Source organism: Lissotriton vulgaris, chromosome 6, assembly GCF_964263255.1.
Source record: "Lissotriton vulgaris chromosome 6, aLisVul1.2, whole genome shotgun sequence".
Taxonomy (NCBI): domain Eukaryota; kingdom Metazoa; phylum Chordata; class Amphibia; order Caudata; family Salamandridae; genus Lissotriton; species Lissotriton vulgaris.
This window is the reverse complement of record NC_141694.1, coordinates 1,585,206,503-1,585,278,591: the sequence shown is the minus strand read 5'-3', so window position 1 is coordinate 1,585,278,591 and position 72,089 is coordinate 1,585,206,503.

The window sequence follows — 72,089 nt, the reverse complement described above, 5'->3', positions numbered from 1 at the left end:
ATTCTCTGTACTCTCTAAGGTGTTCACAGCCTTGTGTCGCCAAACCTTCACGCCATATGTACAACCCAGTGACCAGGAAAATTGGTATATAGAAAGATGCCCTTTTGGCCCCCCAATGTGTTGCTCCATTTTGAGTATGTGCTTAGAAATATGTGCTGTCCAATCTAGTTGCTCATTCAGAGAAATCCCAAAATATTCAAAAATCAGGACCCACTCTAGGGGAACCTCTTTCAAAAGGGGGTTAGGTCTGGTAGAGCAACACAAGTTGAGCACCATATGTTTTGTTTTTGCCACATTCATCTCCAAATTCCTGTGTCTGTTGAAAATACTAAATTCATCTAGAATTTTATGAATCCCTATGGGTGAATTGGATAAAAGGAGTGTGCCATCTGCAAACAATAGGGAAGGCACCTTCATATTGGCTAGTCTTGTGGAGTCATTCTCACACATATTAAGGTGGGCAACATGGTCATTAATATACCACATAAAGAGAGTTGGAGACAGGACGTAGCCATGTCTAACACCGCTTTCAACCGAAAAAAGCTACTCACTTATCCTAGCTGACCACATCTAACCTGGGCAAAGTACTGATTATACAGCCGTTTGATAAAAGCACGAAAGTACAGAGGGACTCACCTATTGGCTAGCACATGCCACAAGGGATTTCTAGGGATCACATCAAAGGCTGATCACAAATCTACCTCCTCAAGGACAACAGCTTTCCAAAATAGCAACTGGAGCCTAAATACTTGGTCGATGGTGGACGTACAATCGCTAAAGCCTGCTTGCAGGGGGGTTAGAATATCATTGGCCACCGTCCACTCCTGTTGTCTTTCTAAAATAACTCTACTAACAAGCTTTTGCCTAGTGTCAATAAGACTAATAGGTCTATAGTTTGTTGCCAGCAATCGGGAGCCCTTAATGAGAATTGGCATTATTCCACCCCCACACAGGATGGAGGAATTTACAACCCTGTCATAATGGCTTTGAACATTATTGTGAAATATGGGCCCAGACATCAGGATGCTGGGTCTAATCTGAGGTGGCATGGAAGGCAAAAGAACAATTGGCTGGAATGCTACCCTGAGTGACTGCCAAGATTTAGACGTATTGCTAGTATCCTTCCCTCACCATTTGTACATTTGCTCTTCTACAAATTTGAGCACGGTTGGGTCTGTCTTTCAATCCCCAGGCTCCTCAAGGACTATCTGACACATTTTATCCAGGGAAGGCCACCTGACCGCAGGATACTAAGTATATCCTCTAGTCCTTGAATATAAGAATACAACTCAGGAGTTGCCCAGACTCTTTTCCAGTACAATATTGGTCTGATGACAATCTCCTCAAAAGATTGGCCTGATGCCCACATCTAACCTTAAAGAAAGGAGTGGGGTGCTGACTGGGAGTCTCAACAGTTGCCTCAGAAATTGATTCTCTGCACTCTCTAAGGTGTTCACAGTCTTGTGTCCCCAAACCTTCACACCATATATGCAGAGCCTAGTGCTAGATATCTATATCACAGTGGAAATTGGTATATAGAAAGTTGCCTTTTGGACCTTGGTCAGCCCCCTAATGTGTTGCTCCAGTTTGAGTCTATGCTTAGAATGATGTGCTGTCTAATCTAGTAGTTCATTCAGAGAAATCCCAAGATATTAAAAAATCTGGACCTCCTCTAGGGGGATCTCTTTCACAGGGGGATTAGGTCTTGTAGAGCAACACAAGTTGAGCACCATATGTTTTGTTTTTGCCACACTTATTTCCAAATTCCTCTGTCTGCAAAAACTACTAAATTCATCTAGAATTTTTGAATCCCCATGGGTGAATTGGATAAAAGGAGTGTGCCATTTGCAAACATTAGGGAAGGCACCTTCATATTGGCTAGTCTTGGGGAGTCATTCTCACGCATATTCAGGCGGGGAACTTGGTCATTAATATACAACGTAAAGAGAGTTGGAGGAAGGAAGTAGCCCTGTCTAACACCACTTTTAACTAGAAAAAGCTCCATACTTATCCTAGCTGGCCACATCTAACCTGGGCAAAGTACTGATCATACGGCCGTTTGATAAATGCACAAAAGTACAGAGGGACTCACCTATCGGCTAACACTTGCCACAAGGGGTTTCTAGGGATCACATCCAATGCCGATCACAAATCTACCCCCTCAAGGACAACAGCTTTCCAAAATAGAAACTGGAGCCTAAATACTTGGTCGATGGTGGACGTACAGTCGCTAAAGCCTGCTCGCAGGGGGCCTAGAATATCATTGGCCACCATCCACTCTTGTAGTCTTTCTAAAATAACTCTGATAACAAGTTTTTGCATAGTATCAATAAGACTAGTAGGTCTATAGTTTGTTGCCAGCAATCGGGAGCCCTTAATGAGAATTGGTATTATTCCGCCCCCCTACCCAGTATGGAGGAATTTACATCCCTTTCATAATGGCTTTGAACATTAATGTGAAATATGGGCCCAGACATCAGGATGCTGGGTCTAATCTGAGGTGGCATGGAAGGCAAAAGAACAATTGGCTGGAATGCTACCCTGAGTGACTGTCAGCATTTAAACTTATTGCTAGTACCCTTCCCTCACTATTTGTGCATTTGCTCTTCTACAACTTTGAGCAGGGTTGGGACTATCTTGGTGGATAAGGGGTGCCATTCCAGGTATTAGGGCCCAGATTTATTAATATGTTGCGTCAGGGTTGCATCATATTTGTGGTGCAGTCGATGCAAAAACCTTTTTAGCATTTACTAAGAATTGCAAAGTCACTTTGCATGGCTTTGTGTGGGTCAGTCACTACAAAGCCATGTAAAGCAGTGCATTTCTTTCTCCGTGTTAAGTAGAGGTTTGATGGGTAGAGTATGGCTGTTCCATGTATTTTTCATGCAAACCCACATTTGCAAAGACTCGTAAACTTGGGTTTGTTCCATAAGGATGTGCCTATCCAACATAGGTGTAACAAGTACAACTATCTTTATTTCTACTCATCACATTCTATTGCCAATTGTGCTGCATTGTGCAGCACACATAGCAAGATGAATATAACTCTAACAATTATATTTATGCAGAAATGTATCCCTTCCTGCTCAAAAACAATCTTGCTCATAATGCAGGCCTCCTTGCACCATAGTGAAAGGATGTCTGTGCTTGTGCTACACAACAGCATCGTAAGAAAGCAGAAGTGCACCATATCTTAGTACATATATGTCCTTTCTGTTCTCTTTCTTTCATGCAATGCAGAGCTGCAGGTTGCCTTGCTGTGTTCCATAGCATGAATGAAAAGTAAGTCTGGCCATAGATGCCTAGAAAAAGAAGGACTGTTGCCTTTTATATCCTTTGTCTCCAGTCTGATGGTAAATTAGTAGTAAGCTGTCTCATTAAAAAGAAAGGTGATTAGGAAATAGATAAGGGTGGGGATGTTGATGCAAAATGATTATGGCAATTGTTTAGGCTGTCATGATAGCAAAAAAGGGTGTACAATGACTTATATTAAAATAAAGATAAGATGTGATTCTCGAGAAACCCCTCCATCAGATTAACATGGCGCCTGGTGATTAGACATGGAAATCACAAGCAGCAGAAAAGAAATGTAGGAGAATGTTGGAGCAGAAATCACATTTTATGGTTTCCTAGGGTTAGGCCCATACAGTTAAGCTTTAATTCAGATTCTATTCTTCACCCTCAGAGGCATTGGTCATCAGATGGACAGTTCTTCATTGTAGTAAGGTGTGAGAATTCAGGAGATCCTAATGTTGACAACCCAATGAGGACCAATAATTGGTAGCCAACTCACAAATTGGAGATCAAGTTCAAATACACTACTCAGGAATTAACATATGCAGCTTGAAAATAATTGCACACAGCTATTTAATTGAACTGTTACATAATATTTTTAACAAATCAGTGGCTCACTGCCCAAGACCGCTGAATCCTGTTACAAACTTCTGGAAAAAGGAGGCAAAATAATTGTTTTAATTTCTCAACTATTTATTGGGCTTTGACATGATTTAGCTTCATTCTTCTTTTGCCTTCTTCCCACAACTCTTGTTCCTTTTTAAATTCCACTTTTAAAATGTTGATCCTTGGTTTTATGAATCACGGTGGTACGCCACACTTTTATGATTTTATTGAAATCAAATAAAAGTATTTCTGACTGAAGTTCAAATACACTACTCTCAGAATCATTCTCTAGAAATAAAATTTTGCAATTGGAAGATCCAACCTCCTAAAAAAGTTCAGTCTGATGCGAAATATGCAATTCAACAGCTCTGCTGTGGCTACACAGAACAAGAGCAAAATAACTTGATGCTCTGAAAATAATGTATGGCTCTCTCTATCATGCATTTAGAAATCAGATCATTGTAAGCGCAGTTTCTGTAGAAATAATTGAGACACGATAAAAGACTCAGCCAAATTTAATTAATTTGGGTATTGTATTAAAGACCCAAAATCAATGCATATGAGTAAAATTTTAAGAAGCTCTGTCCTGAGTCTTTCAGCTTGAAAGGTAATCAATTTCTAAAACAAATAATCCATAATGAGGATGGTCCCGAATTAGTGAGTCCTACTATCAACAAAAACAATTTTAGCATGGGCAAAGGGATCAAGTTAAGGTCCACTAGAGAAAGTCCATGGGCATGGGCAAACGGGAATGGAGCATTAATCAGGAAAGTTCAAGTCTGGTCTCTCGCCAGACAGCTCCAAATTGTCCAGTAGGCAAGTTGATCAGCAATGTGAAAATGTTAGGGGCATGTAAAGATAGTCTGACAAGGTATAACAGAGGCAAGGAAGTGAAGGGCCTTTGGCGAAAGATGACTCGGCAGAATCTGAGAGGTAAGGGGACAAAGGAATCCTCCTCTCAGGAAATACACTTTTTATACTCCAAATAGTCCATTTGGGACATCTGTTGTCACCATCGATGATCTGATTTTCATGTGATCGTTCTTCTATTCACCAGGTACAAATTGATACTCCAACATATTTTCCCAAGCTGGTAATGCAAAATGACTGTCCATTCCATCCTCACAGGTTATTTGACAAAGAGCGCATTTTCTTTTTGCTCTTCATGGATACAATCCAAAGCTCAGGTTTCCACCAATCCATACATAAAAAAATACTGAAAACCATCTTATTACTTAAAAATGTCTTATACACAGAACAGCCATTTGAGGAAACATAGAAAAAGTCCATTATTCCTGGCTATGAGATAAAGCAGCCTAAGGGAAAACATGAATTCAATGCATTTTAAAGTGAGCATTTCCTATTTAGCAAAAAAAATAAACTCCTAGCTTAGTTCAAGCATAAAAAACACATATATGAGCATATTTGTAAGCTTGTCAGTGATAATTTCACAAAAATGTCAAAAGTACCTACATGGTATTTATTTCTAAAAATCATTAAAATGAAATTATTTTGAAAGATATTGGATCTTTATAATGTTAGACACGTATACTGAAAGTTTCAGACATAGAGCATATTGCATACATTATGTGCACCATTTTCAATATTGCTATAGCACATTACAATGAAGTCATCATTGTTTTAGCTGGACGACTTTATTAAACTTATATAGCAATCAGTTAATAAACATGTTAAATTTGTTATTTGATTAATCTTGATATTTCTACCTAACCAAGCACACTTTTACGGTGCTGGCACTTCAACTTTTCACAGTTTCAGTGTTGTTGTTCTAGTGTCCAAGTGCCATTTGCAAATACACATAACATAACATGTGCCTTTATGCATGCTGATAATGCAAGAGGAAGTTATTTGTGAACTATGCATTAATGAATGTTAATAAAGTCAGGATGATAATATTTTATTGGTGTGTAGAATGTGACGAACTATATGTACTAGAATGTGTTCTTTTGATGCTATTGCAACATGGTCTGGTAACATTGTGTATATATCATCAGCACATCTGGGATGGTTTTTGTTATATGTAAGGGCATGTGACACATTCTTTGGTATTTTTATTGACTAAATTACTTCAACACTCACCTCCTGTCTTCTCTGTAGTATCTAGAGAAAGTGTGACTGCTGTGTCCATAGCAAAGGATAGTGGAAATGAAGGTTACTAGCATCACACACTCAAATGTTGTTAGTAGACTTCTTTGGGGGGCCTCCATTAGTACTGGCTTTGAAAGAATCATTTTACACATTTACTTTAGTACACCTTATGAAATTTACCACCTTTTGTATAGCTCATCGGCCTCCGTCCAAATTAGTCACTCCAACATTTTGAACCATAGAGACTGATTTATATTTTGGTGGACAGGATTCTCAATCACAAACGTGACGGATATCCCATCCACCATATTACAAGTTCCATAGTACCTAATCCTGGTCTTTAGCTTTCTTGTTGTTCTCAGACACCTTTATTGTAGACATTACAAACAATGTGTTAGTGTAATGTGTCTCCTCCTGTACAAGGGCATTCTATTCCCCTCTGGTCAAACACTTTGTACTCTTTCAGGTGATTTCTCATACCACACCATACTCACCTGAGTTTATGGTTGTGCCAGATGGCAGTGCTGCCATTATGAAAAGTGATGTTTGGCTTCAAGTAAACTCAAAATCTGTTACCAACATGAAACTTACGTAAAAGTCAACCTTGTTGTGATTTTTTAGTGTATTACACAATTTTTGTTTATTAATGACACTTGTGACATAAGTGCTTGTGTGTATGTTGAAAAGTGCCATCATTTATGATTCTTTAGGATCGCCATTGTCGCTAAGTCTCTAAAGTTTATGTGCAACCATTTATTTTAGTCTGTTGCCCATAAATCAGACAATGGCCTGTTGCCATAATTGACTTGTCTTTTTGACAATTATTACCTTTTTCTGCATAGTTCTATGGTTTTTTTTCTGGGATAAAAAATTATACAAATTATGTAAAAACAGAATACATGATAGTGTGTATCCCTTTCCATAAACTTTACTTTTGCTTCTACGAGCATCTGCAAGTTAGGCAACTGTATTGCAGTATTTCTCTCTACCTGTGTTCCAAGGTTCATGGAGGATTTGGGACTCTGAAGATTAATGACTAGGCCTCTATTGGCCGGTATTTGAAATGTAACTTGTACTGATTGCCTGGTGCAAAGAAACTACACATGTACTGACTGACCATTGCAAAAGCAAGATTTTGCTCTATTTAATTGGTAAAAATTATATTTGAGCACAAGTACTAAGGTGGCCAATAGTGGTGAAATATTTGCAATCTGGTTACTAGGCCGACCAATGGCCATGAGTTAAAGCTGCTGTCACTGAACCACTTTAAGGGCAACTAGTCAAGTAGTTTATTTGCATAGTTAATTAAAACCGTTTCAATACAAAAAATATATTAAACTAAAAACTATCACGTACATATATAAAACTCTTGCGTCTAAAACCATGCTAAAAAAAAAATTGCTAGTTTTGTACAGTTATAGTAGCATAAATAACTTGTCAGTTTTATCAACTTGAATTATATGGTCAAAATGTCCTCAGATCCCTGCACGTTTACATATGTTTTTTCTGGCTAGGTTCCTATTGTCTGCATTTCTGGAATTTTTTGCTACCGCACAGTCTCAGATACTTTACTGTTCTGCAGTTCAATTGTAGATCACTTGGTGCAAAACATGCCAGCAGAGCTTGCCTCCTGGTGCAAATCCCTCGTTCATTGAAGAGTTGTTTCAGAAGTTTCTTTCGTGCTATTGTGAGTTCTTTACAGGAGCATAGTAGATGCAGCATGTCTTCCCGAGCCGATCCACATTAGCGGCACACAGAGCTTGCTTTGTTGCGAAGCCAGGGAAGGAGATGCTGGGCGCAGGGGAGCAGCCCAAATCTATATTTCATAAAAGCAATTTTTATGTTTTTGTCATATCCCAAGTTGAAGTAGGCTTGGGAGCCCGGCTTCGTATATGTATTCTGGGTCATCCAACTGTGGCTCTCTTTGAGAGTGCGTGCTTGTCATCCAGCCATGAGAGGAGTTTCACTGTCTTCCACACTCATTTTTTGAAGGTTGGGGTGGTTGTCGGTGTTTCCCAAAATTGGTTTAGCCCTAATTTATGTAGACTGCTAAGTAGATATTCCGCAGCTGTTAGTGTGGGACGAGATTGCAACTCCTTCCACAGCTGTTTGTTTAGCGCACCCCGTTCGGCTTTTCACACTTTGTCCCATGCAATAATAAAGGACCCTTGTCTAGCAAATTATTGCTTCAAAATGCCAAATTGAAGTCCGATTTGCACAGGTGAAGTGTATTTCGGCAGCCCAAAAATAACCCTATATGCTGTTGTTATTGTGTCATCGAGTGTTTTTGCGTCCCTGCCTCTTTGTGCCTCGCTGCCGTAGGTGATTGTTGGCAAGAGTTTTGCCCAAACCACTTCAACGGGTAGCAGGATTAAAGGGACAGTTAATTTAGAGTTTAATGTTATTAGGGAGATTGCTAGTACTAGGCCTTTGTGCCTTGTGCTGTTCTTTGTGCCTCAAAGTGGCCGCCTGCATCCTACTTCACACCAAGATATTTGTATTCAGTTGTGTCCTCTACTCTGGTCTCTTCCCAGAACCAGGCAGCGGTTTGGTGCCTTTTTTTTCCCGACTGTCATGGTTCTCGTTTTGTCCATGTTGATCGTTAGATCGTTTACTTGGGAGAAATCCTTTGTTGTGTTTAAGAGATGTTGTAGGCCTACTTTTGTGTTACTAATCAGGACTATGTCATCAGTGTAGAAAAGACAGGGTAGTGAGATGTCTCCTAATTTCGGGGCATGTGAATTACAGCTGGTTAGCAGCGGGACAAGATCAGCAATATACCAATTAAAAAGAGTGGGGGCTAAGACACAGCCCTGTTTCAACCCTTTTTCTGTGGGTATGCACCTTGACTGATGTGTACAATTTCCTAGCTACACCTGTAGCCACGTATTCGTATCAAGGTTTATTAATAATTTGAGTAAGGGCTGGGGCAGCCCCCAGCTGTGCAGTTTGGACCGGAGTCTGATGCGGTTGACATGATCAAAAGCAGCTTTCTAAATAATGAAGCATAGATGTAAAGACGTCCGTGTGGCTTCAGCCTTGTCCATAAGCATAGCCATGTTTAATATGTTGGTCATTGTCCCGAATGATTTTGCGAAGCCGGGCTGATGTTGGGGAATTGCAGATTTTTCTTCCACCCCTGCCTGGAAATCCTCCAGTAACCAGCTGGCAAAAAATTAGCTTTGTTATCTAATAGTGCCACTAATTGGTAGTTTTGTGGTTGCGATTTATCACCATATTTATGGATTGGGGAAATGATTGAACCTCTCCATGAATTAGGCAGGATGTTGAACGTTCTAATTTCTCTGAAGAGTGGGTCCAGTGCTTCTGCCCACAAGATTTCCTCCTATTTGAATAGTGCTGATGGTATTCCATTTGGGCCTGGAGCGCCTTCTCTTCTCCCCTTTCCTATCTGCTGTTTGATGGCTCCAATATAGTTAGTTTGAGAGTCCTCGGTTGGTAGGTCTGACCCTGATTTTCCAGAGTTGGCAATGTTGTTTTCGGCCCAGGACTTAGGTGTTGTTTGGCAGTTTGCTTCATTTTGGCATGCTTGACCCTGCTCTCTGCGACCAGTACCTTGGTGGAAGTGGGACCTGAGGTAATTTGCCCAGAGTTCCTCTGAGATGTTCGAGGAGATACCGTGGTGATTATTATGGATACATCGATTTACAGTACTCCCAAATCTGGTGCTATTGTGTTTAACATCTGCATGTAGTTTCGCCCAGAGATCTTCCTCCCTGGCTCTGTTCGCATCCCTTTTTAGTTTTTTGAGGTCTGCCCTTTGTTTCCGTAATTCTTTTAGTTGTATGTTATCACTGTGCCTGTGCCGAAGGTGTCTCAGTAGTTGGTAGATCCTTTTTTTTGCAAGCTTGATTTCTTGATTTGCATTATATGATATTGGCTTCATGCCACGAAATCTTTGCTGGTTTGGGGGTATGGTCTTAGTCGCGTATGATTCCATCACTGATAGGAAGTTTTTCCATTTCTCTACTTCGCCATCTCCCACCCTCACAGCAAAATGTTGTTCTGTGGTTTCCAGGATGTCACTGCCTGCTGCTATTTTGAATTTGATTTGTCTTAGGTTAATGGTGGCAGTCAGTTCTTGGGGCCCCCGCCACCGTTCCAATGTTGGAGTGACTGTTCTCAGTTCTATTTCTTGAGGCCGATGATCGCTGTCATCTTTATTGCCCAAATGAAAAAATGCAATTTGTTGGAAACAGAGAGACACAATTGTAGTCCAGAATTGAGCTTGTTTTTGTGGAGCTGTATGTTGTTACAGGAGGGTTGTCTTTGGGCAATCTGCCAATTAGAGCCCTCAGGTTGAGCTGCTCCAAGTCCTCCAAGGTCGTTTGTCCTATCTTGGTTTGTTTGTACACTTGAGATTTTCCTTGCGGCTGAAAGTTCCAGTTTGCGTTTTGCAAAAGCACCATTAAATTATGGTTTAAGTCCCCGGTTAAGATGAGCTCAGTTGTGGGTCCTCTCTTATGCATGTTTCCACCAAATTGCACATTTCCTTTACTAGTTTGGTTTTGTATTTCGGTTGAATATATTAATTGATTTTCATGATGTTAGTGTCCCTTTTGTTTGTCGAAAGGGATGCAATAACTGCTAGTGATGATTGCATTGTGGGGCCAAAGATGTGAGCTTAATGAACAATTGTATTTGCCACATATGTGACCAGCCCTCCTTGCAGATGGCCGAATTTTTCCCCCTGATGTCGTTTGTGTAGAAGCGCAAGAATCCCGGTAGATGAGGAGGATCCAATACCCACGTTTCTTGTAGTGCCACAATGTCGAAGGCCCTGACATAGGTGACAAAGTCCAGATCAGCTAATTTGTTGGCGAGGTCATTTATGTTCCAGGAACAGATCCGTACTGTCCCCTTTTTATTATTTGTTGTATATGACGGGCAAGGATTGCGTCAATCTTTTGTGTTGTTAATGGTTCTCGCAATCCATCTTGTATCTTCTTCCCAAGCTTGCAGTTTGAAGGGATCGTTACAGCTGCTTAGTTCCTCTGGTTGATGCTTCATTTCCATACTACAGTGCCCTGTGACTCCACTAAGCACTAATGTGGTTGGTCTAAAATCAGCCGTGTCAAGTCCCCTTGGGGTGCCGGGTTAAACAGATCTGGATATCCTGGTTTGAAATACGGGGCGATGGTTATCCCCTAGGACTTTAGGATGTTGCTTTCTCAGAGTATTTTATAAGCTATTGTTGGAGAGGTTCATGTTGCTCTTGTTTTTTCACCTGCCATTAAATCACTGCAGTTTAGGAATTCAATTGACTCCAAGTCTGTCGTTTTTATGTCTGCCAATGAAGTTATGTGGGATAATTACCACAGTATGTTGCCTAGGTTCAAGATGTCGTGACTCCCTTTCGAGAAGTATTCAGGTATGAACCATATTACATTTGTGTTCCTTGCCCCTGCCGATTGGAGATGTCTATTTTATTCTGGAGGGGGGGGGGCAGCTGATCTCGTTTTGTGGGCATCCCAGGGCCATTTGGCTTCCTTCGGTAGGGCCTGAATTTCCTTGCCATTTTGGGCGCTGGCTAGTTTGAATTTGTTTTTGAGGTATCAAAAAGTTTTTGGCAGTTGGTTATGGGGCTGCTATGTCTGTGAGCAGGAGCTGGCTGTTCTGTACGTTATCTTCTACCTTTTTGGCAGTATGATCACTGTGGGGGATGTCCAGATTCCCATGGTGTATGTTCCTTCCCACAGTGGTGTTATCGTTTGTAAGTGGTGCTCAGGAGTTATTGAAGTGTCCGGAGTCCTGGTTTGTCATTGTGGTTTGGGTTCTCATCCCTTTTTCACCTACATTCCTGGTTTTAATTTGATTTGCGGTGGAGTTTCCTACTGGGTGAGACCGGGAAGCGTTGGCTCCTACCTCCTCCAGTGTGTCCTCAGGTGCACTGTTTTCTTGCTTTCTGCTTGGATAGTCTTCGGAACTACTAGACATATTTGCAATGCTCTTAGTGATGATTAGTGGATTAGTGGAGAAGTGTGGCTCAAAGGTTAGAGCGGCAGACCCTGATGCAGAGGTCTAGCCCGGGACCAGGGTTTAATTCCCCGACTCGGCGGGTCTTGGGCTCAAAATTCCACAGACCTGATATTTCTTGCCTCTGTGCCTATTCCAATCATGGAGTCCCACTCTGCAACTCTGGGCAATAGCTTGCTTAATCTCCACAACGGCCCCCACAACGCTAAGGATGCCTTGCCTCCACCTTGGGGGTGCCCAGGAGTGGACGCCTCACAGGGAAAGCCAGGATGGGTTCCACAGCGGTATTCGTACAAGCGCCTTGAGACCCTTGCGGTGAGTAGTGCGCTCTACAAGTATCAATTTACATTACATTACATTTGCATTACATTTACATTACATTACATGATAGCTTTTAGTGTAGAAATGTTCTGTTGTGTTGCCCCTTCATGCACTGGGGATATCTCAGTGTGCTGTTGCTTTGTCTCTTCTAGCGCTGATGATGCCCCAAAGAGTCGTAGGAATCTGTTCCTGGTGGGGCTTTGTTTCTGATTCCGACCTTTTTGTTTTGTGCACATCTTTATTTTGCATTTCAGTCCCCATTTGACTGTCTCTGCCTTTGCCTGTTGTGGCATTTGGCTATAGCTAGGAGAAAGTGCTGTTATTTGTGTCCTATTAGCATTTTTGGTATTAATTTCCGATGGTTTAGTTGGAGTTGGTGTTTGCTCCTTGTTTGCATGCACATGCTGGTAATTTTCAGTGTCTTCCCAGTGACCAAACAGGGTTTTCCCTTTGGTAGGCTGTGTGTGGACATTATTTGATGCCTTTTTGACTTATACTCATAAGTCAGTCAGCATTGCTGGAAGGGTTGCTAGTGTGTCCACAATTGGGCTGCACCCACAGGTTTAATGATTGACTGGTGTGTGATCCTAAGTACTCTAGAGAAAAAGGGGGACCCCCTCTGAAATAATTACTTTCTGGGTCAGGGAGAAGAGGGGAAGAAACAAACAGAACTATAAGAACTCTCCCTCACGACCCATTTATTTTAAGGATCCATGTAAAAGATTCCACATTAGGCACTAATAAATACCAACACACCAATTATTTCTTTTCACTTTCTTATTTCATTTAATTTATTCATCTTTATGTAGTCCTTTATGGTTCTTATTCACTTTTATTCTCTTTTTTTCTTTTCTTTACAGTATTTTCTATTATGAAATAATTATTCTGTGAATCAAACACAGTTCATTTACAAAATTACAATATTACAAAATTATTTGCACATAAAACCTCTAATGATTAACATACACACCTGGGTAGGGAAAACATGCAACCAACATTATACATACATACTGCATACACACTATTCACACAATACACTCCATCTGTACGAGTTAACGCGTTTCATTTGTTTATCTATTGATCACAATGGATTCACTACATTCCGTAGGATTCAATAACAGACTTGATCAACGCGTTTCAGTGGGAAAAGCGATATTGGACACCACCTTCTTCAGGACCTTCTAGTTGTATCCTATCACCAGAGCCTGTGACACAGCATCCGTCCACACCTAATCCTAAGTACTCTGCAGCATCATGTTCTGATTTCCCAGCTTGCCATCAATTGATACCAGGTAGACAGACAGGGTGTTCAATAGGGTTAACTGGAAGTCCATTTTATCGGTCTGATGTTGCAAGGCCTCTACCAGGAGTTGCACAGTTTTAAGCAAGCTTGCCCAAGTGTCCCCATGATCGGTTCCTTGCACAACCTCTTTGGGATTACCAGCCACACTGCTAGTTTTGCTGCCATTGTCTATTTTTTGGGTATGCCTCCTTGGTTGGCTGCAGCTTCCCCAGGTGTGCGAGTGGACAGTTCATGCTGCTCCTCCACTGTCCCCTGACGCCGATTGTTTTTTGATTTTTCTGTTTATTTCTGGGGATCCGCTCCTGTGCGTGTCCTCTGATAGGCTGCCAGGAGTGCCTCCCACTCATCCTTATCTAGGTATGAGTGTTGATCCGGTTCTTCTAGTTTGTCCAGCGTGCTGACTTGGGGCGTCGCCAGTTTGAGTTGTGGGTGTGTCCCAAGGGACCCAGCTGGTCCCTTGGGTTTTTGGGAGGTCCCCCTATTAACTTGGAGGGTCGAAATTAGTATAATGGATTGTCTAAGTCACAGATGGTCAGTTAGTCTGATAATATGCAATTCGTTTTTGTGTTGGTTCATAGGCCTAGGCGTTGACAACATAGTGATGTTGTATGCATTTGCAGGGTTGCAGTTGCCTGGGGCTTCAATGTTGTTTGCTCATTCTTCCCTTGCACCATTTGTCTCAGTCTTGTTTCCCTCATCTTGCGGGGAAGCTTATGACGCCTCTGAGTGCAATTCAGTGTGCTTTTTCTACGGGGTCTTAAAGTTCTAACGTACGGCAGCTACACTGCCATGTGGGGATGTTGTTGAGCTATCCAACTCTTGCCTTTCCCCCTTTCCTCCTTGAGCGTTAAACACTTCAGTCCCTTCCTCCTTGCGTCTATCCTCTTGGCGGGAGGGCAGGAGTGGTGTTGGAAGGCCTGCAAGAGCCGTGGGGCACGAAAGCAGGGTGTTTCCTGTATTTTTTAAAAAGCAGAATTTAGTGTTGATTTAAGGCTGAAATAAGCAACATTTTGACATTTTGGTCACTGGAGTTAAGTTGCTTAACCGCATTGAGTCTTGTGAAATTTCAACTATGGTACTGTCTTCCCGCGTTGCCAGTCTGGTCTTGACCTGCGGTTCGCCCTCTGTGCCTTCAGGTGTTTTCAGCTTCATTTTCCATTTTGTTGTACTGTTTGAGTTGTTATTAGTATTACTTGCTCTGGTAGCAGATTTGGGCCCCCCACGAGAGTGCCCTGATCTCATACTTTCAATTATGTGAGGTCTTTTCAGGCTGATTTTAAGCTTTTTTAGGCTGTTTTTCCTTAGGCTTTTTAGAGGCTTTTGTAGGCTGCTGCTGTGGATTGTGCTGTTTGTGCTATTTATGCCGCTTGTACTGCTGCTGCTTACAGTGCTAACCATGCTGAGTTTGATTGCTTGCTTAGTTGCTTGCCTTGCATAGCCTTGTCTGTGGCATTGCTTTTTTCCCCCAACTCGGCAGCCCCCAGTTGTGTATAGAGGACCACAGGGGACAGCAAGACAGTGAGGCAGCAGCGAGACACCCACCTTCCTGCTCCTTTCTACTCGCAGGTCCCAGCTCGCTGCACCATAAAGGGACCCGGGCACTGCTCCTTCAACGTGTAGGAGCTCAATGCTGAAAGTGCTGGGAACAGTCCCCTGCTGCATTGATCAAAACTTTGAAGCGATAAACAACCCTTTGGGACCGCTAGATGTCACCCCCCGTTGCAGGTGAGCAGATTGTACCTTACTTCCTTCGCTTCCATGTTTTCATACTGCTTTAATCCTCTGTCTTGTGTCCCGCACCACACCAGGCACCACGCCAGGCAGCGCCGCCAAACACCACACCACTGCGGCACAGAGAAGCCTCGAATGAGGGGTGCAGGGGGCTAGAGGGTGGCCGTCTGTGGCTGCAACTGTGGCTTCCCAGCTTCCCGACCTCCCGACCTCCCGACCTCCTGACCTCCGGATCTCTCGGGCTCTCTGCCTCTCTGCCTCCGGGCTTTCTGGCTTCCTGCTGATGCCGACACGCAGCCTGACACACGGCCACTCGGCCTCCACACAACTCCTTGCCCCACTCTGCTCCTCACTGCTCACCGCGGCTGTAGCAGAACGTGGACTGGACTCTTTCATGAACCATTTCAGAAGGTGTAACAGGACATCGAGCAATGGTAAGCTTCCAGATTTTGAGGCTGTGTAAGTTTCAAATGTCAGTATTATCTTTTGGGACGTAAACTGCAATGCCACAATACGTTCTATCCGATGTTGGTGCAAAGCACTTCAGAATTCTTCTGATAAATCTATTGCCCGTCTATCATTATAATTTGCTGTTGACTAAAATAGTTTGTGCAAAAAAAAGATGTTTTTGTCAGAAGTCCATCTCTATTGGAGAATTATGTGTGGGTATTTCCCTCAGGTAGCCCTCTGCCAAGCCAGTTTATCATCATGTGCAATACCATAGATCTCACTCCTACTTTTACAGTGCTGTATCCTACAATAATTATTGTTACCCCCATTCATTATGCTCACTTTACCAATTTCAGGAGAATAAGATCCTGACAGGCCCCAACTTTAATCTGTGCTTTCCAGGCTAAGACAGCAGAAATGCTTTTATTTGATAAAGTCACTTTTTGGGGATTGACTGGGTTAGCGTACACTGGTGAAAATTAACTCAAAATCTCAATGAATATGTGCTTACAGGTAACCCCAAAATGAAGAAAGCCAGCAAGACAAAAGTAGGCTGATGAATCTCCATTTTGGGCATAATCAAGAAATAACTTTTCCATAAAATAAACACAGTGATTTTGTGGAAAGGTGTTAGAAACGGGACCCTGGCTGGCCAAGACTCGCGTCGAGGTCAGTCAGGGATCGCCATTTCTAAAGTCAGGGCAAGGGAGTCACACACCAAGGTAACCCCCGCTCACCCTCTAGGTAACGTGGCGCGAGCAGTCTAGGCTAAACTTGGAGGCGGTATGAGTTAAGTATTTGCCCACGCACCCCAGCAACAACACCCAAGGGCCACCACAAAGAAAAACTCCACACAAGGATATATATAAAAAATAGCCTTTGTATTGTAATAAACAAAACACATTAGATAACACACGCAAACTGTACAATGTGCCAGGGGCACGGGCAGAATTTACAAGGGGAATTATGTACAGGACAGGGCCACATGGACCACTGTCAGGGGTAGGCACTTGTCAGAAAATAATACTGATAGGTATACACTTATGACGTAAACATAGAATGATTAGCACCAAAATTGTAAATGCAACACACATCCAGTAATCACTGGAACAGAGTAAAGACCTCCACGCAACCCTAAAACACTGTAGCCAATCACGTAGGTAACTAGGACCTTCTCATCAGGACCTAAGGAAGGAATACCAACACCTAAGCAATTCACTCTTAGCAAAGGGAAGGAAACCTAAACGTAAAATGGGATATCAACAATCCTCTATGCAGGTCACATTTAGCAAAAGTGGATAAACATAAAATGGGACATCACCAATCCTCTATGCAGGTCACATTTAGCAAAGTGGATAACCATAAAATGGGACATCACCAATCCTCTATGCAGGTCACATTTAGCAGAGTGGATAAACCTAAAGTGGGATGTCAACAATTGCACATGCGGTATTAAACACAGAGGTGCAGATTAGAACATTTTGCGCAAGAATCACATAGCACGAAATTACAATGCGCGGGGTGCACATAGCACAACACTCACAATGTCCCTCAGGCCAACTGGCCTCGAAAGGGGCGGAATGCCCTGAGTCTCAGTGTCAGGGAAGCTGCGCAGGCAGCACAAACACAAGCCTAAACGTAGCAGTTGCCCACAAAGTGCTGGGCAACTGATGCAGGACAAGTTAGGGCAACTTTGGAGCCAGGAGGGCTCAAGGACAAGGTGGGTAGACACAGTGTGGGAGCCTCGGGGCTACAACCAGCTGCCTGTGTCCCCCTAGAGCCTCTCAGGGCTCGCTGAACAAGTGCGCAAATAGAGCTTCAGCGCTCTCAGGATGATCAAAATGCCCCAGAGCCTCTCTCAGGGCTCTAAATACGATGTGGGCAATGAGCCTCGCCGGGCTCGAAATGGATAAATGGCCCCCAGGAGCCTCGGGGCTCCTAAATCAATATTGTGGCCACGTTGGAGTCCCTCACGGGGGACTCGAGAACAGGTAATGCCCTGAGCCTCTCAGGGCTCGTCGCTAATGTGGCCAGGGGGGGCCCTTCTCGGGGGACCCCAGAACAACTGTAGAGCCACTCGGGGCTCAAAGAACAAATTGCCCCCCAGGAGCCTCGGGGCTCCACACAACAAGAATGCGGGCGTCAGGGGAGCGGCCCTCTGCCAACTGGGGCCGCTCGGGTCACACAGAGAAACGCCCCGCACTCACCAGGTCTCGCTGGGCCGGATGCGTCTCCTCTTCTGCTCGGCGCGGGGCTCCCTTTCACTCCGGGAGCCTCGAGGGCAGAGCCAGCTGCTTCCTCCTTCGCGCTGCTCGGCTGCGGGGCGGGACTTCCGGGTCACCCTCCCTCGGGCCGCGCAGCGATTGGCCAGGCAGATGAGCACTTCCGGGTCGTCGCGGGCAGCGCGGCGGCCCGTTTTAGGCAGGCAGGCGGGCTCCCTCGTAAAAGTATCCAAGGATGGGGCAATGCCGGGTGGGCACCGGCCTTCAGAATAAAATACACACAACGGGGCAATGCCGGGTGGGCACCGGCCTCAAATTAAAAATAAAGCGAGGTGGCACTCGCTACGCCGAAAATCGGCGAAATCGGCTCCAATGCCGGGTGGGCACCGGCAATGTCGATAAAGCGCTCCCAAGCGCTCTGGGAGCAAAGGAGAAGCGTCCTCAGCGCTTCAAGGCAATAAAAGCGCGCCTAGCGCTATGAATAAAAGTCAGAGCGCCTCCAGGCGCAGCAAAGCTCCAGCAGGGTCTGGAGGCAGGCAGAGGGGCAAGGCAGGGCCAGAGCCAGCACACTGGGTCTCCAGGCAGGGAGACAGCCAAGTGGCGGTCCTCTTGGCCCCAGCAGCAGCAGCAGCCACCTCTGGCAAGATCCTGGAAGAAAACCAAAGACAGGACAAATTGTATGGGGACACAGCCCCTTCTTATACAGAAAAACCCCTTTGTCTCAGGGTGCAGGATGGGGGAAAACCAGTCGCAGCTGGTTTTGAAGTACTCTGTTTACCTCAACCACCCTCTCTATTCACTGGCAGGGCTAGGGTCATCAGTCGCACTACAGGGGGTGGAGCCAGCATTGTCTGGGGAAAGTCCAGGCCCATCAGGGACCAGGTGCACTCCTCCCAAGCCATCAAGCATGCTAATCTCACACTCACACCGGGAAGACCCATCCAGCCTTCCTGGAGCCAGGCTCACCAGCCAGCTCCAGCCAATCACACTGCAGACATATTTTACAGTAATATGCCAAGTCCTAGAAATGGCATTTCTACACATGACACACACATACCACATACACCATTGCGAAGCTTTCATTCTCACGAACTCGTACATACCAAATTCGAGCATGCACTCCCCACACATCAGGAACTACTAGGGACACAGACATTCCCCATGCATCCCTATGGGAGAGCAGGCCAGCCTAACTACATGCACGCACTTTACTCTGGGACACAGAGAAAAAGTGCGCACAGAACAGAAAATCATCCACGCATATCACAGATTAAAAGCAAAAAGATTAGGGGTGAACCTGCCTTAAGGGCCAAGTCCAACACAACCCCCTTCCAGCCAAAACGCAGGGCAGACCAATCACCACCGTGATGGACTTCCCTGCTTGGGGCGATAAAACACGGACGCGGGCCCGCAACTGCAGGGACACCCTCCTGTTTTACGCCACTGTGAACCCCTGGGGTTCTTTCTAAAACTATGGTAGGGACTAACTGGATTACCCCACTGGTACTCTCCAGCTGCCCTCGGCCAGGACCAGGCCCTAGGCCACCCAGGTGCCACTGGTTCCTGCCAACTCACCAAGTGGGGGGTACTAACCCCTGGCACATAACAGCCATTCTCCACTCTTCCTGTCTGCAAGACAGGGCTAGACTGCCACTGGTTCTCCAGCCTAGGGTCTACAACCTTAGGTGGACCAGGAGTCTCAGGGAAGGCTCTCCTCCCCTTACCTCTTCTCCTAGGGTTCCTCCTCCTCCTGCGAGGGGTACCCTCTAAACACCACTCTCCCAACCTAGGGTTTAACCCCTCAGGTGGTACCGGGGTCAGAGGTGTGCTCTCCCACCCTCTGCACCCCCTTCCAGAGTCCTGCTCCCTGCCAACCGGGGCGGTACCTCTGGAGAAAGAACTGGTTAGGACACTGATTGCAGTACTCCCACCCTTCAGGTCAGGCAAACCCTGAACCTGGACCTCCAACCTCCGGTCTAGAACCTTTGGTGGAATCACTGCCTGGCACTCCAGGACTTCTGGGGACTCACATCCTATCCCCTCATCACTATTTTCACTGGACCTCTGTACTCTCCCTCCTGGAGCAGTACTGCCAGACTCTACAACTATAGAAGCTCCGCTCACAGATGCTCCAGGTCCTCCACACACTAGGAGATCTCCCTCAAGTGGACTAACAGGTAAGCATAGGTCCCCACCCTGGTGTTCCCTAAAGAAACCATCCAGGCTCTGAGGCAGGGCTTCGGGCGTCTGGGGACTCTCGGTCTCACACTCACTTCCGCTCCACTGAGACAGACAGCAAGCCCCTACACCCTCCTCACTATACTGAGACCTAGCTGGGCTACTCTTACCCTCCTCCACCACGCAGGGTTGGAGAAAACCTGACCCACTATTATTGGAATCACTCGCTAGCGGCGCTAAGGAACCTCTTGCACCTTCCCATCGGTCTGCTTCCTCTGCAAGTTCACATGGCAAAAACAATCCACACCCCAACAGGTGTTGGCGCAACTCTGCTGAACAACAATTGAGCAGGTGCTCTTTGACAAACATGCTGAACAACGTGCCCCAATCACATTTCGTGGGACCCAGTACCCAATCAGACAGTGCCCCACAACAGTCATCTTCGAAATCTTCCCAAGACTGGTGAGACGGTTTCCTAAGGTTCCTAAACCTCAACCTATTCTCCTCCTCTGGAGAAACAGGAACCATACTCGGGGAACTGGGAGTGGGACTGTCAACACCAACACTTAAAAAGCTGCCACCACCGGACTCCACCCTCCCTGGGGAATCCAGACAATTACAAATGCACTCAGGGGGTAACCTACTCTCCAAGGCTACCTTCTCCCTGAACAAGGCCCTCTCAGCCTCTAGCTTGGCATGCTCCAACCTGAGCTGTTCCATCGCTAGCTGATACTCCCTCTCTTCCTTCCTATCCAACCACTCCTCTGGGGACAGGGAAAGGGATGGGGCGCTGGTACTGACACTGGACCCAGCAAGGGACTCCCTATCTATGGGGTCCTCACTCTCTGCTGACTTCCATCCACTGTCATCACCATCCAACTCACATTCATCAACAGAATCTTCAGGGCTCCCCACAGACTCACCACCCTCATGGCGTGCGGCCCGGGCCCTATCTCTCTCTCTGTGCTCAAGATCCCACTGATCCTTTTGCCATTGGATCAGGCTGTCCCTAAGCTGGGACTGAGTAACCAACTCACTCACCTCTATGCCTCCCTTTTCGCAGAATCTGACCAGCTCTAATCTACTGTACCTAAACAGACTACAGAGATCAAAAACTGGCTCCATTTTGGCAGACGTTCTCAGGAAAAGTTTGACACAGGGAACCTGGGGGTCTGAGCTAAACAGGAGAATACAATCACAAAATTCAGCAAGATTCCTATCTCAGAACTTGCACTCCACTGTCCAGCGTAACACACACTCATTCACACACAACCCTCCCCTCGGACTGGTAAGGCAGTTTCTACCACCCCTGATTTTCTCAACCTGACCACTAGCGACACAGGTACCAAACTCTGGGAGCAGGGCGGGGAACAAGGTACTGGACAAAATACAAAGTGACACCTTTCAGGAGAAGCAAAACTGATCTTCACCTGAAAAACAATAATCCCCAAAATGCGGTTATCTAAAAAATGCAGAGCTTTGAAGTGTGGCCTGTCGCCACTGTGGTACAGCGCAAACACAAATCCTTATCCCACTGCTTGCCGCCGATGTTAGAAACAGGACCCTGGCTGGCCAAGACTCGCGTCGAGGTCAGTCAGGGATCGCCATTTCTAAAGTCAGGGCAAGGGAGTCACACACCAAGGTAACCCCCCCTCACCCTCTAGGTAACGTGGCGCGAGCAGTCTAGGCTAAACTTGGAGGCTGTATGAGTTAAGTATTTGCGCACGCACCCCAGCAACAACACCCAAGGCCCACCACAAAGAAAAACTCCACACAAGGATATATATAAAAAATAGCCTTTGTATTGTAATAAACAAAACACATTAGATAACACACGCAAACTGTACAATGTGCCTGGGGCACGGGCAGAATTTACAAGGGAAATTATGTACAGGACAGGGCCACATGGACCACTGTCAGGGGTAGGCACTTGTCAGAAAATAATACTGGTAGGTATACACTTAAGACGTAAACATAGAATGATTAGCACCAAAATTGTAAATGCAACACACATCCAGTAATCACTGAAACAGAGTAAAGACCTCCTACGCAACCCTAAAACACTGTAGGCAATCACGCAGGTAACTAGGACCTTCTCATCAGGACCTAGGAAGGAATACCAACACCTAAGCAATTCACTCTTAGCAAAGGGAAGGAAACCTAAACATAAAATGGGACATCAACAATCCTCTATGCAGGTCACATTTAGCAAAAGTGGATAAACAGAAAATGGGACATCACCAATCCTCTATGCAGGTCACATTTAGCAAAGTGGATAACCATAAAATGGGACATCACCAATCCTCTATGCAGGTCACATTTAGCGGAGTGGATAAACCTAAAGTGGGATGTCAACAATTGCACATGAGGTATTAAACACAGAGGTGCAGATTAGAACATTTTGCGCAAGAATCACATAGCACGAAATTACAATGCGCGGGGTGCACATAGCACAACACTCACAATGTCCCTCAGGCCAACTGGCCTCGAAAGGGGCGGAATGCCCTGAGTCTCAGTGTCAGGGAAGCTGCGCAGGCAGCACAAACACAAGCCTAAACGTAGCAGTTTCCCACAAAGTGCTGGGCAACTGATGCAGGACAAGTTAGGGCAACGTTGGAGCCAGGAGGGCTCAAGGACAAGGTGGGTAGACACAGTGTGGGAGCCTCGGGGCTACAATCAACTAGCTGCCTGTGTCCCCCTAGAGCCTCTCAGGGCTCGCTGAACAAGTGCGCAAATAGAGCTTCAGCGCTCTCAGGATGATCAAAATGCCCCAGACCCTCTCTCAGGGCTCTAAATACGATGTGGGCAATGAGCCTCGCCGGGCTCAAAATGGATAAATGGCCCCCAGGAGCCTCGGGGCTCCTAAATCAATATTGCGGCCACGTTGGAGTCCCTCACGGGGGACTCGAGAACAGGTAATGCCCTGAGCCTCTCAGGGCTCGTCGCTAATGTGGCCAGGGGGGGCCCCTCTCGGGGGACCCCAGAACAACTGTAGAGCCACTCGGGGCTCAAAGAACAAATTGCCCCCCAGGAGCCTCGGGGCTCCACACAACAAGAATGCGGGCGTCAGGGGAGCGGCCCTCTGCCAACTGGGGCCGCTCGGGTCACACAGAGAAACGCCCCGCACTCACCGGGTCTCGCTGGGCCGGATGCGTCTCCTCTTCTGGTCGGCGCGGGGCTCCCTTTCACTCCGGGAGCCTCGAGGGCAGAGCCGGCTGCTTCCTCCTTCGCGCTGCTCGGCTGCAGGGCGGGACTTCCGGGTCACCCTCCCTCGGGCCGCGCAGCGATTGGCCAGGCAGATGAGCACTTCCGGGTCGTCGCGGGCAGCACGGCGGCCCGTTTTAGGCAGGCAGGCGGGCTCCCTCGTAAAAGTATCCAAGGATGGGGCAATGCCGGGTGGGCACCGGCCTTCAGAATAAAATACACACAACGGGGCAATGCCGGGTGGGCACCGGCCTCAAATTAAAAATAAAGCGAGGTGGCACTCGCTACGCCGAAAATCGGCGAAATCGGCTCCAATGCCGGGTGGGCACCGGCAATGTCGATAAAGCGCTCCCAAGCGCTCTGGGAGCAAAGGAGAAGCGCCCTCAGCGCTTCAAGGCAATAAAAGCGCGCCTAGCGCTATGAATCAAAGTCAGAGCGCCTCCAGGCGCAGCAAAGCTCCAGCAGGGTCTGGAGGCAGGCAGAGGGGCAAGGCAGGGCCAGAGCCAGCACACTGGGTCTCCAGGCAGGGAGACAGCCAAGTGGCGGTCCTCTTGGCCCCAGCAGCAGCAGCAGCCCCCTCTGGCAAGATCCTGAAAGAAAACCAAAGACAGGACAAATTGTATGGGGACACAGCCCCTTCTTATACAGAAAAACCCCTTTGTCTCAGGGTGCAGGGTGGGGGAAAACCAGTCGCAGCTGGTTTTGAAGTACTCTGTTTACCTCAACCACCCTCTCTATTCACTGGCAGGGCTAGGGTCATCAGTCGCACTACAGGGGGTGGAGCCAGCATTGTCTGGGAAAAGTCCAGGCCCATCAGGGACCAGGTGCACTCCTCCCAAGCCATCAAGCATGCTAATCTCACACTCACACCGGGCAGACCCATCCAGCCTTCCTGGAGCCAGGCTCACCAGCCAGCTCCAGCCAATCACACTGCAGACATATTTTACAGTAATATGCCAAGTCCTAGAAATGGCATTTCTACACATGACACACACATACCACATACACCATTGCGAAGCATTCATTCTCACGAACTCGCACATACCAAATTCGAGCATGCACTCCCCACTCATCAGGAACTACTAGGGACACAGACATTCCCCATGCATCCCTATGGGAGAGCAGGCCAGCCTAACTACATGCACGCACTTTACTCTGGGACACAGAGAAAAAGTGCGCACAGACCAGAAAATCATCCACGCATATGACAGATTAAAAGCAAAAAGATTAGGGGTGAACCTGCCTTTAGGGCCAAGTCCAACAAAAGGTTATACTGGACATAAGACAAGGAGAAGAGGGAGACAGCATAGAAAAAAGAGAAGACAGCAGAGAAATAAAGGTAAGTAGTGAGAAGGAAATCAGAGTCTAGGAGTACCAAAAATACAGGGGAAGATAAAAAGGGCCACTCCACAATCAGTGGGATAAGGGGAGAATGGTTGTGGTATAGAAAGGCAGGGCGAGATAACAAGGGAAGGTAAAGTTTAAAGAGGTGGGTATAGAAAGTAAAAACAAATTGAAGAGAAGAAAAACAAAGGGAGGGAGTTTTTGTAATTTAAGGGAGTTTCCTCATTGACCCCCCAGAAATAAAAGCACCTACAAAAAAAAAAAAAAATCTAAGATTCTTGGAAAAATTAGACAAAGTTGTTCGGCAGAGCCAGTTTCTTCAGGTTGTTTTTTCGTTATTATAATCACACGCAATCCTGGAAAGTATCATATATCGGTTGTTGATATAGCTATCCTGCAGCTAATTGCATCCTTTACCTTTTAATTCCCTGTTCTAAAATATTAATATGCAATTAGACATCAAATCCACGATCAAACTGTACAATCAATCTCATTAAGTGCCAGGCGCATGTAACAATAGTATAGCACTGGTATCTCTTTATCGCATGCAGCGAGGCTGTAATAGGATGGCCACTTAGCCACCTAGGAATTGATTCAGTTATAGCGATCCCATCAACTTATTTCACAGAAAAAGCATTTCCTGTCTCACGATTGATAACTGAACTGTCTCTCTTTACCTATATTTAGCTACAAGAATGGTGGCATTGAACTGGTCACAGAAGAGCATGCCACTTTTATCCTCCTATTAAATATTTGTGTGTCATTGTTTCCTAAACAGTCACCAAAACAATATAAAATAACCCTGGCAAGATAGCACCTACGCTCATTTTGAATGCTATACGAAATTATTAACATGCGAAAAATGGCTCACTAAGATTCAATAGTGAAGAAAAGTTGAGGATCTATCTATCCATCTATCTATCTATCTATCTATCTATCTATCTATCTATCTATCTATCTATCTATCTATCTATCTATCTATCTATCTATCTATCTATCTATCTATCTATCTATCTATCTATCTATCTATCGTGACACGCAGAAAGTAGAGATTCATAGCAATATGTTTATTTTTTGTACTCCACAGGTAATTAAAAAAAGTTAGAATATTTCTGCATGTTTCTGAGCATTCAGAGCTACTGCGCCTTTAAAATCAAACTGACTTGTCTTTAAAAGATTCTAATATCTTTTTGCAACAAATATCTGCTCGACTTGGCACTCTATACAGGTTCATCCCCAAATTCTTTACCTTCAATCTTCCTATTTTTGCTGAATTCGTTTTGTTGGCTTTTTGAACCTAATTGGCACATTTAATTTACTTGTAAGTCCCTCATAAACTGGTGCTACATGTACACAAGGCATGTGCTAGTGGGTCTGCAGCACTTATTGTGCCAACCATTTAAGTGACTTTTAAAATCCTGTCTCAGGTCTACCATTGCAAACTGTGTGTGCAGTTTTAAATTTCCTTTTGATCTTGACAAAATAAACACTTTGCCAGGCCAAACCTTCCTTTCTAATGCATATTTCAGCCCTAGTTTAGGCTCTAAAGAGCCCATAGGGCAGGGTGTGTTGCATTTGAAAAGTTGTTCATGTACTTTTAAGTTGTACATGTCCTGACAGTGAAAACCCCTTGGCCAATTCCTTCATTTACAGTGCAACTCCGACACTGAAGGAGTAGGTCTTTCTAGCAAAGCACCAACTTAATCTCATGTGACTACCCTCCGAAGATTGTCACTCAAGCATGTAAAAGGTTGAGGAATAACCATTGGGAAGCCCTATAAGTGACAAGAGAAAAGGAACCGAATGACTAGCTCACCTCAGCCACGGCCCGTGGAGGGAGTTTCGGTGGGGCGGAGAGGCGAGGCGGGGGAGGGGCAGGATGGGGGGTGCTAAAAACTGGAGTATGGATAATTGAAGTTAAGTAAATAAATAAAACGAATTTTGTAGTGCACCCTGCATCGCAAAATGCGATGCAGGATGCGCAACGAAATTCGGGGCCACTCTACCCGTCTCTGTTGTATGATGACTCTCTTTACTCAGTTCTGGTAAGCAGAAGACTGTTCTTGCAGTTGAATTGTTTTATTTGTAAGCATCTCTTTCTACTGCCTGATACCTAGTTGATCTCTACCTCACAGTGTTTCTGTTCACAGTGGTATCTTGCAATTGGCTGTTGCTATTTGCTGTTCATTCAAAACCTTGCTGCATCCCCCTTTAGCGTTATCACTCCGAATGATGTATGGCTTTAGGTTGCATAGCAGCGTGGTACCTCTTTTTAGGTCTTCCCAGCAGGTTCTTGGCGAATGATGTGTAGACTTCTGAGAGAAGTTTTAATTTTTTTTAAATACTTTACAAATGCTGGAGTTGCACTATGACTCCATATATACCAAAAATTGATTCAGCACTTTGAGGCACAAGCTGTTTGCTGGATGATGTCAAACTCTCTAGGCGGGCGCTGTTGATCTTCGGGTTACTTATCCCCTATTCCATCACCAGTTGAAGCGCCTTCCCTATCCTGGGTACTGGCTAATGACTACGCCACCTTAGTATAACATGCCTTTATTCTTCTTCGTGTAACTTTGAACTCATCATACTAAACCTGCATTCACTTCACTTCGCTCTAAAGCTTTCGTCAACATTCTATGGAGTCCAGCAAGAGCCAAAAGGGTTCCAGCATTGCTAACTCACACAACACTACATCTTGTACTATCCTCCATTCGTCATTTGGCTTGTAAATTCTCATTGCAGGAGAATTGTAAGGACTACAAAGCACTTCTTGAAAGATTCCCTGCTCAATCAATATTTTCAGGGAGAAATAAACTCAATACTGAGCAGACAGCTGTAAAATGAACTATTCCCTTTCTTTTCAGGAATAGGGCAGGCCATATTTGTCTTAATTATGCCAGAGTAATTTTGAGTAGCTCCTAATTATTGAGATAAAGGTATTTCAAGTAATTTCCTGTTTTCCTTACAGGTTGTTGGCTGACTGGGGTGTGAGCCCTGGTCAAGCAACACCCACAATCCCTTGCAGGAGGAACCACAAAAAGTTATTAATTTAACCTATGCTTAATCCTGGGTAGCCAGGCACAAAAAGCAGTCAGGCTAAATTTAGAGGCAATGTGTAATGTATTTATGCAGCACACAAACAATCATACAGTAAACAAACACACGAAAAATCCCAAAGCTATTTAGAAAAATAGAGTGTATTTCAATAAATAAATGATTTGACACCACACCCATAAAAATCGAAGAGTTATGAATTTAAAAAAAGTTTAATATTCAAAAGTCCACGGTTTTGGAAAATGCCTACCTGGGCACCTTTAGCACCATAACCAGGGCTCCAGGAGGGGATGGAGACGTCTTGGGAGTTCAAGAGTCAATCAGGTTGGGTCCAGGTGTGGTTCAAGATAGTGGGAGCCTGTTATGGCCCTGTGGCTCCGAGCAGGAGGCCTGCAAAATTAGCCATTTGAGTCACTTCTGGAAGACCTGGGTGCAGATGAAGATGCAGGGATCCATAGCAGGGCTGGCTACTGAAGGTTCAACGCAGGCTCCAGGTAGCACAACAATCCTTCCAGAAAAAGCAGTAGTCTGCCAGAGTGCACAGCAGGTCTCAGCAGCAGGCAATCTTCTGAGAGTCCAGGTCCAGTAGTGAACTGAGTTAATCGCTGACAGAATATTGAGGAGCAAAATATCGACCTGCAAAAATATCGGTGACTAAATATTGACCACCAGAATATAGAATTCCTATCTACAAACAGGTAAGCACAAAAATATTGAATCAAAAATATTGTTGTAAATAATATAGTTTGTTAAAATATCGAATTTTTTAAATGTCGTAAAAGTAATGCAAAATTCATGAAATAATAAATATAATTAAGTAAAAAATACTTACAAATACTTAAATAATTTTAAAATTAATACATAATTATTGTAATTAAGAAAAATAAACAAACATTTTTATTTTTTAATACATATATAATAACTAAATAATATAAAAAAATATTCAATATTTTTAGCATGGATAGCGGGAGGGTAACATTTACAATTCCTACACCAGTGAGTAACCCCAGACAACCCCCAGACCACCCTCAGAGGAACTCTCATCTACAGACCCCCAGGCCCGCGCACATAATTCAGTGAAACCATTGCAGACTTCATCAGCCCGCACGCCCTAGCCTCACCAGAATACATCCTCCTAGGATACCTGAACTTTCACCTGGAGAAAAACAACGACAACGCCACCTCCACCCTGCTCGACAACCTCGCCAAGCTCGGACTCAAGCAACTGGTGGACACCCCGACCCACCTCGCCGGCCACACCCTCGAGGCCATCTTCTCCGCCAGTAACCACGTCGCCTTCAACCACTCCACCGGACTACACTGGACCGACTATAGCTGCGTACACTTCACCTTCAAGAAGACTACATGTCCCCACCTCCCGCATCGGATCCCCCGCAGATGCTGGAGCACAATCACCACAGACCAGCTAACCACATCGCTGAGTCAGAACCCACCAGCCAACACCAATCTACCAGACACCAACAACGCAGCCCACAACCTTGCTCAGTGGATAACCAACTGGGCCAACGACCTCGCTCCACTGAAGAACCCCCAAGGCAAGACCGGCAACAGAAAACCGTCATGGTTCACAGACGCCCTCAAAGCCACAAAGAAATCTTGCCAAACACTCGAAAAGACCTGGTGCCACAAACAGACAACAGAAAACATGACAACCCTCAAAAACGCCACCCAGGAATACCACCAGCAGATCCGGGCCACCAAGAGGACATCGTTCAAAGAGCGACTGGACAACAACACCCACAACAGCAAGGAGCTCTAAGCATCGTCAAAGAGCTTTCCAACCCCAACGCCAGCAACAACGACATCACGCTGTCACAAGACCTCTCCAACGCCCTCGCCACGTTCTTCCACAGCAAGATCGCAGATATACACGACAGCTTTGGACCCCAATCTCCACCTCCGGACACCAAACCAGCGACCCCCACCACCACCCTCAGCGTATGGACCCCCATTAGCAGTGAAGACACCATCCACGTCATGAACTCCATCCACTCCGGCTCTCCCTCCGACCCATGCCCCCATCAAATCTTCAACAAAGCCGACACCATCATCACACCGTACCTTCGGAACATCATAAACAGCTCCTTCGTGTCAGCCACCTTCCCTGAGAGCTGGAAACACGCAGAAATCAATGGCCTTCTGAAGAAACTCACAGCGGACCCCAAAGACCTCAAAAACTTCCGCCCGATCTCTCTTCTCCCCTTCCCGGGTAAAGTCATCGAGAAGACCGTCAACAAACAGCTGACTGCATTCCTCGAGGCAAACAACTCGCTTGACCCTTCCCAGTCCGGATTCTGAGCCAACCACAGCACCGAGAACACCCTCATCGCAGCCACAGACGACATCAGAACCCTGATGGACAACGGAGAAACAGCCGCTCTCATCCTCCTAGACCTCTCAGCCTCCTTCGACACCGTCTGCCACCGCATCCGAATAGACCGCCTCGAGAACACTGGAATCCAAGGAAAGGCCCTGGAATGGATCATCTCGTTCCTCTCAAGCAGAACCCAGAGAGTCCGCCTCCACCCCTTCCGCTCCGAGGCCACTGAGATCATCTGCGGCGTACCCCAAGGATCCTTACTCGGCCCAAAACTCGTCAATATCTACATGAGCCCCATCACCACCATCGCACGCAAATACAACATCAACATCATCTCCTACGCCGACCACACCCAACTGATACTCTCTCTCACCAAAGATCTAGCCATCACCAAAATCATACCTTCAGGAAGGTATGAAAGAGGTAGCGGACTGGATGAAGCACAGCCGTCGAAAGCTCAACTCAGACAAGATGGAGGTCCTCATCCTCGAACAATCCCCATCAGCCTGGGACGACTCCTGGTGGCCCACGGCGCTGGGCACCGCACCGACACCCACGAACCACGCTCGCAACCTGGGATTCATCCTGGACTCCTCCCTCACGATGACCAAGCAAGTCAACGCCATTTCATCCTCATGCTTCAACACCCTGCGCATGCTCCGGAAGATCTTCCGATGGATCCCCACCGAAACCAGAAGAACAGTCACCCAGGCCCTCGTCACCAGTCGACTGCACTAAGGGAACGCCCTTTACGCAGGAACCACGGCCAAACTTCAGAATCGTCTCCAGCACATACAGAATGCCTATGCACGACTCATCCTCAACATCCCTCGCCACAGCTATTATCTGCCCACCTGAGAGACCTCCACTGGCTCTCCCTCAACAAAAGGATCACGTTTAGGCTGCTCACCCACGCACACAAGGCGCTCCACAAACCGGCCCGAATACCTCAACAGCTGCCTCTCATTCTGCACCCCCACCCACCACACCGCTCCACCAGCCTCGTCCTCGCCACCGTCCCACGGATTTGTAGAACCACCACCGGAGGAAGATCATTCTCCTACCTGGCAGCGAAGACTTGGAACTCCCTCCCCAAACACATCCTAAAGACCCAGGACCATCTCACCTTCAGGAAACACCTCAAGACCTGGCTCTTCGAGCACCCTCCCCCCCCCCAGCGCCTTGGTGAGTAGCGTGCTGTATAAATGTATTGTTTGAACGATTGATTGATTGAGTGCAACAGTAGGGAAAGCATTGGATAGCGGGGGAGTAAAAATTACTATTCCCACTCCAGTGAGTGCAACAGTAGGAAAAGCGTTGGACAGTGGATGGTAAAAATTACTATTCCCACTCAAGTAAGTGCAACAGTAGGGAAAGCCTTGGATAGCGTAGAGGAAAAAAATACTATTCCCACTCCAGAGAGTGCAACAGTAGGGAAAGTGTTGGATAGCGTGGAGGTAAAAATTACTATTCCCACTCCAGTGAGTGCAACAGTAGGGAAAGCATTAGATAGTGTAGGGGTAAAAATTACTATTTCCACTCCAGAGGGTACAACAGTAGGGAAAGTGTTGGATAGAGTAGGGGTAAAAATGACTATTCCCAATCCAGGGAGTGCAACAGTAGGGAAAGTGTTGGATAGCATAGGGGTACGAATGACTATTCCCACTCTAGTGAGTGTAACAGTAAGGAAATTATTGATTTAATAATTAAATAAAATTTAATTAATTATCAATACCAATAAAATATGAAGTACCAATTAAAAAAGTATTTAATAATTAATTAATTATAAACACCAATACATAATATTTATTACAAATGAATTACCTATTAATAAGTAATTAAGAAATGCATTTTCAATACCAAAAATGAATAAGTAATAAAAAAAGTATTAATAATTAACAGTAAATTCATTATCAATAAACAAAACTAATTTCAATAATTACAATTAAATTACTTCCCACCCTATTAACCCACAACCTGCTCCAAATAATAAATTAATATAATTAATACAATTATCAATTAATCAATTATTAACAATGAATTACCAATTAATAATGAATTTACAATAAATTAACAATACCCAAAAATATTTTCAATAATTATTTAATTACAATTAAATTACTACCCATCCTAATTCCCTATAAAGCCACAACCCACTCTGAATAATAAATGAACACAATTAATATAATTCTCAATTGATAAAAATGAATTACCAATGAATACATTTTTTTACCAATTAATAATTAACTAACAATAAATTCATTATCAATACCAATAAATATAAATATTTACTTAATTACAATTAAATTACTTCCCACCCTAGTCACCTATAAAACCAAAACCGGCTACAGAACTAAAACACAAAATTAATTTAAAAATAATGAATAATTCCTAAAAATGTATATTTAATTTACTATAATTAAATTACTTCCCATCCTATTCCCCTATAAACCCACAACCCGCTACAGAATTAAATTATGCAAAAATTAAATAACATAAAATTAATTACTTACAAAAAACTCAAACATGCATTACAAAAATAATATATACTTTTAACACATATACCAACACTTAAAACACTATAAAAAAAATGATATTTCTAACAACTACATTATGACGATATTACTAACTTCGAAATTATGGAAATCAATATTTCTTACCTGAATTTTGATATTCTTCACCACTATATTTTTGCAATTCGATATTCTGTCCATTCTAGATAAAAGACTCGATATTCTGTCCAGTGGATATTTTTTGTCTCGATATTGTGACTGTTCCCCGAACTGAGGAGTAGGTCTGAGAGCCCAATTTGTATTCCCTGGTGCTCTGCTTTTAGAAGGAACGAAGTTCCAGGAGTTTCCTGCTCCCTTTGCCCTGGCTCCTAGCTGGCTGCCTTGAAAATACAGGGTTGTTAAGCCTATTGTGTGGTGGCAGAGCACAACCTATTCAGGTGTAAGTGGGGATTCACTTAGCTCTGTACGCCCATCAAGTCAGTTAACGGCCCATTCTGAATCTGCTAATCCCACTATGCTGTGACTTTCTGGGAAGAATTCACAAAGTCATATCTGTTACTTACACCCAGGCATGTGACCTAAGAGAGAAAGCAGCCACAGAGAGCTACAGTCAGGAAAATGCCAACTTTTTAAAAGGAAGAAAAAGGACAACAATTGGGGGTTGGGCCCTTGTCTACAACCACCATGGGCCTCTATCTACAAGCACTTTCTAAAACAGGCTTTTTCAAACTTGTAATGATAAATCTGACTTTACCATTAAAGAGGGTTTATAATTATAAATTAATAGATACCAAACACAGCATATCTACCACCTCTGGTTCAGAATTTACAGCTTATTAAATGTAGTAAAGAATCCCCAAAAAGCCTCACAGTAGTAAAAAATTAATTTGCCAGTTGTTGTACCTTTCAATTACACACCGCCCTGCCCTATTGTCTAGCTAAGACTTTCCCTATGGGTGACCTATACATAGTAAAAGAGGAGTTTGAGGCCTTGCAATTAGTTTTAAATGCCAAGCCAATGTGGCAGTAAACAGCGCTCACAGGCCCTGCAGTGACAGACCTGAGATAGGTTTTAGAGGCTATTTCAGTGGACTCAATCAGCGCTGTAGTCCCAACTTGTGGCATTTAATTTTCAGACCTTGGTTATAAGGGATACAACTGTACAAGGGAGTGACAAGTAAATTAAATAGGCCAAACAGATGAAAACCAATCATACCTTGTTTAAAGAAGAGAGCACATGCACTTTAGCACAGATTAGAAATGGTATAGTGTCCAGAGTCCAAAAGACAACAAGCAGAGGGTTAGAAATATAGGATGAAGAGGGCATACAGTTTGGAGATAACCCTGCAAAAAGTGCAAGGTCCATCACATGTCACATACTATTACCATCTATTTAGCTTTACTGCCATGTGTGCAGCATTAGTTGCATTGCACAAGCCACATTGTCTCTCGATACATTGGAAAACGATAGCTAAAAATGTAATTTTCACTTGCCACAGAATCTTGTTTTCTGAACTTCTTACTTTGGGATTAAGTGCATGAGTGGTGTATATACGGATCACTGACATAATATTGAATACAAAAATATAGATTTACCAAAATATCGATGACAAAATATAGAATGCAAAAATATCGAATTCCTATCTACAAACAGGTAAGTACAAAAATAACGAATTAAAAATATTTTTATAAAAAATATAGTTAGTCAAAATATCCATTTTATTTAAATGTCTTAAAAATTATTTAAAACTAATGAAATAATAAATATAATTAACTAAAACATACTTAAAATACATAAATAACCTTACAATTATTAAATAATTAATTTAAGTTATACAAAACATACAATTTTATTTTTTAATACATATATATATATATAAATGTAATATTAAAAAAATATACAATATTTTTACTGTAGGATAGCGGGAGGGTAAAATGTACTATTATCACTCCAGTGAGTGCAACAGTAGGGAAACCGTTGGATAGCATAGGGGTAAAAATAACTGTTCCCACTCCAGAGAGTGCAACAGTAGGGAAAGCGTTGGATAGCGGGAGGGTAGAATTACTATTCCCACTCCAGAGAGTGCAACAATAGGGAAAGCGTTCGAAAGCGTAGAGGTAAAAATTACTATTCCCACTCCAGAGAGCGCATAAGTAGAGAAAACGTTGGATAGCGTAGAGGTAAAAATTACTATTCCCACTCCAGAGAGTGCAACAGTAGGGAAAGCGTTGGATAGCAGGAGGGTAAAAATTACTATTCACACTCCAGAGAGTGCAGCAGTAGGGAAAGCGTTGGATAGTGTAGGGGTAAAATTCCCACTCCAGAGAGTGCAACAGTAGGGAAAGCGTTGAATAACAGGAGGTTAAAAATTAATATTCCCACTCCAGAGAGTGCAACAGTAGAGAAAGCGTTGGATAGCATAGAGGTAAAAATTACTATTCCCACTCCAGACAGTGCAACAGTAGGGAAAGCATTTGGATAGCGTAGGGGTAAAAATTACCATTCCCACTCCAGAGAGTGCAACAGTAGGGAAAGTGTTGGATAGCCTAGGGGTAAAAATTACTATTCCCACTCTAGTGAGTTTAACAGTTGGGAAAGTAATGACTTAATACATTAATAAAAATAAATTAAATACCAATACCAATAAAAAATGTATTACCAATGTAATATTATGTAATAATTAATTAATTAGAAATACAAATACATATTAGTTATTAAAATTAGTTACCTATTCATGATTAATTAACAACTAATTAATTTTCAATAACAAAAACGAATTAATAATACAAATTAATACCAAAAATTAATTAACAGTAAATTAATTATCAATACACAAAAAGTATTTTAATATGTAATTAATTACAATAAAATTACTTCCCACCCTATTCCTCTATAAACCCACAATCCCCTACAGAAAATAAATTCATACAACTATCGTGATTATCAATTAATCAATCAATACAAATACAATTAAATAATTATTTACCAATTAAAAATTCATTAACAATAAATGCAAAATGAATACCAATAAATTAATGAAAATATTGAATTAATTACAATTACATTTCTTCCCACCCTATTCCCCTATAAACCCCCAAACAGCTACAGAACTAAAATGCGAAATTAAATAAAGAATAATTAGTAATTTCTAAAAAGTAATATTTAATTTAATATAATTAAATTACTTCCCACCCTACTCCCCTATAAACCCACAACCCCCTACAATTGTGAGCTACGTAAAAATTAAATAACATAAAATTCATTACTTAAATAAATTACAAAAATAACACACACCTTTCACACATATACTAACATACAAAACACTTTAAAAAATGTGATATTATTACAAATTCGATATATTTTAACACCTATATTATATACTTCGATATTTTGACTTTCTATATTTTAAAAATCAGTATTATATTACTTACCTTCACTTCAATATTTTTCACCACTATATTGTGTCCATTCGATATTTTGTCCTTCTATATTCTTACTTCGATATTATGGCTATTCTATATTTTGTATTGAATATTATGTCTAGTTACAATTTCAGATGTGATCTGGAATCCATACTTAAAAGAACATTGTAAAAACGCCAATTAGGACCGAATTGTCCTCTTCAACCTGAGAAAAGACAAATTGTATGTTTTATTATGTTATGTTATGATATGTTATAATATGTTAATTTTACATTGCATTTTATCTGTATTTGGGACCTATCATGAAATTAAAAAGAGTACAATTCACATCTTCCCAAATATTTTCAGTCTATAAATGCTTGGATTACAAAAACCAAAGTACTTAGGGGCTTATTTTGGAGAGGCTTGCACCACCAGTGCATAACTTGTTTTGACTCTCCAGTGGCACAAGCCTCTCAATCATTTCTATGAGGTGACGTAAATCCACTCTGCAGGCTTTGCATGGCCCCATAGATATGTAGTAAGCCAAAGCAGCACAAGTCACTGTGTTGCCTTACTCTGCTCCAAAGACGCTACCTCAGGTTTACCTATTCACGTAAATATGGGGCAGCGCCAAACCTCACGCTTCACCAGAGCAAGTGTAACAAGGGGAAATATTTGTTTTTCTACTCACTTTTTCCTCTTTCCATATGTGCTGCATAGAAAGAGGACAACTACTCACCGAATTGTTATTGCGCAGAGGGTGCCCCTTCCTGCACAAAAACAATCTTGCCTGAAGTGGAAGCACCCTTGCACCATGGTACAAGGTTGTCTACTTTGGCGCAAAGCAGAAAATTGTGCCCCAGGAAGGGGCCAAAGACAGCAATGCACCATAATTTCATGAATACTGTCCATTCCTTCCCTTTCATATTGACATAGGGCAGAGCAGCAAGAAGACTTGCAGCGTTGCCCTAAGCCAATTTCCCATAAATGAGGCCTTAAGGAGCAAATTTATAAGAGGACAGCGCCGCTGAAGCGTCACTTTTTTTGACTCTACGGTGGAGCAAGAATCTCATTCATATCTATGAGGCAACGCAAAGTGCTGCTTTACCTTACTCTGAATCAAGGAGGCATACCATGGGCTTGCGGTGGGTTTTCCCATGCAACACCCATGGAGTTTGACGCTGCCCCAGATCTACAAAATCCCGTAAAACCGGGGCAGTGTCAAAAACCATGCACCTCTCCAGAGCAGTAATAACGAGGAGAAATGTTTTAATTTCTCCTCGTTTTTTGCTCTTTCTGTTCTTCAGCACATGTAGAACACAACTCTCAGGATTGTTTTTGTGCAGGAAGGTGTCCCGTTCTGCACAAAACCCACCCTGCCTGCAATGGAGGCAGCCTTGCACCATGATACAAGGGGTCCTACTTTGGCGCTATGCAGCAAATTGTGCACCAGCACAGGGGGAAAGGACAGGAATGCACAGAGGTGCATACCAGCCCTTTCACAGTGGCATTGCCGACGACACCCAGATGGTGGTGGCACTGGACAACGAATACGGTCTTAGTGCACGAAATTTTAAACAGACGCTTGTTGACATCGCCAGCTGGATGACGGCGAACTATCTCCAACTAAACGCCGGTAAAACGGAGGTGTTACTAGTGGGTAAAGAAATAACTGCCTAGGGGAACAACTGGTGGCAAGAGATTCTCGGCCAACCCCCTGAGTGCAAAGACCATGTAAGAAACCTGGGAGACTGGGTGGACGCTGCCCTGAACTTTACTCATCATACCAAAAAGGTGGCGGCTACCTGTATTGGTATTTTACGCAATCTTAGACCGATTTTAAAATGTTTCGACCACCAAACCCGCCAACTAGTGGTGCAGTCAGCAATCCTGACAAAGCTGGACTACGCCAGCTCCCTCTTGTTAGGGGCAAACATAGCAGAGAAATCCAGACTCCAGCAAGTCCAGAACGCTGCCACCAGAGCGCTGACCGGTCTTCCGCGTCATAAGTCAGTGTCCACTGTCCTCACTAAACTCCACTGGCTCCCCGTGGAAAAAAGGATCCACTATAAAACCCTTTGTCTCGCATTTAAAATCCTTAAAACTGCCTCCCCCCCCATGCTATGTCCACTGCTTACATCCTACGTTCCCCGACGCAGATTGCGATCAGAGGGACAGAACTTGGCAGTAGTGCCTCGTTTTAAATTAGCAAGAATGGGCGGTCGTTCATTCAAATATCTTGCTGCAAAACTCTGGAATGAACTTCCTATTCAAATCAGAAAAATTGAGGATCTACTACCCTTCAGGAAAGCCATAAAGACTTACCTCTTCTGTCTATGACAACAGAAACACCCCCTACCTGCACATCTTCTGCAGCTAGCACCGGGACGCCCCTTGGCTGGGGCAGCCGTGCGCGTTACAAATTCATTTAACATTAACATTAACATTGCCAAGGCAGTGCAGCAAGAAGACTGCGGCACTGCCCTACAACAATTCTTCGTAAATAAAGCCCTTCATTTTTTCATCATATCACCACACATCTTGTAAATGGGCACAGCTTAAGGTGCTGAACTTACACACCAAAACCAGGGAATTGATAACAATAGTCTTGACAATTCAATATATTCAATTTTATCACCAAAGATACTTTAAAATAAATACATGGATCTTCGTAGTGCAAAAATAATGTTTGACGACCTTTTAAACAAGTGGAATCTTCGAGTTTTTTTAAAGTCATCACTATATTTTAAAGTTCAGATGGATCATATGATACCCCAGTCTTCCTAGCTTTCTTGAACGTGTATATAAAGAATTTCATAGGCATACATTATATTTCGTTTGTGGTTCAAAATTGTTAGAGAAAAAAACTGCGCTTTTAAAAGAGCATATAATATTTTTGCCAAGATTTACCATGCGTTTTTCAAAATAAAAAGTCCCTTCATATCAGTTTCTTCCTTCGCAAATTAATGATCAATAAATATACCCCTGTGCCCCGAGAGTCAAAGCAGAAAATCTTAGATTTCCAATAATGGAATTCAATTGATATAGGATACCAAAATAATACATCCTAATGGATTAAATGGAATCTCATTACTTTGATGTCCGGCCTTTGCTGACCGTGCCATCAGCATGCAACATATCCTATTATGTGTCTGAGGGGTGCATTAGTATCCCTGCTGCTAAGGAATTCAATATCCCCATCCTGATCCTCGACCCGCTCATTACGTCACCACATTTTATTGTTCTGTTTTTCTGATACTCTTTAAGTCCGCCTGCAGAATACCAACATGCTTTCCTATAGTTCACGTGTTTGGGTTCAAAGGAGACAAAGTCCAAGATGGGACTCCCAAAGATTTATCAAATGTTAGATGCCTGTATGGAAATGTAGAAATAAATACACCATGTGTAACTTACTGGAAAGTCGCAAAGACAGACAATTCTGGATACAATCGGAACTGGGTCAATACTATGTAAATTACGGCATCAACTTTGTACTTGTTGAGTGTTCATTTGAAGAGTAAGGACAAAGCATAATGTTTGTATATATTAACCGAGTAATATACTTGAGGGGCAAGCACAAAGAGTTTGCGTCTAAATGGAAATGTGAGTGAAATGTGGGCAACACTCAATGCAAAAAATAAATCTTAGTACCAAGCGGGGACATCAGTAGTTGACTGTCTCTTACAATAAGAACAAAGTGCAATCAGTCTGTGGTAGAGTCACACACGCACCACATCTCAAGCATGTCGATGTGACTTAGAATAATATCTGTGATATTTAGTGGGTATGGTCACTACCCACTAAATACCAGGGGCCTCATTTATGAAGGCCTTGCGCCACTAGTACGTCACTTTTTCCCATTTTTAAAGTGACGCACCGGCGGCGCACGACCTTTATAAATTAGGCCCCAGAAATACACAGCTTGTCTGCAAGTGCAGTAACTTTTTCTTAGAGACCAGGTGCAGAACAGCAGCAGAAAACTGTCCTATAATAGTACAGTACATACATAGGAAATCAGAATTACTGTAAGAGTGTCAGTATCAGACATGCAATATCCTCATGAGGCTCTATCCACATAATGATTGCCTGCAATAAAATACTTTTTAAAATGACTCTGTCAGTGTGTACCCAGTGCCTGTCTTAGGCAAGCTACAAGCTGCAGGTACCTGGGACTAAAGAGAGGAGAATGAAACAAGTGATTCGTTGAATGTAGAGTACTGGGCATCACAGGGTAAGTTATATAAATATTTGCTTTCGGCGTGGGAGAAAATACCTCATTTTAATCGATCACTCCCATTTTTTATTGACTTGTATGGCTTGTTGTATACTCTGCAGACTGGGGAACTGCTGTCCAGTCCCCACGGTGTGTGCTCTGTCCTCTAAAACATGCTAAAACTGACACTCAGCATATGTAACTTTCCAGTGCGGCCATAATATATTGCGCAGGAAAAATCTCAATAGTACGGAAAGTTAAATGTTGCCCATTGATTACAGCACATATTGTGGCATCTGCTAGAGTAATAAGGAAAACATGGCTGGTGTACACTCACTGCTGTAGCTTTATAACTGCAGGTAACCCTGTTACAACAATCCTTAAATATAAAGGTCCTGATTCAAAAAAGTACAAACATTATTACAGGCCTTTGTTACAGGTGATGCTGGGTATGCACTCTCCCCTCTTCTCCTCAGTTCCATCCAACATGTCACCAAATTGCCTCAACAGAGCTATAAACATGAACAAATAAATACATGAGCCATCATTGAATGCACTTTTAGAATCCTTAAGTCGCATTTCATATTTCTTTACCATTAATTGGTGCACCCATGTTCTTTGGAGGTTGTGTGCATTATTGTAAAAGCCTGTTGTATGCTGCACCATTTCACCATTCAACAGTGCCTGCACATAGACATGACCCTAGATTTTAAGTCAGATTCAGGTTCCGGGGGTAAGGTACTGAACCGAGGCCAAGATGTGCAGCTACGCGATTGACGACTGGCCTAATGTTTCACCTGAGCTGCTGGTTTGCAGTTTGCTGCATTATTGTGGTTGTACAGAGGCCTGCGAATGGTGACTGGAGGACATGTTCCTTCATGAGACTATACTGTTCCACTACTGTAATGTCACCATCAAATTTGATATGCTAAACAGATTAATTCATTAACACATACTTTACATAAATATTAGGTATACTTGTTTTAGTCTTTAAAATGTTGTTCCCCATAATCAAAAGCAATTCCCTTCAGCTATAACCTGCTCTCATATGTTTATTGGCACCTCTGTAGGTGGGGCAGAGACCTCCTACCCTTGGCGTAAGTCTCCAGATGTAGGAAGGAGAACTCCGTGTGCAGGTTAGAGACCTCCATTGTTGGCCCATAGATCTTCCACTACAAAAAAGATACGAGGAACTCTGACGTTTTTTACCTGTTCGTTTCTAGCCTCTGTGGCATCCCCGATTAATATCACTTTACAAAATGGTTCTTAGAACAGTCTGGGTTACCATGCCTGGCCAGCTGAAAGCATTTGAGCTGCACAACGCGGGGAAGTCTACCATGTGTTTCATGATGACAGAGCCTTTATCTTTTGAAAACGTCCAGTGATGGCTCGAGTTTACTGTCGTTGTGTGACTTTGATGCCTGTTCTATTTGTTGTTCTGTGAAAGTTTGTTTCGATGTTTTTGTACCGCAAGACTAAACACATGAATCTGAGTTTATATTTGCAGAATAGAATTGTACAGAGCAACAACTCAATTATTAGTTTAAAAAAAATTAGCATTTTAATTATTGCATTCATAATCTAAGTGATGGCATAAGCAGATCGTATATGTCACAGTACACATTTTTCTACACAATTGACACATTGTGAGACATACGATGGTTATTACAAACTGAATAACTTAAAATGACCACTTACATGATAGACCTATCATTGATAACAATGTCACCATCCTCTGACCTGCACTTTCTTTTTTGCCATCGTACCTGCATGAAAGGATGACATTGTATGTGTTTTTCTCTCTGTAACACATTCGTGGTGATGTTTTTTGCCATATTCACCACACGATTTAACTATTTTACGCGTTAATATAAGTTGCGCTTTGCACTTATATTTCTTTTTCAAATAAAAACAACTACACAGCAAAGGTAAACATGCACATGAGCAATTCCACACATGTAATATTACTCTTACACTGTTAATTAGTACAATTTAAAAAATGCAACAGCACTATCAAATAAATGTTGAATAAAATATTTAATTACTTTAGTAAATTAACATTATTTATTTTAATATTGTTTTACATAGATGAACCAAAGTATTTTTTTATATTTACTTATTGCAAATGAAAAGTTACTTGAAGTTATGTATTGAAGGAATTTTAAGAAGTTTAGTTAAATTTTATCAAATTAAAGTTATAATTATTTTATAATAAATACATTTATATAATTTTAAAGAGGTTAAATAAATTAATTTATTTTAAAATTATTGGAGTTCTGTTTTAAGTCTGTTTGGAAATTATTTTCTATGGGAGGGTGTTGCAGAACCAGTGGTTGGCCATGTGTGATGCCGGACTTACTAGTGTTTTGGGATCTATCCGTTTGTAATGCAGTTTGTGAATGTCAGTGGTCTTATTCTTTTGTGGGTGGGTCAATGTCGCTTGCTAACCGCCCCTATGCCTTCTCAAACCCTCATTACTCGTCACAAAACTCCTCCCCTTTATCCTTATGTATTACACATTTTCCTGCCACTTTCCCATCGATCCCACATTTACTACCTACCTACTACCATACATCTGGAGAGCTCCCCGCAGTTGGAAATGAGTTCTCTGCACATACAAGATAGCAGAGGCATAGCTGTAAACCACTGGTAGTAGGTTAGTGATTAATATTTTGTAGTTCATTTGTAGCTCTCTTGTTTAACTACTATAAATATTGCAACCTCAAGTTTATGAACAGGCTCCTTTAATTGTAGATTGCAATGTTGACTTATGTACTTAACATTTCTTTTCTCTTCTACCCTAACTTTTCAACATAAAAAGCTGTCCAAACATTCCAACATCAGGACCCAGGATACATCATCACAAGAGTCTCAGCTGCTGGGCCTGCTGGGCAGGCACTGGAACTTTCTACAACCTGTGAGGAGTAGAAATCTTATTGGATTCAACAATGGAACTTGTCCTTGGTATGAGGAATAACTATCAATGGTGTCCCAGAAATGGAACAACCATCATCTGCAAATGCTGCCACTTCCTCCATTACTCCAGAGCAAACCGAAATATTAGGGCCGCCAACTGCACCAAAAGAGCCATTTACTCAAGACACACTTTGTTAGAACCGGCTGTCTCTAGTTGGCAGAGGTACACACTTCTGACAAATAGGGACACACCTTTTCTAGTCAGGGCAAGGGGATTACACCCTTCGATAACCCCTGCTCACCCCCTTGGTAGCTTGGCAGAGCAGACAGGCTTATCTCAGAGGCTATGTGTTAAGCATTTATGACCACATACAGTAATAAAGTGAATACACTACAAATGGACCGACACAGTAGTATTATAAAAATAAGTATTTTTATATAAGGCTTAGCACAAGACCAGATAACGACAAAAATGTACACAATCTTAATAAATACTCTGGGAAGGGAAATAGGATAGTTCAACGGTAGTTTCTTCTTTAGCACAAAAGTTTTTAGTATCAAAGCCAATCTTCTTCTTGGCAATACAGTTCTTAGCAACGGGGTAACCCACACGGGGGCTACACGACGTCGAGGCAACGTTAATCCAAAGGTTCGGCGTCGACCGCGAGGAGCGCTACGTCGAGCCCGGAGTCACACGGACCCCCAACAGCACAGTACCTTTAGAAAAATGAAGCACCCGATGATCAGCGGCGTCGAGCAATCCGGCGTCGCGTCTTCGGTGTCGATCAGGCCTCAGCAGGCGTCGTCGTCGATGATGCGGTTGCACAGAGTGAGCAGCGCTCACGGCGTCGAGAGGGCACGAGGGCGATGCGATCAGCAGCGGTGCAGACACGAGGTCCCTTGGAGCTGGAGCCGTACTCCCACTCACTGGCGTTGCTGCTGGCGTCGGTCGGGCCCGGCGGCCGGTCGTCGATGAAGCGGGACACTGGGGCCGTTACCCGCTATGTCGAGCTGGATTCGGCGACGTCCGTCGGTGTCGAGGTTGCCGGCTCCTTCAGAGGTGCTGGATTCACAGGTTCCAGCAAATAGCACTTTAGCAGATGAAGTCCTTTAGCCCTGTGACTTCAGCAGGAGACTGGCACTCTTCCAGTCCTTGGAGATTTTCTTAGCAAGCGTGAGAGTACACACACAGTTCCTCTCTCCTGGTTCCTTGGCAAAAATAAAGAAGCACTGCAGGATTCCCCCCAGCAAACAGCACACTGGCAGAAGGGGTAGGCAAGTCCTCAGATCAGCAGGCCTCTTGTCCTTGGTTACAGGGTTCCTTGTCAGAAGTGATCTAAATTCTTGGTTCAGGGGTCCTTCTCTTATACCCCTTTTCGGATTTGATCCCTTTGTCCATGCCGGGGAGTTTCCCAACATCCTGGGTCTGTTGTGGGTGGAGCCAGGCAGAAGCACCTGACCTATTCACTGAGCAGGGCTGGGTCCTCAGACGCCCAGCAGGAGGTGGAGCCAGCATTGACACTTGCAGGAGCAGAGCTATCGGCCTCCTGGCAGGAGGTGGGGCTAGGATCGTCCATGGCAGGCACAGAGCCATCAGCCGCTTGGCAGGAGGTGGAGCCAGCATTGTATCAGGCAGGGCCGGCTATCAGCAACTACTCTCCCCCTACTCTCAACGCAAATGTCCCACTCATCCCACACTGACTCATCCAGACCTCTTGGAGCCACCCAGCTCCTGTCACACACATGCAAGACCAGCAGAAACCAGATATGGTTAGACAAGAAAATAGACACTTTCTAAAAGTGCTATTTTCAAACCCAGAGTCCAAAAACCATCCACACCAACGGATGCGTAATTAAACCCCGAGTTCAGGGATACCAAACTCGACATTGCACCATGCTCCCCGAGCCAGCTAGGATCATAGCATTAATAATCCCGGCGGCCCATTCTACCCAACGGAGAGCAGGCTACCTCGCAATAGTGAAGAACGAAGATGGCGGTAATTCACTATTAGGACATGCCAACTTGGTCAGGCGTGTCCTACCTTATACTTACAATGCACCCTGCCCGCGGGCCTACCATAGGGGTGACTAACATGAAGTCAAGGGAAGGTTTGGGGGGCTGGTAAGTAGGTATACTTGCGCAGCCGGCGTGACAGCACTAGGCTGCACGTGGGTCTCGCAATGACCGACCCGTAGACATTCTTTTACGAGGCCGCTCCTGTGGGTGGCACAACATGTGCTGCAAGCCCACGAGCGGCATTTGGATTTACAAGCCCGGCACTCCTGGTGCACTAGACTAGGGACTGACAGTAAACCAAATAGGCCAAACATGGATACAAGAGATACATCAATTTAACATCGGGAGCACTTGCGCTGTGGCACTGATCAGCAGTGACACCGCGCCCAAAGCATATACCAGCAAAACATCGAAAAACAGTGGAGGCAAACAGAAAAAATGGAGGAGAGACTCAAGCCAATGATGTCAGGTCTAACACGTGTCCCCTCCAGCTGAAATGTGGGGAGAACTACCCTTGACCTAGGGAGTCCTCATCACTAAGGCGGAAAAATCTGGACAGACCATCAGCATTGGCGTGATCTGTACCAGGGCGGTGTTCCACCGTAAAGTCCATCCCCTGTAGGGAAATGGACCACCTCAACAGTTTCGGATTCTCACCCCTCATCTGTATCAGCCATCTGAGGGGCCTGTGGTCTGTCTGAACCCGGAATTGAGTCCCAAACAGGTAGGGTCTTAGCTTCTTCAGCGCCCAGACCACAGCAAATGCTTCTCTCTCTATCGCACTCCACCTCGTTTCCCTGGGAAGTAACCTCCGACTGATGAAGGCTACAGGCAAGTCTCGGCCCTCTTCATTCACCTGAGCTAGAACAGCCCCCACGCCATGCTCTGAAGCGTCCGTCTGGACAATAAATTCTTCCGAAAAGTCGGGTGCCTGGAGTATAGGTGCTGTGCACATTGCAGTTTTCAGGGTGTCGAAGGCCGTTTGACAGGCATCAGTCCAGATCACGTTTCATGGCTGCTTCCTGAAAGTCAGCGAAGTCAAGGGGTGCACAATGTTACCGTAATCCTTGACAAACCTCCTGTAATAACCCGTGAGTCCTAAGAAGGCTCTCACCTGAGTTTGGGTTTTGGGCGGCGCCCAAGCCAGGATGGTATCAATCTTGGGTTGCAGGGGGGCAACCTTGCCGCTCCCTACTTGGTGCCCCAAGTACACCACAGAACCCTGCCCAATCTGGCACTTACTGGCTTTGATTGTGAGGCCTGCTCCGCACAGGGCCAACAACACTTCCTGGAGGTGGCGCAAGTGTTCCTCCCAGCTGGCGCTGAACACTGCGATGTCGTCCAGGTAGGCGGCACTGAAATCCTCCAGTCCAGCCAAGACCTGGTTGACCAACCTCTGGAAGGTGGCAGGGGCATTCTTCATCCCAAAGGGCATTACCCGGAACTGGTATAGCCCATCTGGTGTGGAGAATGCGGAACTCTCCTTTGCCCCATCAGTCAAGGCGATCTGCCAGTACCCAGACGTTAGATCAAACGTACTAAGGTACCGGGCAGCCCCCAACCGATCGATGAGCTCATCAGCTCTGGGGATGGGGTGCGCGTCAGTCTTCGTGACCGAATTGAGTCCTCGGTAATCCACGCAGAACCGGAGTTCTGGTGAAGCACCAGGCGCTGCAGCCTTCGGGACCAAGACCACTGGGCTGGCCCAAGGACTGCTAGAGGACTCAATCACCCCTAACGCAAACATTTTGGAGAATTCCTCCTTAATGTATGCTCTAACCTTGTCAGTCACCCTGTAAGCCTTGTGCTTCACAGGAGGGCTGTCTCCGGTGTCAACGTCATGGACACACCAATGAGTGACACCCGGAACCAAGGAAAACAGATCCGGGAATTGTCCCAACAGGTGGCGACAATCCTGTTTCTGCTCAAGGGTCAGTGTGTCAGAGAGGACCACACCATCCACTGACCCGTCTTGCTCTTTAGCATACAGGAGGTCAGGAAGAGGCTCACTCTCCTCCTCCATTCCATCATCTGTAGCTAGGAGCATGCCCACTTCGGACCTCTCTAAGTGGGGCTTCAAACGGTTGACATGCATGACCCGCAAGGGGTTCCTGGGAGATTTCAAGTCCACCAGGTAGGTGACATCGCTCTTCTTCTCCACAACCTTAAACGGCCCAGTCCACCTGTCCTTGAGCGCACAAGGTTCCACAGGGGACATGACCCACACTTCTTGACCAGGCTGAAGCTCTACCAGAGTGGCATTCCGGTCGTACCATCGCTTCATCTCCTCCTGGCTGGCCTCCAGATTTGCCTGAGCAAGTTCTCTGAAGCGCCGAGTCTGGTTCCGAAAGGCCAGCATGTAGCTGTATACATCCTGGGGAGGTTTCCTGGGAGATTGCTCCCAGCCTTCCTTGACCAGACTCAAAGGCCCTCTTACCGGGTGACCGTACAAAAGCTCAAAGGGGCTGAACTCTAGAGACTTTTGCGGCACCTCTCGGTAAGCAAACAACAGGCATGGCAAGAGGACGTCCCATTTCCGCCTCATTGGTTCTTCAAGACCCATGATCATGCCCTTCAGGGTCCGGTTGAATCTCTCAACCAGCCCATTTCCTTGAGGGTGGTAAGGAGTGGTGAACTTGTAGGTTACCCCACACTCCTTCCACAGAGACTTCATATAGTTCGAAATGAAGTTGGTGCCCCGGTCTGACACCACCTCTCTGGGGAACCCCATTCGGGAGAAAACACCCATCAGTGCCCGTCCCACCACGGGGGCCGTCACTGTTCGGAGAGGGATGGCTTCCGGGTACCGTGTGGCATGGTCCACCAAGACCAGGATAAACCTGTTGCCCAGGGCTGTCTTGGGGTCCAGGGGCCCAACAATGTCAATACCCACCCGGTCAAAGGGGGTACTGACCACTGGAAAAGGTTGGAGGGGAGCCTTCTGCTTCCTTCTGCTTTTCCCACTTGCCTGGCAAGTGTGACAAGTCTTGCAATGGATGTCTACATCCCTTCGCATCTGAGGCCAATAAAAATGGGTGAAAAGCCTGTCATAGGCCTTGTCCTGCCCCAGATGTCCAGCTAACGGAACGTCATGAGCCAAACCCAGTAGGAAGGCTCTGAAGCGCTGGGGTACCACCAGCACACGGGCTGACCCAGGCTCAGCAGCCTTAGGCTCGCTATACAGGAGGTCGTTCTCCCAGTACACAAAATGTGACCCTGACTGATCACCTGAGGATTGGGCTGAGGCCTGCTGCCTCATGCCCACAAGAGAAGGGCACTCCTTCTGTTCCGCACAGAATTCCTCCCTGGAGGGACCACCGTCCTGCTGCCAATGGGTCAGCTCGGGTAGATCTCCCAGTTCGGCAATTTGTTCCCCTGTGGGCTCCAGGGCATCCCCCTCAGGGTCTACCTCCTCCTGGACCACGGGAACTACGGGGGCCGGTTTCCCGCGCCTCCTGCCTCTTCTCTTCACAGCTGGGTCCTGGGCCGTACTTTCAGGCTCCGGGACCCCATCAACACCCTTACTCGCTGTCATCGAACGAGTGGTTGCACACACCCACTCTGGCACACCCAACATTTTCAAGTGCGCCTCTCTCTCCACGTTAGCCCAAGGGGAGTCTTCTAAATCATTGCCCAGGAGACAATCGACAGGCATGGCGGGCCTCACAGCAACCTGAAGAGTACCTGAAACTCCCCCCCATTCAAAGGAAACCTGAGCTACCTCACACTCTTCCTGGGAGTTGTCGGCAACTATCACGGGGTAGAATGCGTGGGGAACCACTTGCTCTCTGGACACCAAGTGACACTTGACAGCTGTCACACTCGCTCCGGTGTCTCCGAGAGCTTCCACTCTATGGCCATTAATGGTCACCCACTGCCTATATTTACTAGTGTTACTAGGCAAAGGGGGTGGAGGGACCATTTGCATGTCTCCTAGCGAGACCAGGGACATTTCTGCGGGACCCCTCCCACCATGGACAACCATCTCCTCCCCTCCCAAGGCTACACTCGCCAACTGACGGGGAGGTGCACTCGGCGGTGCATTCGATTTCTTCATGGGACACTGTGGATCGTAATACCGGTGTCCCACCTGCCCACAAGTGTAGCAGGTTAGGGGGCCCCTATGAACAGGTTTACCCGTCGGGGCCCCTGGCTTCTTCTCAGGGGGAGGCTGGGATCCTTTCCCTTGGTTCCCTTGGGGATTACTTTGGGGCCCTTTCTGGGACTCCTTCTGTTTACCCTTGTCCCCCCCACTCTTCTGCTGGGGACCCTGCCCACCTTTGGCTGAGTCTCCCACTGGACCCTTGTGGACCCTGGTACTGACCCAGCGGTCCGCCTCCTCAGCAAGTTTTCTAGGGTTAGATATCTTGCTATCAATCAGGTGCTGGCGCAGCTCTGGAAAACAGTTATTAGACAAATGCTCCCAAGCAAACAAATCATAAAGAGCTTCATAACTTTCCACTTTGCTGCCCTTTACCCAACCATCCATGGCTCTGCAAAAATACGACACATACTCAACCCACGTCGTACCAGGCAACTTCTTACATTCTCTAAAAGCTTGTCTGTACTTCTCGGGGGTCAGGCCATACCGCAACATTAAAGCATCCTTCATATGAGCATACGACATCCTATCCGCAACAGGCATGTCTAACAGGGTATCTCTCCCCTCATTCACAAAGCGACCCCACAACCCCGCTCCCCAATTCTTCTCAGGGACCTGGTGGGCCAACAATGCTAACTCATATGCTTTAAACCACTGACCAATATCTTTGTTCCTATGATAATCTTTTATCACATCTTTGGGAAAGTAAAACTTACTTCCTGCAGGCTCGGATGGGTTGCTGCCACCAGAGGGATTCAATTCTAACTTTTTAGCTTGGATATCCAACTCCCTCAACTTGGTTTCACGCTCCAAAGCTAACTTCTCTCTTTCAAACTCTAACTTTTTGATCTCCAAATCAGCTTCTCTTCTACCTCTTGCATTTTCTAACTCCAACTGCCCATTTATCTTTAGCCTTGCCATTTCCATGTTGTACGCACGCTCCTTCACCCTTTCTTCTCGTTCCTCAGGGGAAAGACCTTTGGAGGAAACACTGCTGCCGGGAGAGGACTCAGGCCCATTCGCTGGCGCCTCCTCATCCCCTTCCACTGGCGGTACCACCATCGGATCAGTGGGATCTCTGGCTTCCAACCAGGCCTGCAATGCTTTGAGATAGGTTTCCTTAGCCTTGAGACCTTTGGTAGGAACTTTAAACTTCTTGCAAAAGGATTTCAACTCCTCCAATCTGTAGACGTTTAACTTCGCTCTGTCGAATTCCTCCTCAACAACAACAACAGGGGTAGTGACTCCGGTGTCACTCATGGTCAAAACTGGCAGTGTTCAAAAAATCAAGCTTCAGAAAAGCGGAGAACCAAAAATAGGATCCTTCCCAATTAGATTGTGACTGCGCTATGGTCTGCTTTCACTATGTAGCGCACACTAATCACTGCACATGGGTCATAAATGCAAGGTCCAAATCCTCACCGCTGCGTCCAATGTTAGAACCGGCTGTCTCTAGTTGGCAGAGGTACACACTTCTGACAAATAGGGACACACCTTTTCTAGTCAGGGCAAGGGGATCACACCCTTCGATAACCCCTGCTCACCCCCTTGGTAGCTTGGCAGAGCAGCCAGGCTTATCTCAGAGGCTGTGTGTTAAGCATTTATGACCACATACAGTAATAAAGTGAATACACTACAAATGGACCGACACAGTAGTATTATAAAAATAAGTATTTTTATATAAGGCTTAGCACAAGACCAGATAACGACAAAAATGTACACAATCTTAATAAATACTCTGGGAAGGGAAATAGGATAGTTCAACGGTAGTTTCTTCTTTAGCACAAAAGTTTTTAGTATCAAAGCCAATCTTCTTCTTGGCAATACAGTTCTTAGCAACGGGGTAACCCACACGGGGGCTACACGACGTCGAGGCAACATTAATCCAAAGGTTCGGCGTCGACCGCGAGGAGCGCTACGTCGAGCCCAGAGTCACACGGACCCCCAACAGCACAGTACCTTTAGAAAAATGAAGCACCCGATGATCAGCGGCGTCGAGCAATCCGGCGTCGCGTCTTCGGTGTCGATCAGGCCTCAGCAGGCGTCGTCGTCGATGATGCGGTTGCACAGAGTGAGCAGCGCTCACGGCGTCGAGAGGGCACGAGGGCGATGCGATCAGCAGCGGTGCAGACACGAGGTCCCTTGGAGCTGGAGCCGTACTCCCACTCACTGGCGTTGCTGCTGGCGTCGGTCGGGCCCGGCGGCCGGTCGTCGAGGAAGCGGGACACTGGGGCCGTTACCCGCTATGTTGAGCTGGATTCGGCGATGTCCGTCAGCGTCGAGGTTGCCGGCTCTTTCAGAGGTGCTGGATTCACAGGTTCCAGCAAATAGCACTTTAGCAGATGAAGTCCTTTAGCCCTGTGACTTCAGCAGGAGACTGGCACTCTTCCAGTCCTTGGAGATTTTCTTAGCAAGCGTGAGAGTACACACACAGTTCCTCTCTCCTGGTTCCTTGGCAAAAATAAAGAAGCACTGCAGGATTCCCCCCAGCAAACAGCACACTGGCAGAAGGGGTAGGCAATCCTCAGATCAGCAGGCCTCTTGTCCTTGGTTACAGGGTTCCTTGTCAGAAGTGATCTAAATTCTTGGTTCAGGGGTCCTTCTCTTATACCCCTTTTCGGCTTTGATCCCTTTGTCCATGCCGGGGAGTTTCCCAACATCCTGGGTCTGTTGTGGGTGGAGCCAGGCAGAAGCACCTGGCCTATTCACTGAGCAGGGCTGGGTCCTCAGACGCCCACCAGGAGGTGGAGCCAGCATTGACACTGGCAGGAGCAGAGCTATAGGCCTCCTGGCAGGAGGTGGGGCTAGGATCGTCCATGGCAGGCACAGAGCCATCAGCCGCTTGGCAGGAGGAGGAGCCAGCATTGTATCAGGCAGGGCCGGCTATCAGCAACTACTCTCCCCCTACTCTCAACGCAAATGTCCCACTCATCCCACACTGACTCATCCAGACCTCTTGGAGCCACCCAGCTCCTGTCACACACACGCAAGACCAGCAGAAACCAGATATGGTTAGACAAGAAAATAGACACTTTCTAAAAGTGCTATTTTCAAACCCAGAGTCCAAAAACCATCCACACCAACGGATGCGTAATTAAACCCCGAGTTCAGGGATACCAAACTCGACATTGCACCATGCTCCCCGAGCCAGCTAGGATCATAGCATTAATAATCCCGGCGGCCCATTCTACCCAACGGAGAGCAGGCTACCTCGCAATAGTGAAGAACGAAGATGGCGGTAATTCACTATTAGGACATGCCAACTTGGTCAGGCGTGTCCTACCTTATACTTACAATGCACCCTGCCCGCGGGCCTACCATAGGGGTGACTAACATGAAGTCAAGGGAAGGTTTGGGGGGCTGGCAAGTAGGTATACTTGCGCAGCCGGCGTGACAGCACTAGGCTGCACGTGGGTCTCGCAATGACCGACCCGTAGACATTCTTTTACGAGGCCGCTCCTGTGGGTGGCACAACATGTGCTGCAAGCCCACGAGCGGCATTTGGATTTACAAGCCCCGGCACTCCTGGTGCACTAGACTAGGGACTGACAGTAAACCAAATAGGCCAAACATGGATACAAGAGATACATCAATTTAACATCGGGAGCACTTGCGCTGTGGCACTGATCAGCAGTGACACCGCGCCCAAAGCATATACCAGCAAAACATCGAAAAACAGTGGAGGCAAACAGAAAAAATGGAGGAGAGACTCAAGCCAATGATGTCAGGTCTAACACACTTCAACACCCATGTGTTCAGCCTAACCATCCAGTCAATATGCAAAAATGATAGTTCATAATGAGGACATGATTGGCGCAGTTGATGCTGGGACAGCGCTTTCTGAAGATGTGAATTGGATGACTCAGAAAAGTAGGACCATCCAAGAGACGCTATATTAGGAACATACAGCCAGACCTATGTTCTCTTCAGACCACCTTGATTGTAGGCACAGCTTCTCATCTGCCTTTATATCCCTCCCCATCTGCTATTGTTATGTCTCTCAGTTTGTCCACTTAAATTGTTTCTCCCCTTACCTATGTGTATTTATATATGTTCTGCTTGTCTTATTCTGCCATATTGAGCCCCCATCCGTATCAGAGGAGATGGTTGATTTTATGGTGAAGTCATAACCTGAGGATGAGTAGAAATCCTTCCCTCCACCCCAGGATTCAAATTCGGACACTTCATCTGGGTCGGGGGTCTGATATTTAATATAATCTGGACAGTTGACATAGTTTTATGCATTTTAGTGCTGTCAGTTAGAATGATTTGGTTCGACTTAATTTGTTACAAATATTTTTAGAACCTCTTCCACTTGTACCTGGACTTATTTCGAGGAATTCATATCATGTTTTTAAGATTTCCCTGCCCCCATCTAAATTATTTGAATACATTTCACTCAATTCAAAGATTTGTTCCTAAAACATTAACTTTCATGATTACGTAGTCTTACATTTAATATAAAATGTATCATGGATATTTAGATTGTTTTTTCTGAGAAAATGTGTGTTCATGTAGTTTTATGCATTATTGTGAAATTGTAAAAATATGAATGGTCTTACACATTACCTAAATACCTATAACTTACATAAGCCATTAACATGGCAAAACACACTTGAAATTAAACACAAGTTTAAATTAGGTGCTGTAAACTTTTATTTGCCACAGTGCCCCAAAGTCAATTTGGAATTTCTGAGTGTTGCTTCCATAATTTCAACAATATCTGCATTTGAGGTGAGTGCAGTTTTGTGTAAGAAGTCGAGTTTTAGTAAAATAATGGGGAGTTCATCAACACTTTCTGCAACGAATACCAGTTGCATTGGAGCTTGTGGTTGTGCTTGAGGATGTGGAAGTAGAGTTGTGGATGGATGTGGTGGGTTTGTGGACGATGAATGTGGATTCCCATTAGGGTTTTTGGGTTGTGTGAACCTGACATGTTGTTGATCTACAAGAATTGAGTCCTGTGCATGAATTGATACTGCAGATTGACATTGATACTTGGTTGTTATTGTTTTTAACATTTGCATGGCTAAGGCATGTTGCCTTGCAACGCTTTCTTCAAAAAATGAGGATGTTCATGGTGCAACTTTTCCATGTCTAAATGACATTTTTGGAGGCATGGGTCTACATGTCAAACTCCTAATAGATTTCTTTAAGGAGGTCCACAACGTTATGTGGGTTCACTCTGATGTGAAGAACACCTTCTTGAAAGCATGACTGCTCTCTGAAAATTGACCTTCTGAGAGGCAAGGATTGGCCATGTTTCCCCCTCAACCCTCACAACTGTGTTCATTTGATTTGGCCAACAGGTTGTCCATCAAGTAGAAGCCTGCCATCTGGGAAGTTGGAGGTGTAGGGGTACAGCTACACAGGAGAAGACCTACACACACAAACCTACCTTTGTGTATAAGCCCCCTTCAAGTAAATAGATGTTATTTTACTGCATTTCCAATAGATTAGTTAATTAGTAGTGCTTTCTTTAGTGTAGCTGTAATCCATCTTTGTTAGTGGGTGGGTCATTTTCTTTGAATTCATTTAGATATATATAGTGAACATTTGGGATCTGTGAATGATTCAAATATGAGACACACTTTTCATTTGAAAAAAGCATTAGTTTAAGAGTTATCAATCTTTGACAGTTTGCATTTATTAATGCATTCTTTCATATGCTTGTTACTTTAAAGGTGATCTTGACATTTTGTATTTTCAGCCTTTTCCAGTTCTGATCTGAATTGAAATACAATAAAAACAAAAATGCACTAATCATGTTTTCTTCTATATAGTATTGTTAATTGTAGTTTTCAGCGGTTTAGAGGATTTGTTTATTACTTAAAATGTTTGTAAAGTGTCTTTCTGGAAGCAGTTCTCTACCTTGCATTGAGTGAGGATTCAAGGTGCTGGAGTGCTAACAATAAGGCAGAATAAGGTATCCATTGCTATTCAGCTCTGCTCTGGCACATTCTGTACTTATACTCCTTCAACATCTGTTTAAAAATAGGATTATCTAGGGATTACCTTACATAGGAGACACCAATTACATTGTTACTTATGTATCTTGCTTCATTTATTGCATTTTGTCTGGATTGAAACCTTTTATTTTCTCCTCATTCATATTATTCTCTCTGTTTTTGTTGTCTTTTTTAGTTATAACATGTTACAGTGGTCAATATTGTGGTTAATAAAATGTTGTTTTTCAATATTTATTTTGGTAATTCTTCTCTATCCATAGAATCTATCTTTCGGTATTCAATACTTGCATTTTTCCGATGTTTTAAATGATATTTTTGTAACAGGTATTTTTGCTATTTTAGTAGGGGTTTAGGCAAGTCAATAATATGTTTATTGGTATGTTCTAGCAGCACTTTTATGCCACAATATGTTTGTGGTATATATTGTTCCACAAAAAAACATTTTACTCAATACCAAGGTAAGGTTTATTGACATCCTTGGCCAGCTGTTTACATTTTATTTTCAATCAATTGGTCAGTGTTGGCACTATGGAGATATATATTCATAGAGGTCTCTTGAACATATGCAAAGAGAGCCTTCATTCAGTCCCTCGGGTAGGTCATATCCCCACCGCTGCTGCTCCGCCTGCCAGTCTTCTTACCTCCTGCTCCCCCCTCCATATCGGCGCTCTCCTACCCTGTTCGAGCGCCGCCTGGACTGCCTGCGCCTAGACTAAGTGCCCCCGTGTGCCTGCCTGCCCCATTCTCTTTTTCTGTACCCCCGCCTCGACTGACTGAGTGCCTGTGTGCCTGCCTGCCCCATTCTCTTTTTCTGTACCCCCGCCTGGACTGCCTGGGTGCCCGTGTGCCTGCATGCCCCATTCTCTATTTTGTACCCCCGAGTGAATTGCTACGCCCGCCGGGCTCCTCGGCCCCGTTTTTCCTGCCGCTGCCTCCCGTGCGGCCCCGCCCCCCCACACTTTTTGGATTCTTCCCTCCCACCTTCCAGCTGACCCCTCCTCCCCTCTTAAGGTGTCCGCAGCGCGGCAGAGACAGTGACCCTAACCCTTGGGTAGGTCACTTCCCCACCGCTCCTGCTCCGCCTGCCAGTCTTCTTGCCTCCAGCTCCCCCTCCAGATCGGCGCTCTCCTACCCTGTTCGAGCCCCGCCTGGACTGCCTGCGCCTGGACTGAGTGCCCCCGTGTGCCTGTCTGCCCCATTCTCTTTTTCTGTACCCCCGCCTGGACTGCCTGAGTGCCCGTGTGCCTGCCTGCCCCATTCTCTATTTTGTACCCCCGAGTGAGTTGCGATGCCCGCCGGGCTCCTCAGCCCCGTTTTTCCCGCCGCTGCCTCCCGTGCGGCCCCGCCCCCCCCACACCCATTGGATTCTTCCCTCCCGCCTCCCAGCTGACCCCTCCTCCCCTCCTCCCCTCTTATGACGCCCCCGGAGTGACCGTGCGCAGCGGGCGCGCCGATTGTTAACCGAAGGCGTGCCAAAGGCAAGCCCGTCTGCGCCCGTCCGTGCCTGGACCGCGCCCAGCGCCAGGACCCCTGGCCCCCGAGAACGCCAGCCCACACGACGGACTTACGACCCCACCACCCTCAACGCACTCAACGCTGGCCGGAACCCCGCCTGCTACCAAGCCACCCCGAAACGCACCCACGGACCCTTCGCCTGCCAAGCCTGCCGATTCACCTGCCTCCGGACCTGCACCGTCCCCGTCAAGCCAGACACCAGCAACAACCACCTCAAGTGCATCCTGCTCAACACCCGCTCCATCCACAGGCACGCCGTGAAACTCTGGAACCTGCTCGACGCGACAGCACCAGACGTCGCCTTCCTCACTGAAACCTGGATGAATGCCTCCTCAGCACCCGACATCGCGTAGCCATCCCGGACAGATACAAGAACACCCGGAGGGACCGCGTCAACCAGACAGGAGGAGGCCTCGCCATCGTACACAAGAACACCATCCGCATCTTGACCAACTCCGACGAAACCTTCACCGCCGCCGAACAACTCCACTTCCAGATACACACCGACCTTAAGACCAGCCTCCGAGGCACCCTCATATACAGACCCCCGGGACCACGCACACAATTCAGCGAAGACATCGCAGACTTCATCAGCCCGCACGCCCTTCCCTCCGTCGACTACATCCTCCTAGGGGACCTCAACTTCCACCTGGAGAACAACAATGACAGAAACACCACCACCCTGCTGGACAACCTCGCCAACCTCGTACTCAAGCAACTGGTGAACACCCCCACCCACTACGCCGGCCACACACTTGACCCCGTCTTCTCATCCAGCAAGCACATCTCCTTCAGTCACTCCACCGGACTCCACTGGACCGACCACAGCTGCATCCACTTCAGTTTCAGAAGAACTACAACCCCAACCACCCGCAACAGGTTCCCCGCCGGAGCTGGTGCAAGATCACCGCCGAGCAGCTCACTGCCCCCCTCAGCCAGAACACTCCCACCAGCACCACGGACCCCAATGAAGCAGCCAGCAACCTCACCAAGTGGCTGACTGCCTGCGCCGATGACCTCGCACCACTTAAGAACCCTCCCAGCACACCTGGCAGCAAGAAAACCCCTTGGTTCACCGACGAACTCAAGGACTCCAAGAAGAACTGCTGCACCCTTGAGAAAGGCTGGCGGCTCGACCAGACCACAGACAACAGGATCGCCCTCAAGCGCGCCACACGCAAACACCATCAGCTGATCCGCGCCACCAGGAAGACGGCACTCAAAGAACGACTGGACAACAACGCCCACGACAGCAAGGAACTCTTCAGCATCATCAAAGAGTTCTCCAACCCCAGCGCCAGAAACAACAACATCACTCCCTCGCAAGACCTTTGCAACTCACTCGCCTCGTTTTTCCACCGCAAGATCACCGACATACACAACAGCTTCGATGCACAGACCACGCACCCTACCACCGAACCAACGCCCGCCACCACCACCCTCTGCAACTGGACCCCGATCAGCACCGAAGACACCACCCGCACGATGAACTCCATCCACTCCGGATCACCAAACGACCCCTGCCCACACAACGTCTTCAACAAAGCCGACGCCATCATCGCACCCCATCTCCGGGACATCATCAACACCTCATTCCACACCGCCACCTTCCCGGAGAGCTGGAAGCACGCCGAGCTTACCGCCCTCCTGAAGAAACCAACGGCGGACCCCACTGACCTCCAGAACTACCGTCCCATCTCGCTCCTTCATTTCCTGCCAAAGTCATTGAGAAGACCGTCAACAGACAGCTCGCCGCCTTCCTCGAGACGAACGGATCCTTCGACCCCTCGCAGTCCGGGTTTCGGGCCAACCACAGCACTGAGACCGCCCTGATCGCAGCCACCGACGACATCAGAGCCCTGATTGACAACGGGGAAACAGCGGCCCTCATCCTCCTGGACCTCTGCGTTCGACACTGTCTGCCACCGCACCCTAGTGCAGCGCCTCAGCAACATCTGAATCCAAGAGAAAGCACTGGAGTGGATCATCTCGTTCCTCGCCGGAAGAACCCAGAGAGTGCCTCTCACCCCGTTCAGATCCGAGGCCACCGAAGTCATCTGCGGCGTACCACAGGGATCCTCACTCAGCCCAACCCTCTTCAACATCAACATGAGCCCCCTCGCAGCCATTGCACGCCAACACAACCTCAACATCATCTCCTACGCCGACGACACCCAACTGATCCTCTCCCTCACCAACGACCCCGCCAGAGCCAGCCTACACGAAGGGATGAAAGACATCGCCGACTGGATGAAGAACAGCCGCCTGAAACTGAACTCAGACAAGATGGAAGTCCTCATCCTGGGATCATCACCCTCCGCCTGGGACGACTCCTGGTGGCGCCCTACCCTGGGCACCGCTCCCAAGCCAACGGACCACGCACGCAACCTGGGCTTCATCCTGGACTCCTCCCTCTCGATGACTAGACAAGTCAACGCCGTTTCCTCATCATGCTTCAACACCTTGCGCATGCTCCGCAAGATCTTCAGATGGATCCCCACAGAAACTAGGAAGACCGTGACCCAGGCACTCGTCACCAGCCGACTGGACTACGGGAACACCCTCTATGCCGGAACAACAGCCATACTTCAAAAAAGACTCCAACGCATCCAGAACGCCTCCGCACGACTCATCCTGGACATCCCCCGACAAAGCCACATCACAGGACACCTGAGAGACCTGCACTGGCTCCCCGTCAGCAAGAGAATCACGTTCAGACTCCTCACCCATGCACACAAGGCCCTCCACGACTTGGGCCCCAAGTACCCCAACAACCGCATGACCTTCTACACACCCACCCGCCAGCTGAGGTCGACCAGCCACGCCCTCGCCACCGTACCACGCATCCGCAGAGCCACCGCCGGAGGAAGATCCTTCTCCTACCTGGCAGCCAAGACTTGGAACTCCCTCCCCACCCACCTTCGGCGAACCCAAGACCATCTCACCTTCAGGAAGCAGCTCAAGACCTGGCTGTTCGAGCAGTAACATACCCCTCTCCCCCAGCGCCTTGAGACCCTTCCGGGTGAGTAGCACGCTTTACAAATGCCGTGATTGATTGATTGATTGAGTCCCTCAATTGTGAGTCTTCCGCTTGCTATTGTGAGCTTATGAATATGAAAATGGTTTGACTGTGGAGAAACACTCTACATGCCTTCCACATCACCTACCCGGATGCCCCTGAAGCCACATTTTCCTTAAAACAGTGGTCTTGCCTTCTAGGCATTCAACCAATCCTTGGGTTAGCACTTCCCGGGAACTCAATCATCAAACACACCCGAATCTGCCTGTAGCTCATGAAGGCTGTCATTAGAGGGGAGCAGTCCAAGATCTTACTAGCCAGGAATTCAGATTTCAGGATCAGAAGTATATTACTAAGAGGCACAAAGAAATAATTAATCCTGCAGTACATAGTTTGTGCTCCTGAATAAAAAGCATTACCCCCAATCGATGTGTCTTTTTTCAAACATCCTTCAGGCAGAGCGATGCTCTAAATTTATAAAAACCTGTGTCGGATATATCTGAATCATGACATCCTTAAATTTGCATCCTACATTTATTGCTCAATCAGGAGAATGGGGGGCTTATCATTTTCAGAATGTTACCTTGCAACCTAGGTGCCACAGGTATTGCAGCACATCATCATCAGGTCATGATACCAGAATCCACTGACCATACCTTAGTGGCTGCGATGGTCCAACCACTCCTAGAGGCAGTAAATAGGGGAGGCTTATATGAACAATTCATCACGCTTCCTGAACATCTCCTAAAACCTGCTTGCGCCAGTAGTGTATACCTGGGTCTGCCTATCGGCTGGCATTCATTACTGAACAGGGAAGTCTCTTGGAGTGAAACAAGGGAAGGTTTACTGTGTCCACCTTTATCACTAACAAAATTGAAAGTAGCCACCAGCCAGTATGTTTCAGCCATTGCAATTGCTTTCATTTTCCTCCAACATTTTCTGCTGTGCATTAGGCTTCCAAGTCTATTATGTCAGTCTCCTGCCACTGGAACCAAACCCATCTCTATTAAATGAGCAACCAGACCAGCTTTTATTTCATGCCGAACATGGATTTGCCTAGCCACGGGATGAAGATGTATAGTATAGCCACTTGATATCTAACAACTTTTATTTTACTTCTAGAAGCAGCATGTATTTCAGATGTATGTCACACAACTTTGTCTTAATCTTGTTGAAGCATCTCAGATGTTGCTGCATGGTATAAACAAAAACACTGATACTAGCATCACATCAACTTAAGGAAATTGACAATAATGCGCCTCTGGGATGTTCTAAGGGAGAAGGAGGATGGTGATCCTATGCACTTATAAAGCAAATAAGAAAGTGTTTGGTAACACACTAAAGTCAATCAGTGAATAACAAATTCAGGCAACAAGGTGGCTCCCTGCAACCTAAATGTGGATAAAGCTATCAAAGCATGGATGAGATATAAAGTTATATGTTTTCATACTGGTTCCAAAATCTGCATAATTTGTGTTCATGTAATAATTCAAAATGTTGTAATAATTATGCAAAATGCAAGTCCCTCATTTACAGTTTTATTTTTTAGCATGACATCTGCCCTCATGCCAATTTTTGATGTAAGGACCCTTTTTGCGGTACAAAAAGTGCAAGATAGCAAACCAAATGCTTTTATTCTGTTGTGCCTAGCATCTGGGGTTAATGTTTATAAAGAATGGTGCATTCACAGAAAAATACATTCTGTGAATTTGGCCTAATTAGATGAAGTTTTGTAATGATGTGATTTGGGGAATTTCACTTAAGAAGCATAATGCGATCTTCCAAAATTATTTGAATTATGCCTCCCTAATTTATATTCTCCCATGCAGATTTAGTGATAAAACCAAGATGCTGCAGAGGTGTGAATATGCCCAAATGCTGTTCCATATTGGGCGACCTTATAAAAGTGCATGAAAGGGTTAACACATACAAACCATTCAGAAGTGGAGTAAGAAAACAAAACAATACTATGATAGGCATAGTTTTACCTGCTGCCTTCCGCAGTATCAGAGGGTGCAAAGTGGAAAAGGTTGCCATTAATGGTTGCTTTATATGAGAGTGCTGTGCCATTTTTATGCTTAGTTTTCATATTCTCGTAATGTATTGCATCTATTTAATATTTCATCAACAAGTTCAATTTTCAGGTATGTGAATTAGATTGAACTTTAAACATTATTTTTTGGGGAAAAGGTAGATGTTTATATGAGGTTGATAAAAATGAGTATGATATACAGAAAAGTATTCTAACTGTATGACACATTCTATGAATTGTTGTGTGAGTGTTTTTATATATTTGGTAATGGTTGAGTAAGTGTCTTTCTGGGTATGCAAGTTTATAACTGTTTGTATGACATTGAGGCTATGGGGGTCGTTAGGGATGACGGGCGGACTTAGTCTGCCCGCAATCCTAACGGGACTAGGGACCGCCTGCCATAAGGGCGGGGGTCCTATGGGAGGAATTAGGATGCGGCCACCACCATGGCGGCCGCATCCTGCATTTATAACATTGTGGCGGGCAGTGCTCTCTGTACCGCCCGCCACAATGCCATAAATGCATGTATGCATTTGCATACACAATGCGGCAGGCACCGCACGGTGGGCCCCCCAAAGTGAAGACTGCATGCCTTTCCGTGGCGGCATCGCCACCACAGAAAGGCACCTGCCCAGGCCCATCGTAATATGGCTGGCGGTGTCTAATAGACACCGCCACCATATTATTCCTTTTCCGCCCCGGCCGCAAGGCGACCGGGGCGGAAAAGCGGCGGACGGTCTTGCCGTCCGCCAAGGTCCTCTCTGCCATACTAATATGGCGGGGAAGAAACAAGGGTGGATGTCGAGCAGATTGCCCCCGCCAGGCTGACGGCAGCCACCGCCAGCCTGGCGGGGGCAATCTGTCCGACATCAAAATGGGGCCCTAGGTGCATAGAAGGTTGCTTAACAATATGTTTACCTAGAACTGCAATAGCCCGACCCATGAGAGAGGTTCTATCCTCGACCTTATCATCTCCAAAGAGGACGCTATTCAACTTGAGTCAATCCAACCTTGTGACTGGTCAGATCATCATATTGTCTCCTTCCTCATCAATGACCCTCTAAGCCCAAAGTTTGGAAAAGAGACTTGAAGAAACTCAACCCAAACTCCTTACCGCCTAACAGCCGCAATCGACTACTCCCTCCTCCCGGCGCTACAGACGTTCAACTACTGACTGACCACTATCTCAATGCTATGTCCACAATAATCAATGAGGCTGCACCCATGCAACTGAAAAGAGTTTCGTCCAAGATTTCCAACCCATGGTATGACGGGAGCCTCAATGAGGATAGACGGGCCATGCGACTGGCAGAGCGCACATGGAGGTCAGCCCCTTCTGCAGTGCACCTAAAAAGATTGAAGAAACAGAGAAACGCCTACTTCAGGAAAATAAAACGCTCAAAAAGAGATTTCTTCAGCCTCCAGCTCGCCCAAGCAAAAAACCGCCCAAGAAAATTATTTGACTTAATCAGAACACAATCCAAAGAACAACCCCAGACACTCAGCACCATGGGTGTTACACCTTCCTGTGAAGACTTCTCTGCTTTCTTTATCCAAAAAACTGACAACATAAGAAGCGATCTCCTCAATGACGCAATCCTTTACTCCAACCCCCAACACACAGCTATGCCTGAACCAAAGAACAATGCTACATGGTCATCCTTTGGCACCTACTCCGAAGAAGAAATTGGCAGATTGCTCAGCACCCTGAAACCATCCAATCACCTCACTGACCCCCTTCCTGCTAACGCTGTAAAAGACTTTACCCCTTTGCTCCTCCCACTCTGGACTAAGATTATCAATAGCTCTCTTCAACAAGGATCCATCCCTAACGCCCTCAAAGTCGGGCAAGTCACACCGCTACTAAAAAAACAACAGCAGACCCCACTGATCTAAACAATTACCGCCCTATTACAAATATTCCCACCCTCGCAAAACTGTTGAAGAAATGCGTACAGCTACAACTGACTAAACACATAGACAAGTTTGATCTCCTCAATGCCCATCAGTCAGGCTTCCGAGCAGGGCACAGTACCGAAACTGCCATGACTCACATAGTGGACGACACCCTCCAAATCCTAGACCAAAACGATACCTGCCTCCTCATCCTTCTGGATCTCTCCTCAGCATTCGATACAGTTAAACATAAGAACTTACTCGAACTGTTAAACACTAGAATGGGCATTTCTGGGACTGTTCTCAAGTGGTTCACCTCCTTTCTACACAACCGGTCACAAAGATTCAAAAGTAACAACCTGTTGTCCCCTCCGGTACCTGTATCGCTAGGCATCCCTCAAGGATCCTCCCTCTCCCCAACACTGTTCAACCTAGTTATGGAACCTCTCACTACTTTGCTACAGACATCCAATGTTCACTTTCACATGTATGCCGACAACACCCAACTTTATCTCAAAATACAATCTCCCAAGGACATCATGCTTCTGAACACCACGATCAGAAACACCCAATCCTGGCTTGCCGAGAATCACCTCAAACTCAATGCGCTGAAGACTGAGTTCCTCCTGATCTCACCTCCCGCAAAAATCTCTACGGCCCAAACATGGCTTAAACACTTAACGGCTCTAAATGTACAACCTACCGTCGTAGACTCGGCAAAATCTCTAGGCATAACACTCAACGCCAATCTCGACATGCAGCAGCACATCAGCAAGGCAACCAAAGGAGCGAACTTCCAAATCAATACCTTGAGAAAACTTAAACCCTTCCTTCCAGCCAAAGACTTTAAAACTGCAGTACAATCTATAGTCATCCCGCACATAGAATATGGTAGCACCGCCCTCTGCGGGCTCCCCCTAACTACAACGGCACCCCTAAGAGCGTCCCTTAACGCTGCAGCGAGACTCATCACTGGTTCAAAAAAACACTCGCATATTTCCCCTGACTTTAAATCCCTGAACTGGCTACCTTTTGAAGCCAGAATTCATCTGAAAATCGCCTGCATGACACACAAGGCTGTACACATGAACTCACCCGCCTACCTCACTCAAAAGCTGACAATTTCGGGTGGCTCTAGAACTAGTAGAAGCACAAACAATCTTCTACTGAAGCCTCGAAGATTTCGGAAGGAAAAAACCTATAAACGCTCCTTTTCAGGAATGGCACCCAGGATCTGGAACTCACTCCCCCCTGAAACCAGGCTCATCTCCTCCAACAAACTTTTTAAGAAAGAAGTAAAAGCGTTCCTCATGGCTAAACACACATGATCTATTATTGTGTATCTCTCATGAATCTGCTCTGTAAGACCTGCCGGACCACCTTGGTCTTTATGTATTACTTGTATTATCGACTTACTTGATTGTTTACGTTCCCTCTTTGTATATTGTAATATTGTTGACGCACCTGCCGGACTTTGCACACTGTACCTACACCACCTCAACGATCCCTACTCTTGTACTACTGATGCTAGAGGGTGTCAAAGTGACACCCCCTGCACCCTTGCTGGAATCGGTATTTACCGAATCGGTAAATACTGATTCTGTAATGCCCATTGATTCCTATGGGCTTCAATGCCCATAGGAATCAATGGGCATTACCGAATCGGTATTAGCAGAATCGGTAAATACCGAATCTTAACCCCTTCCATGCTGATGACGGAACGGTTCCGTCATGAGCATAAGGTGGCCTGTGCTTATGACGGAACCATTCCGTCATGGTTCCATAGGCCCAATGGAACGTTCAGCACCGGGGGAAAATTCGCGCAGCACAGAAGGGGTTAACGATTCTGTATTACCTACACCCCCCCTCTATTTTACCACTTCTTAAATACCGATTCGGTATCATTCGATATTTAAGAAGTGGTAAAATTAAATTACCTACATCGGGCCCCAAGTCTGTTAAACAGAGACTGAGGTATATAGACATTCAGTAAAATACCTTTGCAGAACTTGTGTATACATGAGTATTTACATATAACTCATTTGTATGGTAGGCTGTACGGAGATAATAGGACAGGGTGCTTTCTAGTCAAATGCAGTTTTAAGTTTAGTAACCTATGTATAAAACTACATGTCCAGTTATACATGCAGTATCAGACCTATAGTGCAACTCACTTACCTATTAAGGAGAAGATATAGGTACTTATACAGCCAGTCGGAGAGAGAGCCATTCACTCACATGCCATATACGACTGGCATATCAAACAGTAGGAGAGCCACTTGCACACACATTATGAGGCCGATTCCGATTCGGGAAGAACCACTCCGAATAGCCGTACAGAGCGTTTTTCTCGTACGAATCGTACCCTACAATGTCCCCGTACGTACGATTGAAGTACGATTCGTACCAGGGGCAGGACTCCGTACAAATCGTACAAAGACCGTACGACTCCAATCTCCGCTTGATTCTCCCTCGAAACCCGCTGTACGCGACATCCGTACGGTTCGAAGTAGGTTTTCCCGACCCAGCAAGTACGATTCGTGTCAGGTACGCACCGTACAATGCTTTTTTACGGGAGCCCAAAACGTCTGGAAAAGAAGAGTTCACCTCAAAACAGGTATGAAACGCCCTCCCCGGGTACGGTGCATACACCCCATGATTCCAGGGGTATGCACCGTACCCCTGCGATCATGGGGTGTACGCACCGTACCCCATGATCGCTGGGTGTACGCACCGTACCCCATGATCGCAGGGGTACGGACCGATCATGGAGTGTACGCGCCGTACGGTGTGTATGTGATTGTGTGGTTGTCCGTACGATTCACCCTTACCTGACGTGGACCGTACAAATCGCGTCCTCATACCCCGGTCCAGATCATACTCGTCGGGTCGTACAGCATGTTTACGAATTGTACGGTTCACTGTGAGGGTCTGTGTCGTACGGTTTCAGCCTTGCAATTTGTACGATTCGCGACGATTTGGACGGATTGACGAAATACGGATCGTACTACGCGATTTGGACGGACGTGTACGATTCGTACGCAGAGGGCTCCAGATACGATTCGGACGGACACTTTTCTTCCTGAATAGGAATCGGCCCCTAAATGTGTTGGGCCTGCTTTACCAGTTTTACTTCGAGATTTTCTTGACATTTAATTATCTTACAATCTTTTTAACTTCCCTTCTTGTATATATAACTTACCCTTATGGTACAATGCACATAGGCCATAGGGTACAGTGTTATGTGGTTAGAAGGTGTGATGTGCACTTTAAGGTCTCAGTCAGCCACATATGTGTATGAGATTCATAGGAACTGTTAAATATACTCTTACTCGCACTTAGATATATATAGGCCATACTGACACAGCATAGGTACTGAGAAATTTGTTCACCCACTTACATATAGATTTCGCGAGCCATAGAGCTAGTTAAATAAACAGCCTTGCACTGGTATACTTAGTTAAACATCTGATGTCACTTGTACAGGAGTACTACTCCATTAATTGAGCTATGAAGCAAAGTACTGATACAACCCTGTCACACTTCCAGTCAAGTTGTCCTTTAAACATGGGTCAGGACTACTGGTGCAGAGGGTATATCAGCATTTTTAGAGGAGGCTTACTACTGCAAAATGTATCTGTACACATTTAATGGCAGCTTGACTTGGCAAGAAAAAGCCCTTAGCCAAGTTTTAAACCCATCTTTTAGTACACATAACTCACATCTGAGATAGGCCATAATCCACAGTGGTTTGTGCTTAAATGGACTTGCACCCCTATGCTGAGTAGTACATAGAGTATTCCTAGGATAATGCAAGCAGCAAACATGTTCTGAAAAGCATAGTCTCTGTTTCATGCAGTCATGTATTTACTCACATGATCAGAAAATAGCCCAGCACTATCAACAGCAGTTGTACACACACCTACAAACCCTTGTATTTACCAATAGAGGCACAAAGCTATTTCCTCAGCCACTTTTGAACAAATTTAGTGAGCCATAGAGTTACTTAAACAGACAGTCATGTACTGGTACACTTAGTTAAACATGTGATGGCACTCCAACATGAGAGCTCTTTCATGTACTTAGATATGCAACTAAGTAGTGATACCACCTAGTCACAAAGCCAGTCAAATGCTCCTTTAAACATGGGACAGGCCTACTACTGTAAAAGGTAGCTGTGCACTTTTGATGCCAGCTCGACTTGGCATGAAAAAGAACTTCACCAAAGTCTTAAACATCCATTTTAATACACATAACTCATCTTTGCGATAGGCTGTAGGTATCCCTTAATCAACGGTGATTTGTGTTTAAATGGTAAGAGATGTCCTTTTAACTTTCACTAAGTTATTGGTGCCCATTGCAGACCCCTATGTCTGCTAGCACGTAGACTATACCACCCATAATAGAAGTGACATATATGTTCTGAAAAACAAAAGTCTCATGCAGTCAGATGGTGCAGAGGCAGCTATGCATTACCTCACATGCTTAGAAACTAGTTTCATATCCATTACTGTCAAAGGCAGTTGCACACACACACACACACACTCACATACTCCTGTATTCACCAACAGAGGAACTGAGCTTTTTGTTCAGCTGTTTAAATACAGTTTTAGTGAACCATAGAGTTAGCTAAACAGTTAGTCATGTACTGGTACACTTAGTTAAACAGTTGATTTCATTCCTATAGAGGTACTCCTCCATTTACTTAGATATGGAGTTAGGTACTGACACAACGTCACTACACATCCAGACAAGTTGCCCATTAAACATGGGTCAACCCACTACTACAGAGGGTAGGTCTGTTTTTTCTGATGAGTATAGGTTATCTGTCTCATGCTGTCACAGTGCAGAGGCAGTTATGTATTCAGTGACATAATCAGAAACTAATTATGTATCCAGCACTATCAAAGACAGTTGCACAAACACTTACATACTTCTGTATTAACCAACACAGGCACTAAGCTATTCCTTCAGCCACTTACATACACGTTTAGAGAGCCATAGTGTTAATAAAATAGAGAGGCATTCTCACACATATATGTAGACACGTACTGACACAATGCCGTCACACATCCAGACAAGTCGTCCTTTAAACATGGATCAAGTCTACTACTGCAGAGGGTTTTATGCATTTTCAGGTGAGGCCTGCTATCACAGAGGGTATCTATGCACTTTCAGTGGGAGGTCGGCTTGGCATGAAAAAGCCCTACAGCAAGTTTTAAACTTTTCTTTCACAATACAAAATTCACCTCTGAGATAGGCTGTAGGTATGCCATAAAGTACTGAGCTTTGGGCTTAAAAGGTAAGGGAAGTCCTTTTCAGTTTCACTAAGTTATTTGTGCACTTGCAGACCCTTATGCTTAGTAGTATGTAGAGTATGCCTCTGATTACGCAAGTAACACGCATATCTTGAAAAGCCTAAAGTCTCTGTGTCATGCACTCAGACAGTGCAGAGGCAGTTTATGCTTTCACTCACATGCTCAGAAACTTGTTATGTTTTAGGCACTATCAAAATCAGTTGCACACACACACTTATATATCCCTGTACTCACCAACAATTGCACTAAGCAATTTTTTCAGTCTTTTACATAAAGATTTAGGGAGCCATAGAATTAGTTAAATGGGCAGTCATGAACTGGTACATCCACTTACTTAGATATGCAGCCAGTTAGTGACACAACCTAGTCACACATACAGGCAAGTAGTCCATTAAACATGGGTCAGGCCTCCTATTGCAGAGGGTTTCTCTACATTTTTTGAAGGATCAGGCTTACTACTGAACAGGTTATCTCTGTGTTTTAGCTGAGCCTATTGCTGTAAAATGTATCTGTGCTCTTTTAATGCCAGTTCAATTTGGCATGAAAAAGCCCTTTACCAAGTTTTAAAACTACATTTTAGTGCATTTAAACCACCTCTGAGTTAGGCTGTATGTATGCTGTATTCCACAGTGGTCTGTGTTTAAGCAGTAAGAGATGTTCCTTTAACTCTCACTAAGATATTTATGCATTTGCAGACCCCTGTGCCTAGTAGTTCAAAACGTATACTACCTATAATGCAAATGACATACATATTCTGAAAAGCATAGAGTCTCTGTTCTATGCAGTCAGACATTCACTAGCATGCTAAGGTACTAGTTATATATCCAGCACTATCAAAGGCAGTTGCAGACACACATACATACCCCTGAATTCACCAATACAGGCACTGAGCTACATACACATTTTGAGAGTCATAGAGTTACTAAAACACAGTCATAAAATGAGATACTTACTTAAACATCTGATGGCACTTCTATAGGTGGACTCCTACACTCACTCAGATATATAGGCAAGTACTGACACAACCTAGTCATCCATCCAGACATCTAGTCATTTAAACATGGCTCAGGCCAACTACTGCAGAGGGTATCTGTGCATGTCTAGGTCAGGGATGTTACTGTAGAGGGTAATGTTACCTATAATATAATTGCACAACTCTTTAAGCTGGTAGTTATATGCTCAAACTTTTAATAAATGTGCCTTTTTTTTCCCATTTCAGATATCAATTTCTACTTAAGTGCAAACAGTTACAATGCCATCAAAAAGTAAGAGGAGAAAGAAACCGAAGCAAGGATACTATCTCATCTGAACTGAGATGCAAAAGGAGCAAAATGCTGATAAAGTGGTGAAAGATAAAACAGCTGCTGGTAAGAGAACCAAGACATTTTTTAAAATAGTATGTGGACAACCAGAAAGTCAGCGAAATCAAGTAAATACAACTAGGATATGAAGAGGAAAAAATAGACAGTATAAAAAACAGAGAAATTAACCAGAAGCAGATAAAAAAAATCTGAGTTAGAATGTTCCGTTATATAGTAATTCTGAATCTTGAAAGAACTATGAAGAAGTATAAAAGAAGAAGAGAAGCAGTCAGAAAAATGGAAAGCGTTGAGGCTGTAGTTGATAAGGTCTTTGTTCTCAAGATGAAGTGATTTATTTTGATTCTAAACAGAATGAGGACACTCTATAAAATATTATTGTCTATGAGTAACAGAAGCCTAAAGAAGGGACTTGTCAGTAGAAGTAACTATTGCAAAGTTTTAAGCGGTGAATAGAGACATACATCTGGTGCCGATCCTTTGTTTAATGAAGAAAGCTACTCCCAAGAGAAGAGATTAGTGCATGGAGTTAAAGAATCTGTAAGATGTTATGAAATGAAGGATGGTAGAGGAATGCAGAGGAAGTGTTACCTGAAGAGGGACAGGGAAGACGTAACAGGCCCCTGTATATAAATAGAACTGTAGCAGTGTGTGGAGTGTTCAGCAGGAATCTATTTATGTATTGAGAAATTTCCTATATAATTTGTCAAGCAAATGTGTGAATAAGACAATGGTGGCTTTGCAAGGATTATATCCATACAAAGTAAGGAAGTATGACAATTTACAAGGACATTCACTTGCATGTCTTTGAAAGAAAGTGTTTAAAAGCACTTTTCATCTCTTCAGAATGTTGGCTGCTCATCATTCGCAAACGTAAAATTTAGTTAGGAGGCTTTGCCATGTGAAAACTCCTGCTTTATGCTGAGAAAAAATCAATAGACGCGTTCTGCATGGTCCAGTCACAGTGGTAGGAAAGGATTGTGATGATGGTTAGTTTTGTTTCTTTGGTCCTGAACAGGAGAGTAGGGAAAATGAGGACTTGGTATCTGCAAGTGTAAAGGAACAGGACACAGGTATTACTGTTGATAACTTTCAAGAAGAGACTACAGAGAATAACACAGTTCGTTCTGAAAAACCAAACAGTGTTTGTTAATGTTGTCGATGCACTCACTGCAAAAATCAAACTCATTATGTTACTGTGTGTTCATATTCGGAAGAAGAGAACACGGATAAGGGGCATGAATTTGAAGTTTACTTACTTTGATTGTTCCAGAAGACAAATTATGTGTAAGTATTGCTACAATAAGTTGGAGGATAATAATGTTTTAGTCAGAGCAGTGCACAACAAGTTAGAATTAGTCCAATTCCACAAGTATTTCAAAATTCAAATACAGAGTATACATCCATCTCAAGCTATAGTTCGCAAGGAGTCAAAGACAGGGAAATTATCTCTGACAGAGTTACAGAAAGGTTTTAAAGGTAGAGTGTATATTTACCATTGGATTTTAAGCAGATTATTGAAACTTTACAGGTTCAGAGAGATTTTGCAGAAGCATTTATTATTCTAGTTAATGGTGTCCCTAATTAGAGCAATAAAAATGGCAAGATTTAGTGGATCTTAGTAAACTAAAAAAAAGAAACATTGAATGTGGTACAAAATAATGTTTATTATAAAAACGTTGATGTTCTTCCAGATAT